The sequence below is a fragment of the Cicer arietinum genome, chromosome 5 (assembly GCF_000331145.2).
Source record: "Cicer arietinum cultivar CDC Frontier isolate Library 1 chromosome 5, Cicar.CDCFrontier_v2.0, whole genome shotgun sequence".
NCBI lineage: Eukaryota > Viridiplantae > Streptophyta > Magnoliopsida > Fabales > Fabaceae > Cicer > Cicer arietinum.
In genome coordinates, this window is record NC_021164.2 from 76619887 (window position 1) to 76691975 (window position 72089).

Genomic DNA, 72089 nt, shown 5'->3' on the forward strand with positions numbered 1-72089 from the left:
TATGTAATAAGAAAATAATTTAGATTTGAAATGGGAAAATATAGTAAAATTGGAATGTAAATCTAAAAGTGAAGAAGTGAAAAAAAAAATAGAGTAAAAATTCATTTTGGTTTCAGAGAAATTCTTAAAGACTCATTTTAGTTATTGAGAAAAATAAAAGAACTTTTTTGTTCTTATGAAAAATAAATCGAACCAAATTAGTCCTTATGTGAACCACAATTAGAAAATTGGATTGTTTTTGCTAACTTGTCCGATGACTTATCAATTTGATTCTCCTATGTGTAATTTTTATAAAAAAAAAAATGATAATTATGTTATTGACAATAATTAAAAATAGACAATTAAGTCCCTTTATAATAATTAAATGAATAATTTAATCCACACAATAAAAATTTTACTAAATTATAATGTATTTTAAAAGACAACGTCAATAATATCCAAATTAAACCACAAGAGTATCCTTCATAAACATTACATGAAATCACACATTAAAAAATGCGAGCAGGAAGAACATTAACACACATTCAGAAATGCAATGGACACAAATAAAAACGTGAGAATGAAGGAAAAAGTGAAGCTTGTAACACCCTTTTTTTTATTAATTAATTTAAAATCATTAGTTTTGTTTATCCTTTTATTAATTTAGTGTGACGATAGTAAGATAATTATTCTTTGAATGTTTAATTATTTGATAAAGTATTTTCATATTAAATAATTTATTATTGGGATTTTTATTATTGACTAATTAAAACTCGTAGAAATATTTGTCTTAGAGTGAACAATGACCAAGCCAATTTTGACTAAGTCAAATTTAATCACTCACACTACTATTTTTATAATTATATTTTATAAAATTTAATTTATATTGTGTCCATTCAAATGTGTAACTAGCAAGAATAAATACATGAATGCCAATTAATTCTTAACGGTTGGTCATTGAATGGCATTATTCCAATTTAATTCCTTATTCATGTGTGCAATTAAACTCAATGAAGAGAATTATTCATTCTCTCTGATCAGCTTTATGCCTCCTTTATTAGTCACATACACCTCTCCTTCTTAGGACACGATTAAACTTACAGTATAGGAAAATAAGTCATAATCACTCACACGCATTACCAACACTACATTTATCTCAAAAAAATTTCTAAGCCACTCAAACAACCATCCTTACATTCCCTAGTTTTTATCGGAGCTATAAACTTTTATTCACCTTGGTGAGACTTTCGAGGGCTATATAGTGGTACGTGGAAGGAAAGCGTCCAAGGTAAGGGCTTTTCCCCATGCAGAGTTAGGTTAGATATTAAATTAGCGATTCGTAAGATATTGATATGGTGTCTGGATGTATTAAAAGAAAAATGTCGATTTTATTTCCGTCGTAAAGAAATTAACTATCATGCTTTGATTGTTTCTTTTGAGTAATATCTCTATTTTGATGAAATTAATTATAGAATTATATTTTATTACCATACCTTCATCAATATGTTTGTTGTGAAAACGTTCAATGCCATACATGTTTTAGAGTACTTACTTATAAAGTTATGATTTTTATAATGATGTAGTCATTAACATGTTTATTATGATGTATTTAATTTTAATCCTTGATTCTTGAGTATTTAAATTTTAAAACTTGACTTTTATGAACAATATACGTGTTTTGATGAAATTGATGAAAAGTTTATTTTTCATTTACCAATATGAGGAAATTGATTTTTGAATGCATTAATGAATAGTTTTCTTTGTGGTTGCCTAAGTGGCTGGTTATTTGTGTATGATTTTTCTTTGTGGTTGCCTAAGTGGCTAGCGATTTGTACATTTTCGAACATCATTATCATTGTCATGACATACCATATGCATCTTTGTGGACGCCTTAGTGGCTGGGTTTATTTTTCCCCTTGGTATGGGGGGCTTCTGTGTGGACGCCTTAGTGGCTGGCTATATCCGGATCATGTATGTTTAGGACATGCATAATTTGCATACATTTTATTGCCATTATTATTTTTATTTAATTATTTATTCTAAGGTGAGTTACTACTTGTTGTTTAGATATATTTTATAATTTTTGGTACACCTTATGAATTATAAAAATCATTTTCTCTAAATCTTTTATTACAAAAAGATTTTATATTTATATTTTATGGTTGTTAACTTATTATTTGGTCTAATTTTGCCGTGGGATGAACTGACCCCTTACACCAACATTTAGGTACTAACGATCTTGAAGGGTTGCATGAATGACGTTTGCTTGGCGCACGCGCGTGGGAAAAAGGGGTACTTTAATAAAATAATAATAATAATGTTTGTAGTGATAAAACCGTTGTGATACAATTTTTAAGTTTATTTATTTCTCATCGTTGATTTTTAATAGAAATGCGGAGGCGGGGTCCTTCTGCTAGGAAAAACTTGAGTTATTCTATTTTTGAGCGAACATTTTCTACAATTAGTAAATTGTCTTTACAAATAATAATATCCGATAAATCGCATTGTGGTATTTTTTTTAAAATGGAATTAAACTATTTACTAGAGAAATTTTATTTATTATATGATGAACTACTTTAAAAAAAAAAAATTAAGCCGTTTTTGAAAGAAAATAAATATTTTTAAGTAATGTCTTGGATCAAAATCCGGGGCGTTACAAAGCTTATGAAATAAATGACAGAGACGACAAAAATCACACATTCAAAATCGCAGACCACTATGAAATCAAAAAAATTTCTATCTTAGACTTGTAGTTTCTCTAGATGAAATAACACTATGGTTTATTTTTTCATAAATTGAGCGAAAAACTAAATTGTCTTGGTTTATTTTTCTTAATGACTAAAATGTGTTTTTAATTTTTTTAGGGACTTAATTTAATATTTCAAAATTTCATTTTTCTTAAAGATTAAAAAATGATTTTATTTTTCTCAATGACTAAAAAAATTGACATTTACTCAAAAGAATATATATTCATTAATATACACCGAAAAAAAGAATATAATAAATAATAGAGAGTAAATCTGTGATACATTTATTAATAATTAGTATGTTGAAACAAAAAAATAGATTAAAAATAGAGTAAACGAATGATATGATATATATATATATATGTTGATTAATAATTAATATATTGAGAAAAAAAAATAAGAGATTAAATAAATAATACATTATTTATAGGTTAATAACCAGTATGTTTGGATAAAAAATATTTCAGATTAAAATATCCATAATTTTAATTAAGTGTTGATGGTTGGCAAAAGGGTAGTTATATAATTCATCATCTATATATTAGATAAGATAAGATAAACATAAACTACGATTTTCTGTTTCTATAAAAAATAAAGAGAAGAAAGACTAGAAAAGGAAAAAGAAAATGAGCAAAACAGTAAGCTAACAGATGATGTAAGCAAAGGGTTTAAGGAATAAGGAGTAGGAATCATATCATACATAACCTGAAACCCTAAATTCAATTCATGATGGAACTTCATACTCTTTGTTGCGCTCTTCCCTCTCAACCACTTCATTTTTCCAAACATCACGTGAGTAACACATGCTTCTAATCATTTTCAATTCTTCTATTTCTTTGAAACTATTTTCACTCACACACTTAACATTTCTTCACAGTCACAACCAATTGGAACTCGCTCTCTATTCAGATATCAGACACAGAAATTTGGGTTTGCCAATGCGTCTAAATGTACGATTTTTGCTCCACTTCTTGCTTCAATATTGCATTCGCTTGTTGAAAATAAAACCTGTTTTTCTTTTTTGTTGGTTGCATTTTGGTCTTTGTTTAAACAGAAATGATATTTTGACACAATTTCAACATTAATTTGGATGAATAGTACAGTTTAAATATGTGGTTATTGATGCTCAAATTCATGGTTAATTGTGTTTGGTGGATATATTGGGAAAAACTCAAAGTCCCACGTTGGAAGTAGATTGAGCTCTAAAAGATTTTATAAAGATTGGTTTTGTGTCGATGAATTAAGCTCAATATAAAAACTAAATGATATCTGTCTATTGATCGGGCCACCTACTAGTTGACTTTACTATTCAAATTGTTGACAAAGTTTGGTGTCAAATTTGTGTTTTAAAATAGCACAACTCATGTTTAAATCACAATCATTCAGAATTTCGTTCTTGTTTTGATTTCAGGCTTGAAACGGGTGATTAAAGAGCCTTCACTTTTGGGATTGAACAAATTCCAAAGAAGGACTCTTACACATGCTTCTGATTCTACTGTAAATGGTGCCTTGGAAGTTCATCCAAACCAAAGTTCTAGTGTTTTTGTTAATAATGGGGTGGAACCATTTCACGGTAAATCAGGTTCTGTCTCTTTTTATGGGTTGACATACCAGTCAGTAGAAGAAGGAAAATTGGAATCTGCTCCTTTCAAACAAGAAGAGAGCTCTTACTTATGGGTTTTGGCTCCCGTTGCCTTCATATCATCTCTGATTCTTCCACAGTTCTTCATTGGCACTATTGTTGACGCTTTCTTTAATGGTTTGATTTTAAAAGGTATTTATGATAGAACTCATTACTTTCTCTTACTGTCTTTGAATTGTGCTTGAAATTGGATGATAATAGTTGGTGTTGTAGGAAGTAAAACAACATAAAAACTACTGGAATATATGATCATTGCTAATGTGTTTATACCCTGATGTTTCTGCTCTTGTTGTGTACACTATGGTAGTACATTGTTAAGGTTTTTTGCTGATGTCAATACCAAATTAATTGCTGGTTTGATATAGTTGCAGAATGATATGCAAACTTCAAAGACTATTAATACTTGATCGTCTCGTTAAGTTTTACCAAAGCCTTAAGAAAACACAATCATTTCTTTCAAGTGATAAACATTGTCAGTTTTAATGCAAACCTTTGGTTCTTTACTGACCCCCTACATATTTGTTGTTTATCTTTGTGAAATGATAGCCATGTTTTGGAATTAGGGATGGTTCATGCTATTGCACTTTCCCTTGGATTTTGCTGTATTTATGGTTCTTCGTGGGGGTTGGATGTAGAGTCCAATGGAAGTAATTAGTTTCACATGTTGAATTCTCGCTAACATATAAGGGAGGCTTAAAGTTGAAACACGTGTTTGTTATTGCGGTGAACCGAAGCTACAAATTGTAGCTTCTCATGTAAAGCCTCGTTAGGACGCGATAATTGTAAAGTTGACTTGCAGCCAAACATGCAACAAAATCGTTTGTTTGTTGTATACCTTTTAGCTTAGTTTTGCAAAATTTTGTGTTTCCACGGTGTTCTACTGGATTTGTTTGATTTATTATGAATTTTGGAGAAGTAAAATGAAATTCTGTTACGAAAGAAGTCGTGATGGATTTATGTAAATGTCATGATTTTGTTTGCATAAGAACATTGTGAAATGTGGGGAGAAGTATCTCATATATACATTTCTGTTACCAATAAAATGCAGATATTGTGACTTTGTTCGCTTCTGAGGCACTATTCTATATCGGACTTGCAACATTTTTGCAGGTGGCTGATCGTGTCCAGAGGCCATACTTGCAGTACAGCTCTAAAAGATGGGGTCTCATCACTGGCCTCAAAGGATACATAACCTCTGCTTTCCTCACAACGGGTTTGAAGATTACTGCTCCTCTCCTTCTTTTATACGTGACCTGGTCGGTGGTTCACATGGCTGCGATTGTTGCTATTGCTCCCTTTTTAGTTGGCTGTGTTGCTCAATTTGCATTTGAGAGATATTTGGAAAAACGTGGGTCATCCTGTTGGCCTCTAGTCCCTATTATATTTGAGGTTTGTCTATAGGTTTGTTTTCAAATTGATTTAAGATCTTAATGCTGCTTGATGAGTCCTACTGATCGAAGTTATAAGGCTCAGACCTGGAAACGACACATACACGTCGACACCAGTAGTAGTTTGAAAAGTAGAAGTAATTGAATGTAACCACATGTGTTAGTGTCTTGTTGGTGTCCGACACTAGACACGGCTTTAATATGAAGTGTCGATGCTACATTCAAGAGGAGTAACAAAAACTTGAATTTAACCAGTAATTAGTGTTATAACATTCTTAATCTATTTGCCAGGTATACAGACTGTACCAGCTTACGAGAGCCGCTCATTTTGCCGAGAAGTTGATGTACTCAATGAAGGAGCTACCGGTGTCACCTGAAATACTAGAAAGAAGTGGAGCTTTGTTTGGAATGATGGTGATCTTTCAGTTACTGGGAATTGTGTGCCTTTGGTCATTGATGACTTTTCTTTTGAGGCTATTCCCTTCTAGGCCAGTAGCAGAAAATTACTGAGTTTAGTATGGAATAGTGAAGATTGTTGTATATATTCGGAGTGGATAACATTTTGTAAGGAGAGCATCACTAGTTGATTAACTTCAATGCAGGCTTTTCATAAAAGTTGTGTCATTGTAATTCATTTTGTTTTAGTTTCTTGAGCACAGTATCATCAGTTACCAGGAAAATGAAGGGTGTAGTATGTGAAATGGCCTATTTGGTTACGGCCAAAATCACATTAGGCCAGAAAAATTGATTTGCACACTGAGACAAGTTTATTGGCTAATTTTTTGACTTTTATTTTTACAGTAGATAAAGTTGAGTAAAAGAGAAAAGAAAAATTAAAATTCTTCCGGTAGACAGTTGATTTCAAGTATAAAATTGGGGATTGATTGCTTTTCTCACTATCTCTACGGCTGAAGAAGTTTTGGGTCTTTTGAAGGCTCTTCAATGAATAATAGAGTCTAGTCATTTTAACCTTATTTTTGAAGTTGGCTACCAAGGCTTTTGGAATTGCTCGTCCTAAACACAATATTTCGAATTTTGGTATTATTATTGGCGATTGTTGTGATATGTTATCTTTTTTTTCAACTTTAGTGTAAATTGTATTAGGTGACAAGTGAATAGTTTAGCTCAGTTTTTGAAGTCCTATCTTAGGTTGTCCTTGTATATTTTATCATGTTTTAGGTTATATTGAAGTTTTAATTATTAATGAAACTAGCAACATACCAGGGCATTTGCATGGGTTCACATTATTGCGCATAAATTAATTGTTTGACTATATACAAACAAATATTACTTTTTAGAAATAATTTTAATGGTGGAATAGATATAATAATAAAAAAATTTAGATTAAAAATGACATTGAATTACACGTGTAAAGAGATTTCATTTTATTATTTAACTAAAAACAACATTGTTATCCCCTCTTGTTTAGATTAGTGAAGAAATTTTGTTCAGAATGTAATGAGATAGCTATTTGCAAAAGCAATTGGTATCATGGAACACAAGATAGAGTAATAATTGTGTTTGATTGCAAGATTGAAGATGCTTTAGCCTCCCCATATCTATAAAAAAAAAATTAAAACTAAATAAAGGGACTAATATTTGCATCACAAATTTTTTCTGTTTATTTGGTATAAATAACTTCCTTTCCTTCACTTTCACACAACATGGGTAGAGAAATAGTTTTATGATAGTACTCAAGCTGAAACACTTTTGAGAACTCTTCAATTAAGGACCTATAAGTAATATTAATAAGACTATCATCATCCAAACCACCTAAATCAGCTTTTCCATGAGCATTATTACATGATGACTGAGCTTCTCTAAGCAACCCCTTGATGCTCCCAACTTGACGACCATGTATTCCACATGGAACAATCCATTTAAAGGGACTCAAATCTGTTGTGACATTTAGTGCTAAGCCATGATATGTTATCCATTGAGCCACTCTTATACCTATAGCTGCCACTTTCTCATCACCTGAAATAACATGTAGTGAAGAATAAGGAAAAATACAACAAACTCACAAACACAACTTGAATAAGCTCTAATAATGTTTTGAGGAGATAAATTGTGTAAACATTATAATTTAGTTCATTCAGTTTGTAGAATAATTACTTACCAACCCAAACACCAGTGAAACCTTCCATCCGAGAAGCCTGAATTGAAAAGGTTGAAGACAAGACACGAATAACAACCTCCTCAAGAGTCCTTAGGTACCAATGAAGATCCATCTTGTGTCTTCTGAGGTTAATAATCGGATACATCACTAGCTGCACAACCCAAAATGCTTTCATAAATTAACACAAATTCCAAATCAAAAAATTATGAAAAAATTAATTTCATTGCGATGTACAAAAGAGTCAAAATTATGAAGTATGTAATAAAACCTGGCCAGGGCCATGGTAGGTAACTTCTCCACCACGTTCAGTACGATGAATATGAAAGGGAGGATTGTTGATGTCAAAGTTGAGGTTGTTGATGGAACTAGCTGTACCCAATGTATAAACTGAAGGATGTTGCAATACAATAAGAGTATCATTGCAATCTCCTTCTTTTTCAATTTCAGATTTCTTTTCCCTAACAATGTCTTTTTGCAAACACCATGCTTTTTCGTAAGGGATTATTTCCTTATGAAAATCTAAGAGTTCACAGCTGCGCAAACAATGCACCCTTTTTCTTCTTCTGTGGCCATTTATTTCAACGACACAATCTGAGAGTGAGTTCGATTCGGAGTTGGGGCGGAGAAATCGAGGTGTGATGAAACTCAAGCAACATTCGCCCAACAAAACCATCCCTCATATGATTCTATGGTGCACAACAAATATTAGCCGTTGGATCAATCAAGGTTTATGATGTTTTATCCACACCTGTTGTGTTGATGTCAGATGCAAGGGTTGTTGTCAGTGAATGAACAAAACAAGGTGTTCCAATAAAATGGATCCAAAATCAAATCAAATCAAAAAACAAGAGAAGGTGGGAGGAAAATGATGATAAACTGGTGGAATGGTTGAAGGGAGAACAAATGGAGCTCTCTATGAGGAAGAAGGGAGGGGATCCAAAAGGAGAAGGGAAAATGAGAGAATATATTTCGTGTAGAGGGTGTATTATTATATCTGGTGGATTTTATAATCTAATGGTAAGAAATAGTTTTGCACACTGCACCAAATAATTAGCCTTAATTAATCATTACTCTCTCTTTTTCAAAATAAATGAGTCATTTCACACATATAAAAAAAATATTATTTTTATTAGGTATTAATGTCATAAATGTTAATTAAATAGTACTAGATATTTGAAAGTGTATAATGTTGTGTGCATATTGGTCTTTGATTGAATAAAAAATTCAATTATATTTTTTATTTATCAAATTTCAATTATTTTAGTATTCGATGTTAACACGGTTAAGACGCTAATGTGAATGTTGACTTGAGCGATGATGTATCATAAATTTGATATCATGTGTGTTGATGATGTGGTAGGACTAAGGTGACAATTATGTTAAAAAATTTCTACAATAAAATATAAAAATTTGCAAATTTTAAAACTTCATCATCTTCTTCTCCAATTTTCTTCTTCCTCAAATTTTTTTCTCTCTTAATTTCTGCGTTTTTGTGACAGAAGTGGTAATTTGTTGCTTTGATCTTTCATGGTTGATAATTTGCTACAATTTTGGATGTTGGTATTTTAGTTGATCTGCTGTGTGTAGTCAAAGATTCTGTATATTACTGTGAGTTATAGCCTTGCTGTAACTTATACTTGTTTCATGTGTTGTGGAGGATGAATTTGGTAATGATCTACCTAGTCTATGGTGGTTCACTAATTGTTGTTAGATTCACTTGTATTGTTGCATCCTTGTACTCCTTATGTTTGTTTTGATAAAATATATCATTTTCCTTAAAAAAAATGATTTTTTCCCCTCGCTTTTTACATGATTAGAATGTGATTGTTGAGATTTTGCATTTTTAATTTTTTCACTATTATTATTCTTATTCATATGTTTTTTTTACAAGAATTATTCTTATTAATTTGAGATGCTTGGTTTTCTACGTTTTGAGTCTATTTTAAACATCAACAATGAAGAAACCAAGGAAGGAAGTAAATGAAGGTCTGGTTTAAGTAAATCCAAAGTAAAAAGTAACGAAGAAGAAATTAGGCAATGAAAGAAGAAATTAAAGAATAAAGTTGGGAAAAAACTATCAAGTTTTAATTTTTTTTTAGATTCTTTGAATATATTGGATAAATTTTTGACATAACTATCATTTTAATTCATTGTCACATCACCTACACACATGACATTAAGTTTGGGACACATCATCGTCCAAATCAGCATCTATGTCGGTGATTTAAGAGTGTTAATGTTAGAGATTAAAATCACCAACGTTTTTGTTGTTGTTTTATTTATTTATTTATGAATAATGATGTAATTGAGATTTTTTGTTAAGTTAAATATCAATATAATAGCGCAATGCACTTTTAGGGATCAAAATAATAAGATATCTAATATTTTATAGAAAATGCTAACAAGTGTCTTTGATGCATTTGTGAAGACACTAAGTGAAAATTCAATCTTGAAACTGATTTATTCAACTCCTTAAAAGTTTAAATTTTGATATTTTACACATAATATTTATCTTTTATTATTATTATTATTATTATTATTATTATTATTATTATTATTATTATTATTATTATTATTATTATTATTATTATTATTATTATTATTATTATTATTTTAACTCTTTAACAAGTGCTCAAAAGACACTTATTAAAATGACAATTAAAAATTTAAAAGCGAGCTGACGGTGCTTCAACTTAAAGTAAGATTATTAATTGTTATACTTGAATATTTTATTAGGTTATTAATTGTTATAATTGAATCTCTTTTTCTTTCTTCCAAATTATATATAGAAACTAAGTGGTTGGTTTTAATTTCTAAAACTTAAAACAAAGGAGGGCACCAAGATTCTCACAAGAGTGGGGGCTCCATTTTCATTTTGAATTGACTCTTGCAATAGCAATCGTTCGAGTCTCATGAATAAGAGGAAAACAGACTATCTCAAACTCTTTAAAAAACATATTTAATTTCATTCAATATTTTTAAAATAAAAAAATTATATTATTGAAATAATTATGAGTATTAGAATAACAAGTAGAAAGTCTACCTTGTTGTCAATGGATTTCATCAAACAATGGAATTTGACTTCAATGAAACTTTCTTCCATGTCGTCAAATCTGTCACAATTTAGATTTTGTTAACTCTAGCTTTGCATAACCAATGACAAATTTACTAAGTATAGGTCATTTGTTGAGGCATTACAATATGCCAACCTTACTCGTCACAAAATTGCATTTAGTGTCAACAAGGTTTGCCAATTCATGGCTCGACCCTTGAAAACTCATTGGAAAGCTGTCAAACGAATACTTCGTTATCTTAAGGGTTTCTTTGATATGAGTCTACTATTACAACTTAGTAATCTTAATATTCCTCTCTCTCTAATTGCTTATAGCGATGTCGATTGGGCTAATGACCCCGATGATCGTTGTTCTACCTCTAGATCATGCATTTTTCTTGGTCCTAACTTAGTATCATGGTTCGCAAAGAAGCAACAATTGGTTGTCCAATCGAGCATTGAGGCCGAGTACCGTCGTATGGCTCACACATTGGTTGAACTTATATGAATTCAATCACTTCTTCATGAGCTGCAAGTCAACATCAGAACACCTACACTGCTATGTGATAATATCAGTGTTATTCTCCTTGCTCACAATCCAATTCTCCACTCAAGAACAAAACACATGGAGCTTAATATACATTTTGTTCGAGAAAAAGTCATTGCCAAACAATTACTGGTTCAACATGTTTTAGCTTCACTACAACTTGTTGATTCCTTCACGAAATCAATTTCGTCCAACCAATTTCAAGAAATTCGTCGCAAACTTAAGGTGTTTGCCTTTAGTCAACCTCCTTGAGCTTGAAGGGGGAATATTAGAGTAATATACTTTGGAACTAATTCAATTATCAGTTAAGAAAGTTTTTTATTAATAATTAACTGATAACTGACTAAACTTGGTAAATGCATATAAGCATCTCTTCCTTTCATTGTAAACATATAATTAATATTATAAAATACACTAAATGTATAACTCTGAATGAATAATAAGAAACTGAATTTCTATCAAGTTGTTCCATACAATTTTGTCTTTGTCAATGAGAAATAAATTGTACTTCATGAGATTTTGTTTAATAAAGAAAAAAAATTATTAAAAAGATAAAATTTAAATTAATGAAAGAATATTATAAAGATTGTAACGTGGTACTGGTAGAGTTAGTTAATTTTTGTTTATTCATGATGACTTGCATTGCCTTCAACTCAAACTCTCATCTTTTTTTAATGTAATTTTCTCGTGCCAATTTTTCTTAGAGTGCTACTTTTATTTCACATGTCTTCTCGCTTGTCATTTCTTTTTGCTGCATTTTGTTCCATTGAGTGCTCCATTTGTGATTTTCAGTTATATTTATAACTTGTTGTTGTCTTTGGTTAGGGGATGATGAGTACACCCACCCCATTCACAAAACTCTGTTCTTTTCGAAGAAGAACATTTATTTGATCACCTCATTCATTTTTATTCATCTTTTAGCAATCGCCATGCATTATTTATGATATCCTTGTCAGAGTTTCCGTCTTTTCCTCCCCAAATTTATTCGATCCTGTAGACATTTTAGTTGACCAGATTGCTTCTCTCATGATATCCCCAATCCATATTATAATTGGTTGTAATTCTTAACACAAAAAATCATCATCTTTTTATTCAATTCCCACAACTAAATCGTTCGAAACGTTGACACCAATTCAATTATCCTTCTTCCAAACATAATATTTTCAAGCCTTCTTCCAAACATAATATTTTCAAGATCAATTTGGGTTAAAAATTGTGAAACTTAATACTCTGACACAGACCGAATCGGTATTTCTAGTTCATAATGAGTTAACTATAATTCTCGAATATTCATTTGGGTTGCTGACTAAAACATGGTGGGGTTCGTTGGTGGTGAGATAAATTGAGATTTAGGATGTTGAAAAATTCACATTTAATTTTTGTTTATTCATGATGACTTGCATTGCCTTCAACTCAAACTCTCATCTTTTTTTAATGTAATTTTCTCGTGCCAATTTTTCTTAGAGTGCTACTTTTATTTCACATGTCTTCTCGCTTGTCATTTCTTTTTGCTGCATTTTGTTCCATTGAGTGCTCCATTTGTGATTTTCAGTTATATTTATAACTTGTTGTTGTCTTTGGTTAGGGGATGATGAGTACACCCACCCCATTCACAAAACTCTGTTCTTTTCGAAGAAGAACATTTATTTGATCACCTCATTCATTTTTATTCATCTTTTAGCAATCGCCATGCATTATTTATGATATCCTTGTCAGAGTTTCCGTCTTTTCCTCCCCAAATTTATTCGATCCTGTAGACATTTTAGTTGACCAGATTGCTTCTCTCATGATATCCCCAATCCATATTATAATTGGTTGTAATTCTTAACACAAAAAATCATCATCTTTTTATTCAATTCCCACAACTAAATCGTTCGAAACGTTGACACCAATTCAATTATCCTTCTTCCAAACATAATATTTTCAAGCCTTCTTCCAAACATAATATTTTCAAGCCTTCTTCCAAACATAATATTTTCAAGCCTTCTTCCAAACATAATATTTTCAAGCCTTCTTCCAAACATAATATTTTCAAGCCTTCTTCCAAACATAATATTTTCAAGCCTTCTTCCAAACATAATATTTTCAAGCCTTCTTCCAAACATAATATTTTCAAGCCTTCTTCCAAACATAATATTTTCAAGATCAATTTGGGTTAAAAATTGTGAAACTTAATACTCTGACACAGACCGAATCGGTATTTCTAGTTCATAATGAGTTAACTATAATTCTCGAATATTCATTTGGGTTGCTGACTAAAACATGGTGGGGTTCGTTGGTGGTGAGATAAATTGAGATTTAGGATGTTGAAAAATTCACATAAATTGAAATAAATGTTTTATAAAAATAATATTGATTGAGATCTATTTGACACAAATCCAAGTAATTTTAAAGTAATGAGATGAAAAATTGAATAAGAAACGAGATCAATTGAAACCAAAAGAGATGAAATTGAGACAAAAATTGTTAGAGTAAAATGAATGCAAAATTAAAAGCAAAGAGATAAAAATTTAGTGTAATATTTTCAAATGATCACAATTTAAATTTGTAGAATAAATTTTATGAAAAAAAAAAGAACTCAAAAGATCAATTTATAGAATAAATTTTATTAAATAAATTTTATAATTTGTTATCCTTACATGAGTAATTGTCTAATTTCAAGCACTCAACTCAACGATAATATTGAGTAAAAAAAACTCAACGACTATAATTTCATCTAACGAACTTGCTTGGCAACGAACTCAGTTTTGCCACCTGGATAACTCGAATGAAAGAGCAATAAAAAGTAAGTTCCTAAAGAACCGAGAGCGTAGCACTACTGAAGTTAGCCTAACTATTAAAACTACACGAAAATATAGTTTAGTGTTTGGATTGGGTTGAAGAAGTTTTAGTGTGATATCCACTTCTCAGTCAAATTTAAATACTTCAAAATTAAAATTAAAATTAAATTTTGTATATGATATGTAATTGATACCGATATTCCATGGATACTCGTGAATATATATCTTTTAAATATTAGAATTTTTAGTTTTTTAAAAATAATTTACTCTAAATTTCGAAGATACTTATAGATGCTCGCAAATAAGTATCTTATCAAAGACAAACGGAATAAAATATTTGAGACAAATTTTTTGAAACATAAGTGAAGATTTACATGATTCACCTCAAGATCTCTTGATGTTGAAATTCTTGAATTAAAAAATACTTATTTTTAGGACAATATTTATTTTAATTTTTTTTAATGATACTTTTGCTAACATATGAATTAAAATATATTATGAAAATTATAATTATAAACTAACAAAGAATTATCGAGTATCTTTCTTTATAAGTATTCTACATGAACATTTCCTAAAAAATATTGAATATATTAATTTTTATGATAACATAAATAATTGCATTTATCAAAATAGCTTAAGAAGTTAGTTATGGTCCTATGGATCATATTTAACAAATATTCTTGGAAAAAGTACTTCCTCCGTCCAATAATGAGCAATTTGATCTATAGAGGTTTCCACTTTCAATGTCTCACCACAATAATTAAGAAAACAGAAGAAATAATTAATATCAAAACATGAAACTAACACGAGATTATATTTATTCATCACGTTCTCAGAATGATGCATTTAAATGCTTGTTTCAAGTAATTTAAACAACATAATGCACTCCAGTAAATTACATTACATCTTAGTAAAAAAGAATGATGAAATGTAGACACAAGCAAACCTTTACATTGAAGCTAAAAGTTCTCTCAATTCTGCTGTAGAAGGGACTGACTCAGCAGGGTAAATCTTGGCGCAAAGTTGGACAAAACTGTCGTACTTATCGACAAAATCCTTCTGCCATAGTTTGGGGAAACGAAAATCAGAAATTCAATATGTACTACTACCAATTCATCTAAGTGATGATCTATTAATGTTTCCTGGTGCCTTTTAACATGGACCACCTTTAAAGAGGTTCATGATAGACTAGTATCCTTTTGAACGTTTAATCAAGTAAGACTACGTGCGTCTACACTACATCTTTAACCTCCCTTCTCACTGGTCGCTGTCAACGTCAGCAACTCAAAGCTCCATGGAGCATTAGTATAATGATGGAGGAAGACAAATATTTTGTGGAAGTACTCCATAAATCCCAACCTTATTTTTTGAGTATAGGAACAGATCTAGTATTTTTATCCTCATACCTGCTAAGGTTATTTCTATTCCTAATTACTTTTATGCCATTCTCATGGTACCACTCCTCTCTCCCTCTATACACACAACACAAACACAGTCATTTCCTTTCTGTTCATGTTAGAGTAATGGGAATTTGTTCGTTTTTTTTTTAAATCCAAAATTCGTAACCTTCTTTATCTTTCTTCCGGTGGACTCAAACTCGGCGATAAATAAAAATCCAATAAAGTTCACTTTTTTGGGACTTAGTGGTGTATTATAAAAAACTACTGTTTGAGAGCGAGCAATATGAGTGCAGTTGCCGTTTCCTTAGTTTCTGGAAAAAAATTTGTGTTGTTTGGTAGAGAATGGTGACACAAGGTTGAGGATAGAATCAAAAAAATATAATGTGGACAGACTATAATAGAAACAATGTTCCTGCTTAATCTAATGGTCAAAAGGTGCCTAGTGTATCATGGACGGTAGTCCATGTTAGAAGCCACCATGTTCCCTACTTTAACTGTAGTACATTTTTAATGATACACAACACAACTAAAGAATAGAAATGCTCTAGAAATCACTCTTAGGTACAATGCAATCATAAAACCTTTGAAATTTGGCATCGGAAATATTCATGATTTTTGATTTGTTCATATTGTATATATGGGGGGTTTTCGGTCAACTGGAATTGAATATGCGTACCTTGCATTTATCCCATAAGGAAGGTAACAGTTCCTCAGAAGTCAAATTCTTCTGCAATTTCTTATACATTGCAGCAATGGACTTGTCCATCTATTTAAGAAAACAAAGACAATTCACAAATTATGCCACTTGGGAAAGGGTTATAAAAAAAGATAGGCTTACCCCAGACAAACTGGATCTTAGCATCTTCCGAAAATCCACTTTTGACAGCCCAAGCTGGAAGGGAATCTAAAATTGATGTAGAACACAATAAAATTGTGAAGGTAGAAACGGAAATATTCTGATGTAGATGTCAAATTTGGCTATCTATTTAGTTACACGAGAAAAATAAACAAAAATGACAATTAAGGGGTGCAAATGCAAAAATCCTATAAGCCATATAATGACACGTACTAACTCTGATGGTAATTTTTGAAAAGATCAGATAAATTAAAAGACGAGATAGATGTCAGATCAATTTGAAGATGAAGATCATAGCAATAGCAACTGAATAACACTAATGGATTATTGGAAAGAGGACTGCACCAAAGTGAAAAAAAAAGTAATAATAGGATGAAAAGATGAGTAAAAAGTAGGGCTCAAGTATTTGAAACTCTTACGTAACATAGAATTTGAGTTGGACTTAATTCAACCCTACAAATCTTACTTATATGGTGAGGACTGTCCAAACTTTATAAGCACTATTAAGTTCATATCTCTAAGCAATGTGAGCCTAAACCCACCCCCTCAGACTCAACATAATGAAGGCGTTGGAGGTTGCAATTAAGGTGGAATTGATCAACAATGATAAGTTCTATAACACTGGAAACAACTTGTTTAATGAAAAAATTCTGATATTTGAAATACAGGATGTATGAAAGATTAACAAACAAACTATACACAAACAAACCTCTTCAGGTGAAACATTACTGAGAATCAAGTCCTCAATCCTTCGAGCAAATTGGAAAAGCCGTTCAAATTGCTTTCCAAAGCAGAAAATGAATAATGAGTTATTCACAACAGGGTATAAGTTCAAGAATAGTCAACAAGAAGAACAAAATAAAGAATATATACTTACATAATAGATAATCATGCTAATATGGCGTGTGCATGATTGCTCATACGCTTCACTAGCTTGATGATAAAATTTGGCCAGAGTAGGCACCACGTTGGCTAGGTCATACAAACTAAGGAAAACAAACAAAATAACAAGTGAAAATCTTCTTGTCTTATATAGAACCAATTTAATATACAAGGAAAACTGAAGCAGCCTTGAGCTTCCTCTTTTCCTGGGAAATGGAAACAAACCTATTCTGAAAAGCAGCATAGTTCTCTATAAGAAAAATATCTGCATACTTTGGTTCTGTTTGTGCAAGTTTTTCCAAAGTTACAAACATTATGCTAACCTGTCAAGCACCAAACCCATCAGCCAAACAATATGCAAATATTAGTTACATATTGTTGAAACAGACGACAAAAAAGTAAAATGATGAACAAAAAAGAAAAAGAAATATTGAATACTTCGACTGCAGATGAGAGGGTCAGCAGTAAATAATTGAACTCGCCTTTGGTATTTATCAACACAACGCAGATGAGTTAAGACAATCAATTCTTCATTATGGTCCAACAAAGGTATAGAAAACAATAGAAAAAAAAATTGTTTCTCATTTAAATCTTTGTTGATAATTGAACAATAAACATATAAAAAGATGGTTGCTGCAGAGGAAAATAACTGTTATTCAACACATCAATTCTAAGTCTGTAAACGTACAGCACGATGCAGAAACTGTTTTGTACAGTTTTATAAAAAACAAAAACTTCTAATAACTACCACAATACAACACTACAATGATTATTTATAAAGAACAAAACTTATCTACGGTACTATGGGTGTTGTTCATCACTAAAATATTTCATAATTGCCCATAACCACCTCGAAGTCCATAAATATATGCAAACATGTTTTTTTTAGTGGAGAACAGCACCTATGGTACTGTAGGGGATTTTTGCCTCATGTCCACAAAAGAGCTTTTTCGTGGAGAACAACACCAATGATACTGTAGGTAACTTTTGTCCATTTATTGAATGGCATTGCATTCTTTACACCTAATGTAGCATAAGAGAAAAAAAGAATGCAGAATAAGACAATTGGGAAACCACCTAACGTCAAAAGAAACAAGGAAGCCTCTCTAAAGTCAGAAGCATAATCTACGTAGATATAAGGAGACTATCATGAAAAAACCTACATAGATGCAAGGAGACTATCCTACCTCGAAGAATTTTCATGGATAGAAACCATAGGATGATAACTGTTGCAAAAAAATTCCAACCATATGCACCACAAGCATGAAAAAAGAGCAACGCCTTAACTATACTTCTTCTCTCCCACAACCTCAATCATGAAGAGAGAAAAAAAACAGGAAGAGAAAAAATATTCAAGAGTGGTAGGGTAATAACTAGATTTATTATAGTTTCATCATCTTAGGAAAGCAAGTACCTTAAAACTAATAATTACTTAACTATATTTGTCATGTAAGTTCTATATGGTATTTATTATAGTTTCATCATCTTAGGTAAGCAAATACCTAAAAGTTAATTAATTAACTAGATTTCTCATGTAAGTTCTATATGAGATAGACATAAAACAATACAGAGCTTAAAAGGAATCACTTACAAATTTTGTGTATGCTTGGTCAACCAAATCCCTGGACTGTCCCGCAATGTACTGCTCCATCCGTGTTGCAAGGGTTGCAAATCTATAAGAAAACGATCAAAACATTACTTAACGCCATGGACTTGTTGAGACATTAAATACTGATTGGAAGTTAAATCGTGTAGCTGGTATGACTTCTAATTGTTTCCACAAAAACACACATATAAGAAGATTATGAAGGCAGCTTATCAACTTCAACATATGATGAATCATGTACACTTCTTCTTGAGGTGTCGCAGTGTCAGGGGCGTTTCCAGTGTCAAGGTGTTGGATACTCCTTGTCAAATGTCCTATTAAAAATTACTTTTTAATGGTTTGGAGTTTGGACACTTAGCCAGTTGACCAACACTTGAAAGATGCGACTCTTTTAAAAAGAATTTCAATTTTTCAATTAAGAAACATCTATAGTTTTGGAATGTTGCTCCTTCCGCTTTTCATCAATATATAGGGGATGTATCAAATGAGAACCTGATAAGTGAGAGGAGCAAATATTGATTAGGATCATATATGGTCAAGATTAACTTCTTTCACGTTTTCAGCTAACATACTCTCTAGAGTCCTATATTATAGATATTTATTGTCTTAGCGTGTCCATATTGATATCGTGTCTATGGTCATGCTTCCTAGACCATAATATTATAGAGAAATATTAATTAGCCATAATATTCAATTTTCTCCACCCATATCGCTGCTACTTTTAATTCCCATCTCTTTAACATTAAGTGCACACATTACTGGATGCTCACATCAATATAAGGCTGTAACTTAAACATATTCTTGACATGCATATAAATAAGGAAACATGCTAATTTGACGACGACGCCAACAATCTTTCTGTCATCTATTTGTATGCCATGTCAGTATATTTCCAGACAGATCAGCAACTTTAGATGGCATATTTATAGTTTCATGATCCAAAAATGGACTTACAAAAAAAAAAAAAAAATTTCCCTAAAGCTCAAAGTTATGTACGAATGTCATGCAATTTACACTAACCCAGAATAACCTAATCTGAACTTAATCAGGTTCACAACAGAAGATAACGATGCCCTTAACAATCTTGAATAGAGTTACATAGAGTTTTTCACTACATCTAGTAGATAGAATATGCTAGGTTTTTCTACATTCTAATCCTGTATAACAGGCTAACAACTAAAAAGTGGACAACTGAGCTATCATTCTAACAAAACTCTCAATTTCTTTTGAGAAAGAGGGGGAAGTAGACTCCAAAGAACCACTTTACCTGGGAATGTAGGGTAGGACACTTTGGCGAACATTGCGCTCACTTCTTTCAATCTGATGGCTAGCTTCATCAACAAACTAAAAGATTTCCAATGAAATGAATTGGGTTAGCATCTCAATCTTCCAAATGTAATTGGAAATTCTATATAAAGCTAGTCACGTACCCGGCTGAATAGCATAGATATCCGAGACTCAAGGTCACCAAGTAAAAGGCGGACAAATCTTGCTGCATCAGCCTTTTGACCAGAGAGATAGCGTTCTGTTGTCCCATGCATTGATATGCAGCATAAAGGATCAATCTTGTATGCCCAATCCACAACAGCATAGAAGTCTTCCTGAAATCATATAAGTTACAAAGCAGCTTTATAGCAGTGCAATCTTTTAACTTATATTTAGGTTCCACAGAAACATAATATGAAGAGGAAACTGAATAACAGGTGAGAAAGAGAAGAAGAACAGAGAGACGAGAAAAATGGGGAAATTTGTGTATCTTTGGTATTGTAACAACTATGAGATTCTCCTCCAAGGGAGTTTCCCAACTGCCTGACCAACCAACCAAATCACAATTTAACCATTCCACAGTTTCATTCTTTCCAGAATACACCTGAATTCTTATCACATTTTTGTTGGGAATTAAAAGTTATACACTAAGTGCCAGTTTAGATACATTTTTCATCAAGAACTTATAAGAAAAGATAAGTTGAAATGATCTTGCAGTTGCAGTGCCTGCAAGTATTCTAATTTCTAACTAATAGCGTCTCTTATAAGTTTAAATCAACTTTTGCACCTCAACTTTTTCACGAGATCCCTAATGTAAATAGTGATTGTCATTTATATCGCATAACCGCATAAGGGCATTTTTTTTAAGTTAAGAGCTAAGCATGAAGCACTTAGTTCAATTGAGAAGCTCTATATAAGCTAGAAGCTAATCCAAACTAGGGCTTAATAAGATCCAGCATGGCTATTATATGTAACATGAGAACATCTAGATCCGTTTTCACAAATATCAGAAATTCAAACTGAGAGAGAGAGAGAGAGAGAGAGAGAGAGAGAGAGAGAGAGAGAGAGAGAGAGAGAGAGAGAGAGAGAGAGAGAGAGAGAGAGAGAGAGAGAGAGAGAGAGAGAGAGAGAGAGAGAGAGAGAGAGAGAGAGAGAGAGAGAGAGAGAGAGAGAGAGAGAGAGAGAGAGAGAGAGAGAGAGAGAGAGAGAGAGAGAGAGAGAGAGAGAGAGAGAGAGAGAGAGAGAGAGAGAGAGAGAGAGAGAGAGAGAGAGAGAGAGAGTATCAGAAATTCAAACTGAGAGAGAGAGAGAGAGAGAGAGAGAGAGAGAGAGAGAGAGAGAGAGATTTTATTCCATGCATACTTGAATTCCATCAAGCAAATCCTGAAGTGATTCGTTTAAAGCTGCAAGCTCCACAGAACTTAGACCTGGAAAATTGATTAAATAAATGGTCAAATTTTGGAACAACAAATCACAACAGGAAAACCAAACCATAATGTTTAATTATAAAATCTAAATGTGCAGAAAGGATATTTGTTGAGAGAGGTACATGTACTGGATTTACTGTCATTCTCATCAATGTCCGCAATTCCCAAATCGTCGTCATCGTTAGCACCATCATTGTATCCAGATTTATTACCATCAAGTGTAGGAACTTCGAAGCACATGAAGTGTGCAAAAAAAGAACTCTGAAACATAAACCATGAATAGTTACAAATTTGAGTTATTAAAGATAAACAAGTTTCAAGGAGTGAATATTAAGAACTTTCACCTCATCCACCATAAGTGGGATAAATACGGTGAGCAGCTTTGCATATGCATCAGAAACTGTAGAAGAGTCAGCAGAGTTTACATTCTGACCAGAACCTGTGGAACCTTCAAGCCAACCAGTTGGATTTCTAGACGTTTTAGTACTAGCACGAAGTTCATTAGCAAACTCGCGGGCCTGTGAAGGGATGCGTGAAACTTTAGATTCTGCATACACATTGTTCTACCAAAACACCACAAACTAGTATATATGACCTAGAATCCAAATATCAACAAAAAGAACCAAAACATTTTCCATTAGAAAAGTTGGTTAATTGGATCAAATGGCATCATGTCCTATTGTATATTACGCCTAGAGAAAATTCATTTAAATAATGCTTCCTAATGATTTGGAACATAGCTTTTCTGGGTCTATCTACCTCTATTAACCTCCCCTAATCTACTTTTCTTACTTGGACTTTTATACAAATTACACATACCCAACCACCTAAGCTAAAAGTCTATAATATTTTCCACAAAAGGTGCTACTTAACTGTATCTCAATGCAATCATTCCTAATACTATCATTCGTTGTGTGCCCATGTGACGGTCTTAACACTTTGTTGTTAATAAAATTTGTGCTTAGACTTTAACACAACCCCACAAAATTGACTTGTAAAGTGAAAACTCTCCAAACCTTATAAGTAATACTTAGGTCATATCTCTATGCAATGTGCGACTAAACACACCCATCACAGTGAAGGTGCTGGAGCCTGAAATGAAGACAACCCAAAGTTCCCGCTAGCAAGGAGGCTAAGGGAAAACCTCAATTAAGGTGAATTTCCAACACACCCTCTCACACCCAAGGCTTTGCATCTAGAGACTGGACAATGTAGGCGACTCAACAATAGATCTAGAATAGGCTATAGTATTAACTTAGAATTTGGTGCAACAACAGATCTTTAAAGCTAACATTCTTAATCCTATCATGTTTTGTGTGCCCATGCATCGGTCTTAGCATTTGTTGTTCATGAAATTTGGGCTTAGAAGCTCAGCCCCACAACATTGGTTTGATAGGTGAGGACTATGAATTCCATAAAAGATTTCTTGTTAGGATGCAACAAGTTGAACCGGTTATGCAAGCTCACCATCTCCATCACTTCAGTGTTATGAAATAGCGGCTCTAGTGGCGTTATAGTGCTATAACATAGAAAAATCTGAATAAATCCCAATTGTTCCACGATATTATGATATTTAGTACAAAGTATTGTAAAATAAATGCTATAACTGCAATAATATAGCACTGTAGCATAGCATAAATTTGAACAAATCGCTATTTTCCGCAATTAACAATACTACCTGAGATTTCAGTGCATATTCTGAATCGGATCAAGGAATATGAATTGAGAATACTACATTAAGTGTTTCTAGATCTCATTAAATTCAAGGAAGACTCACTAGGAATCCTACATGTCAAGAAGAGGAAACCAAAATTGGTTTAAGGGCAAGGCTAATTGTTTGAACCTGTGGTAAGTGTAGAGAGAAACACAATATTGTGAAAATGTATTTCAATGAATAATTCTTCTGTACAGTACAGTATTTACAATGTCCAAGACATTTCATAAACCTCCGTGCTACTAAAGATTTTATTTTGCAATTTTTGTTTCAAAACCTTGATTTTGTACAAGTAATTACATCAGTGAATATTTCCACATGTACAGTGGTCACTTCTCAGTTCATAAAATGCTCAAGTGCAAGTCATAGCATGATTTTAACACCAAATTGCCAAGAAATAAAAAAAAATAACATTAATACAGTGTGAGTATTTGTAATTCAGACCTCCCTGCGAAGAAGCAAGTTTAGAGAACAGCAATAAGCTTTTTTCAATGGGCCCAAGCAATTCTTATCCAGAATCTGATTGTTGAGAAGAATGCAAAGAAATTTTGACCAAAAAAAATAATAAGAATACAAAGAAATGAACTCAACAAATATTGATAGGTGTGCAAAACAAAACTTCAAGAAAAAGTTGTAGTTCATTCATAATAAACCTTTAAATGTTGCAAAAGGCGTGCATATGTCCTGCACTTGTATCGCAGGTCAGCATGATCTGGCCTTTTCAATTGTCCCCGCTGTTTAGAGCAAGCAGACAAAGTGAAAATTCAAGATTCTAGGATTTGAAGTTTATAATTCCATAAATAATTTATGCAGATAAAATACCTGAGAAAAGTAGTTTTTATCATTCATCATGAAATCAACAAAAGTAGCAAAGTAATTCCTCAAAAATTCAGAAGCTCTCCTGACAAAAGTAGATTTTAATATTTGAAGTTCTCCTCGTTTCTCTTTAAACTGCAGAGGTAGAAAAAATCACCATTAAAACAAATGACTTTTTTAGACCCTAAAAATGTTTTAGTTTAGAACATGGCAAAAATATCTCATAAGATCTTCATGGTATCATGTCAAATAATTTAGGTATCTCTTAGGATAGCTTTTCATATGTCCGCAAGGTCTATTTTGGTTTAAATTTTTTTTTCTTCTGATTTCATTTCCTGTTTCCATTTATAATTAAACATTGTCCCCTTTATTTATTGTTTTAAAAAATGTATACATCAACAAATGAAAAAAATTGAAAACTAGAAAACGAAACTGAAAGTGTGACATTGTTGTGATTATTAGAAAACACTTTTTCTGATCAACAAACCCTTAGGTTTTAAGATTTGTTTCCTTATTTAATCAATGAAAACAAGCTTATATCACCATGAAATGTTCTTTTACCAAATTATCAACACCTTGCCCGTATTCGAAAGTAAGGCAAATAACATACAGCTCTCATCTTGGCATAAGTAGGATCTATGTTGGACACTTCAAAACCACGCAAGGCACCAGTCAACCACTCACATGCTTCTATATTTTGAAGCATTTGCGCTTCATCAAACGAATCTCCAGTCAAAAATGCTGAATACTACACCAATGAAATGTCATTAAAATAAATATTAAGTATATTAAGTTCATTAAACTCAACCTGTGAAAAATCACCACGTAAATACATACCTCAGAAGGGATATTCAATTGCTCAAGAAGTTTATCAAGCTCTTCAATGAGAGTTTTGTTATTTACTGATTGCATTTCCAACTTGTTATTGCGGATTTCAATCTAGACATAAAAAAAGTAATGTGAAAAAAGATGAAGAAGTCATTTTTTTAAATTAAAGAAGAAATTCATTAAGACAAAGATAAGACTGTTATTAAGGACTAGGAGGATAAGAAAACCTCCTTACGGGTAAAAGAAAACAAACAAGTGGTTAAATAACACATCAATCCGGCAAAGCCACCCAATCTCCCAACATATCTATAAGAGAAACCTTGTTAAAAAGACTAGAAGTCTTACACCAAATATAACCCAGATACGAAAACATAGCCTAATATAAAACTAAGGTAAACATAGCCTTAAATATGGGGAGAGTTGGTTTCCCTAGATTGAATAACCTAGGGTTTATCATTCCATGTTGAAAATATATTGGGGAGGAATGCATAGAATCAACTCCATAAATCAAGGATTGATATAATCAAAATAAAATAAAATAAAATAAAACGAATATAAAAAATAAATGTTAAGATATTCTAATAATATTATAAAATTCTTTGATAGATACTTTAGCCAAGAAATTAAGAAATCAAATCAAATGAATGAACAATGATTCCCATAAACACTGCTTTAAAAACCGCAAAGAAAATTGTTAATAGACACAATGTGCTCCAACTTGAAGTGTACGAGACCTTACTGATTCAATGTCCTCCCTCATGTGTCGGAGTTTCACATTGAACATGCCTAACCATTCATCCATATCTTCCACACAATTCGAAGCAGCTTCAAGCCCTTGCAACACCTTCAAGACACAAATTAGTCTGAGTCACTTCATAAAAGCATGTGGGCGCAATTTTAAACAACTAATTATGAGAAACATGAGGATTAATAAAATGAAGTAGCATTTTTTTATTATAGTGTTGATAACACAAAAGCTCTAATGGTTGAAGTGGGAATGATGATATAGAATTGCAGCCTAAAATATCTGCACAAGGTTAAAGCTTTAGGAAGGGGATTGTTGAGAGTCTGACATCAACTAGAGATATGGCTTAAGTTGTACTTATAACACTTCAGTTTTGTGAATAAAATGAGTAATATCAACCATTGATAAACAAATCAATGGATGAAATTATATGTACATGCATAATCAATCATAGATAGTTATAATATCAACCCTTAGTTTACTCACTTTAGAGGAGTCAAATTCCAAAACCTAATATGGTATTAGAGTTTATCCTAGATCTGTTATTGGACCAAGATCTCTGTTATTCCACCATCATCTGCCCACGTTCAAGATATTTAGTCATGGGTGTGAGAGAGTGCGTTGAGATTCCTATTATTCCATCCACATTACTTCATGCTTTTTGTGTCTAGTTTTGAGCATGAGAGGGGGTGTTGAGAGACTCATATTGACTAGAGATGTGGCCTAGAATGTGGTTATAAGGTTTGCAAACAACCCGGTTTTGAGGGGTTGTGTTAGACCCAAAATCTAAGGGATAAATAGAGAAAATCGGTTTATCTAAAAGAAGGTCAAGAATCCAGGTTTTATTGGTTTTAAATAATTATAATCATAACTTACAAAACATAAACGGAATTTTCAGTCTACCATTATGAATTCACAAGGGCAGAAAATTAAGCAACAATATCTGAAATAAGGGGCCTGTTTTCAGTAACACAGATAAATAATAAGGTCAAACCAGTAAAAGAAAGGTAATCAACTCAAAGAACAGTTGTACCTCATCTATTAAAGGTTCACTTTCTAAAATAGCATGCACATTTGCTGCTTCTAGAGCCTGGAGCTCTCTTTTCAACCTTTCAGAAAATGCCTCTGCTTGACTAATGCCCATTATATAACTGCCCATTCAAAAATTACGCCAATTTAATTCTGCACATTAATATTATTAATGAAGATGAATTAACATTTTTTGTAGAAGTATAAATGAATTATCTATCCATCCAACCAATGCAAGTACATAGTTGTTTCATTTGTATTCTTTTTGACAAAAATGTTGAAGCGCCATGTTCAGTACTTTCTATTTTTTGGAGGTAGTAGCACCACGGGTGTCCTCACACCCTTTCGGGTATAAACTAATCCCAGCATGAGCGTTGGCTTAGTTCTATCCACAAGATGCTTCTAGTAGGTTTTAAAAATACACCACCATGAAATTAGCAACTAATTTATGAATTCCCTGTATCAGTACCAATCGTAAAGTATGGCCAAAAAATTTATAAGGAAAGACAGAGAGAGAGAGAGAGAGAGTCTTTTTGTGCCATTGAATTTTAAGACAGAATGATAGCACCTACGTTCCCAAAAGAGCTTCCATGTCCTCTTCCTCTGCTTGGGAGACAAGCTCCTTTTCAACATTGACTTTCAATTCTGTTTCATTGGCAGAAGATTCAAAAGTAGCACCGTCTGCTTGGTTATCATGAGTGGAAACTGCAGGTGTATTTTCCTATATCACATTGGTGAAAATAAATAGAGAGAACATAGGGTCTAGAATAATTAACAGAAATTAGTCACCGAGTATATATTGATTAGAGTTTAACATTCTCAACATAAAATCAAGAAGTTCAATATCACTAATGAGATAAATCACCCTCCGTCCAAAGTAATAAATGTTGAGTAATTAAAATTAAACAAGTAAAGAAGACAATGACTGTAGCTTGAGTGTATAGCAACTTCAAGTTTAAGTATTAGAAGACCATTATGCACCTTAGCCCAAAGAGCCATCTCCACAACATCAACACCAACCACCTTAGGAAGGCGACCCAAGACATCTTTGCAAATATTCAAGATAGAAAGCAGGAGGCGATTCCTGCAATAATGTAATAGATACAATGAACAAAAGTCTATCTCCTTAAATACAATCATAGATGATTGAAATATTCGTGCTTAGATTATACATTTCGCTCAGTGGTATAACCTGTCATCAATATTGCGCATTGTCCACTGTGGAGGAGCCACACTGTGATTTCTAAGGTTATCAAATCCCTGTAATAAGACATACATTTGTTAGTACTCCGCATCCCACCAGAAAGGGGAAAAAAAGATAAAGGAAAGACATTTAAAACAAACTTCAAAATAGAAAATGGCTGTATCTTGATTTGATTCTGTCTAAGAAACTGAGAATATATTGAGAAAATTGACAGGTAGACCAGGCTATTTAACATTTTTTATTTACTTAAGTTTATAATTAGGGTTTCTTATTTGTGATTCTTTATTGTTACTTGTAATGTTCTTTAGGAATTTATTCTATTTTGGAGTATCCTATTCCATGTATAGATTAAGAATAGCTTATTATGAAATCTGTTGCTTTTTGGGGTCTATAAATAGACCTTAAGTGTACACATATGGGATGCTTTTTATCACTACATGAGTATATGTATTGACTTTTCTTCATTCAGATAGTAGGGGGGCATGGGTTATCAGCAGAGTACCCTGCTCGGATTTGATAGGACACCAAGGCCCAATCAACGTAAGCCCAGTTCTATAAGGTTGTTGATGAAGTGTGAAGGGGAGTTAGTTAGGATATTCCCTGATTTCAAGGAGTTTCTGTTATAAGTAGAGGAAAGGGTAGCTAAGAATCATTCAGAAAAGTTGTTAGAGTTGGTTAGGAGAGTTTTCTCTCTGGTTAGGAGCTTAGCTCTAGATTAGGAGTTCTTGAACTCTGGTTTATCTTTTTTTTACTGTTTTCCCACCATTGTAGAGCGCTTCAAGGTCACCATTTCAGTTTAAATAATAAACAGTTTACATTCTTGAATTTCTGGATTCTATCAGGATTGTCCTACATCAATTATTTTCATAACATAAAGATTTGTATGGAAGAAGAAAAATTATAGAACATTACCAACGTAAAAGTACATCCACTGGGATCATTTGTTGCAACTTCCACTTTGGAGAGATGCTTCAGCTTGTATATTTTAGCAGGCTGCGAGAATAATAAATATTACAGAACAAAAACGGTCGTTTTCCCCTTAACTTAAAAGATAAGAGATAAAATATGTCAAAATATCGGCTGAGGGGCTGAGGAGGGGCTGTGAAGTATTTGCTGAACCAGTTTCAGTTTATTTATTCTACTTAGCAACAAAGGTAAGGTGGACAATTTCTTCATTCAGATAAAGCAAAACGCACACTGTTAAACCTTGCAGCAAGAGCAATTGCCAAAATCGCTAAGGATAAGTTGCATATATTGAACAATTTAAATAAAAAATGAGGCGACAAAGGTGGTATGAGCATTATTTCAACGGTGGTATAAGTTGTTATTGATGTGGATTTAGTTTATTCCACATGAGATGAAAGATCCAATCAAGTTATTTTTTGAGCCAAAATAGCAAATGAAAGAGAAAGAGTATGATGAAGAGGCAACCTTTAAAAAAAGCAAAAAACAATACTAGCAACATGCAAGGGAAAAAAAAACAGCTTCTTTGGTTCCTTTGTGTAATGGGATGGGAATGGCTACAAAGTACAAAAATCAAGCATGTCCCAAAGAGGCAAAGGAGAGGAGTGAGAAGGAAATCACCTCAAGAACTCCTCCATTCGAATACTTTAAAACTCGAAGAAAAGCTTTTGTCCGTTGACTTTTTGCTTTTGCTACATAAAATAACATGTTGTCACTAAAAATGCTACAAATAAAAAATTAAGCAACTAATTGCAGCAGTTACACAAGGTGACCACATGCAATCACCTACATAGAGAAGAGTAGGAAGAAAAAGACTTCTCATCTCTCCTTCCTTTCTATTCCATTTGTTGAACCAAGATAATCCGACCAGTTCATAAACCAGATAAAGATATAATGCAACCTAATTTCTCAAATGCCAATTACTCGTTACTCATACTTATACAAACTACAAGAGGGAACAATCTACAATCATTTGTTAAAATAAGAGAAACATAGTTTCTGAATTCTGATAAAACCCCTACATTGGCCGCTGTTAACATTAGACAGAAATTGCCTATTAACTGGTTTTTCATAACCCACAGAAGTATTGGAATGCATAAATGCAACATGCTAACTCCTTGTGAAACCAAGTAAACTCCTACAGATATAGGGCTTGTTTAGACTGACTTATTTGAGTTTATTTATTAGCATAAGCACTAGTGAGTTGTGACTTTGGAGACTGGTTAGGAGTGTTTGAGAGAGCTTAAAAAAACAGGTTACTGCCGTTCATAAGCTGTTTGCTATATCTTTTTAAAAGTTGTTTTCAACTTATTGTCATAAACTTTACATGATAAACTATGAAAACAACTTAAATTTTATTCTATTTTACCTTTTGTTATAAAAGTGGTTTATGGATAAGCATTAATATGATAAACGATTAATACGACCTGTAGTCTAAGCTAATAAGATACTATCAGAACTGAGTAAACCTTATAGATATAGGACATGTTTGAAATTTGACTTATTTGAGTTTATCTTCATAAATTGTTTTCAACTAATTTTTACAAGCTCTTGAGTATAATTTATGAAAACAGATTTTAGCATATATAAAAACAATTTGACTCTATTTTATCTTTTATTATAAAAATAATTTATCCATAAGTACTTATATGATAAACGTGTAACATGACTTATAGTCTTGTGCCTCTTGGCTAATAAGAGACCCTCATAACCGAGTAATAATTATATTTCTCAAAAAATTATGATGTTAATATCAACGAAACAACCAGCACTACAAGCAGTTGTTCATCTAACGAGCCTCGCAAGACGCACACCGGAATGCACAAATGCTACATTCCAATTTTTTGACAAACAGATCATTTCAATTTGGAGTTGCATTCGAGGGAAAATTATTGCAATTAGTGGTTCAAATTTCGCTCATAGAAGTGGAAACAAACTTTTCCGAAACCGATTCAAATATTATTGATAAATGCAGAGAATATGAGAGTAATGTCGCGTACTAGAGATAGCGAGAACCCTAGGTTTCGCCATTTGACGACCAAGCTTGGAAGCTTTTCCCCAGGTGCCGAGAGTCTTGACGACTCGGATGGAAATGACGATCTTCTGTTTGGTTCCTTCAATTGCAGCCTCGCAAGCTCGCCGGAGTTCGGAATCGTCGGCACTTGATTTCGCCATTTTCGTTTATCTGATCTCAAAGTCGAGAAAAGTTTCAGAGAAGAAAGATGTGTAACGCGCACATAACGAAGGGGAAGTTTGGCTAATAGTATTTTTAGCAGAGAAAATTGTTAAAAACGGTTTCGGTTGGATCTTTCTCTTTGGTTCCTTTTGTGAGTGACTCGTGTCACTTCACGTTTTAACGCTACCAACGAATTGTTAGTTGCAAAATGAAAATTTTGGCGGTCCATTGCCTAACGACTTCACAATTTTTTTTTGCAGTTTTTTATACTTGCCAAATTTCCATGCATAGCTCGTTCTTCTCATACACAAGTCCCATTTCTTTATAGAAAGTTCTAAGCTGAGTAAATATCCGGTATTTAACGTTTAAAAATCATCTAAAATATTAACAACAGTCAATACCACTTTTTAAATACGTAAATTATCAGTTTTTTTTAAAAAAAAGGTAAATTACTAATTTAACTTGTTTATACGTTTAAGATGAGAGTTTGCTGATATTATTTAGATGAAATAAATTTTAAAAAATATATTCATTTATTTTATTTTTATAATGAAGTTATTGTTTCATACATAAAATATAAAATGATTTTGCTGATGAGTTTCATCAATTCTTATCAAAATTTCAAATAAATTTTAATCCATAAAAGTAGTTTATTATAAATAAAAAAATGAATATTTTTAATATATTATATAGAATAACCTTTTAAATAAGTCACCGAAGATGTGACCAATTTAGGTAATATATAAGATGTCTTTGTTTCAAACTCTTTTTATCTCCATTGTACCCCTTCAAACTTTTTTATCTCTACTGTACCCCAAACAAAAATAAGCTTTTATATCAATAATAAAAAACACCCAACTTTATAAAAAAAATGTGAACACAGACGCTAAAAGTTTTGTGAATGTAAATTGGGACATAATAAAACAAATTAAACGTTTTTATCTAGGTTCATGTAATATTGGAGAAATTTTGGTTTTGGCTCTTCAATTTTTCATTTTATCCTTGCTATTTAAGTTTTTCCTAATTTTATTCGGTCATGGAATTTGAGTTTGCAAAAATAGTGATGTGTCGTTTTAATGTGACAAAATAAATGTTTAGTTGGCCATATTTTTGTGATATCATTGAAATAATTTAAAATATAAATAAAAGAATTAAAGAACACTTTTATATTCATCCATTTTGTACAATAAACTTTTTATCTTTTAAATTCATAAACTTAAAAGTTATTTTTTTTCTTTTCGAATATATGGTAAATAATACAATAATTAATTCACACAACTGTTGTGAGGTCCTAAGTCCTAGACATGACATTTAATCTAATAATATCGACATTTATCAATTGAATCAAAACTTAAAACCAAAATTCAAAAGTTATTAACATCATCGATCTTCTTCAACCACACTACAATTATATAAGAAAAACATCAATTAATAAGAAAAAAAATATAATATTTGGTTGTTTATAAAAGTTCTAAAAAAATTATATTTCATTTTGCTGACACTTTTGATAAATAATATTTAATTATTATAATTATATAAATGATAAAAAAATAATTTTTTTTCTAAAAAAATTATTTAAATATTAATTTAAATTTCAAATATATCTATAATCGAATTAATTCATGTACCGTATAAATTCACTAATTTTAATAATAGTGGTCGAAATAGTAGTTATCAAAAGTGATTATCGGAGAATATTGCATTACCTAAAAGAGGTGGATGGCAATTGAAGATGGTGGTTGAAAACTCAAAAGGTGATTGACGATGATCGAAGTATTTATCAAAGCGGTGAACGATAGTAATGGTCAAGATTTATTGGAGGAAGGTGGTGGTAAGGGATTATTGACCGATAGTAATGGTCAAGATTTGTTGGAAGAAGGTGGTGGTAAGGGATTATTGACCGTGTGTGATTGGTGGTCAAAGATGGTGGTCGAGAGTTAATGATTGTTGTAACTAGTGGAGAATGATCGGTGGTGTTGGTGTTCGGAATAGTGCTCACTTATTTATTAAATATATTTAATAGTCTAAATTTTAAATTCAAAATTTAAAAATAATTAAAATAAAAAATATTTGATTTTAATCCAAATACATTAACTGCACAGCAATCAAGTGCATTAAATCCAAATCCAAGGAATCCAAACTAACCTGAAATAATATCTACGGTAGGAAGGTAAAAACAGAAAAAAGAACACAAATGTGTAAAGAAGAAGAGATGAAAAAAGGTACATATAGTCTATACAGAAATTTATTGCGTTCTGGGTTGATGAATCATGAATTCAAGCATTCAAATTACAAATACTATTTTGATATGCACAATTATTTAACACAATAAAATAACAGAACAATCAAGTAACTGTCATTGCAAAAAATCAGGAATCTCAGTTGTCAGCTTCTCCTCTTCACCTAACATTTGCTTCAAAATTCAAATCCGTGTGAATGAGAAAGCTCGAGAGAGAATGGTCCAATTGTATATAACTACATGTATATATATGTATAAACAAAAAGATATATTTGAAAACTTAACATATCTTAAACAAACGATCAAATACATCTTCCTTTACTATAGGAGTATAAGGAATTGAAGTTTGATCAAGAATCAAGGGAAAAAGGAGTTTGTAATAAATCATAAGGTGCCCAAAGAGCATCCAAGGGACAAGGTCTATTAGCATCCAATCTAACCCAAGGTTTACCTTTCCCACTCCAATGCAACAAACTAACAGGACCAGGATGAAGATCTCTACAAAGACCACGAAAATTATCACCACCAAGTCCATGTTGATTCCATCTATGATCCACGGAAGCAATTTCCCCAGCAAAAACAAGCAAAAATGGCGGCAAAGAACCTAATTCATAGATTCTCATCCTCTTCTGAAGTTCCATCCAATCCTCAATCTTCGCTGTATATTCCCCTTCTCTCCACCTTCCCAAATCAATCACCATCACACCCGTGTTAAAATAACACGGTTTTCTATTCGCAAATGTTAGAGACAGAGAAGGATTAGACCAAAATGATGGAGTGAAATAAGAAGTGAAATTCGCGTTGCAGTATTCAGGTGCTGCTAACACAGAGTTTTCTCCTAACGAGGTTGCTGCTAATTTTGCAATGTCGTCTACGAGTATAAGGTCTGAGTCAAGGTAAACGACACGGGTGACACAAAACGGCAATAGATTTGGTAAGTAACTACGAGCGTAGTTGAGAGGACAATCGAGAGCGGAACGAATTGAGGTTGAGATGAGACCTGAGACAGTGGAGTCGTTGAAAGTGTAGAGATGGAATTTAAGGTAAGGGAATGAGGTTGTGATTGCGGCGCGTAGGAGTGACGCGTTGGAGGAACAAACGAAGTGGAAGAAAATATTTTGTGGGCAGGAAGAGTGTTGAAGGATTGAAAGGATTGCTGCCATGGATCCACGGATGTATGTTGTGTCGAGTGTCATTGCGACGTGAACTATTGTTTTGTTTGTGTCGGAACATATGTAGGAGGAAGTGTCGGTAATGGAGGGGCATTCTGGGGAATTGTAGAATTCTGGAGCTTCTTTGAATTGATGGGTAATGGTTGTCAAGGTGGATGATAGACATGGTACGAAGAAGAAGAAGAAGAATACTAGTATGAGAGTTAAGAATTGGAATGTTGGTTTTGGTTGGGGAATACTAGTAGATTGCATAATTTGATTTGTGGTAGTTGTGTGTCGGTTGGGGTTATTGAACTTCGATAGAGAAGAGAGAGATCTATGATTGTATTGTATGAGGGTGGGTTTTAGAGTGTATTTTATTTGTGTGTAGGAGTTTGAGGTGTTGAAACACGGTTTGGGCGGTGGTAGTAGGAGTAAAAGGAATAAAAAAAGGAGAGAATATGGGAAAGAGAGAAAGAGAAGTAAGAATAGAGTAGCTAGCTGGATGGATGCAACGGAATTTGGAGAGAAGAGAAGAAAAGTCAAGAATTTATGAGGGGGAATTTGGTACAGTTCACATTGGTCTGTCCTGGAATTATTATTACGACTCATCGTGTATGGTTTCCTACCATTTTCAGGTTTTAGGATTTGGGTCCCTCACCTTCCTTCGTCTCTCAACTCTCGGTAACTTTCATTTCTCAATTCACTCTATTTTTTTAAACAAAATTTGATCAAATCAATAAATTAATAATTTGATATTATAATTATTTGTGATTGATAATATAATTATTAAATACAATACAATTATTTGAAAAAAAATTAGTCATTAAATTTATATAAGAAAATAAGCATATAGATCTTAAGTGTTAAATAAATTAATTTATAAACAATAGTAAAACAGATCAAATAAGTTATCCCCGGAACAAAAGAAAAAATCAAAGAAGAGAAGAGAAAACCGTCACCCCAATGCTTTAAAGGTCGAATTTATGGTAAGGATAAAACAGATATGAATATGATAAGGGAGTTGAATGAAGATAAAATATAATATGGCCATGATAATGTTTTGTTATATTATGTGTTTAATGTACACTATAAATAAATTAGATAAACTGAAGAAATTATTTTCTTAATCTACCGTGCTGGTTTTCAACCTAGTCCACAAAAAGATAAATATTTAACTAAAAAGGTGTGATAGCATAAGATAACATAATTATTTATCATATTACTAAAGAGGCGTGATAACATAAAATAATATGATTATTTATCATATTACATCTACTTCATAAATATGCAATTAAGATCAAATATAGTAAAAAATAACAATCTTCTGTATACATCGGCTCTCATGTCTAAAAATTTTTCTATTATCCCTTTTCCATTATTAAAAACCGCCGCACATAATTCCTCTCATGTCTAATATTTATTTTTTTTTAAATCATTATTGTGATATACCTGAACTTAATTTTATTAAACGACTTAGTCTTGTAATTTTTTTTTTTACTCTAAAAAACTTTATTTTTTCTTTCAATATACCTCTACATTCTAAAATGTTAACACAAGTTTATTTTATTTTTTCAGATTTTATTTCACGTTTGTAAAAAAAAATCCATAAATTTATTTTCATCTTTAAATATATTAAAATTTTCATCAAATTAAAATTTTCGATATTTTAATAAATTTAAATATTTATTTCCGACAAGAACAATATAGGAAAAAACTCACATAAAGAAGATTTAGGACTTCAAGTGTAAAGTTTGGAGATTTTATGTTTTTTTGGTAAAAATTTCTTATTTTTATATAGCTTCAAATTTTTACACATCAATCTAAGAATATCGATGTAAAATTGATTTCTTTCTTTTATTTTTAATCTTTTAAACCACAAAATCATTTATTTGAATTTCTGTCAAAATTGAATCTGAAGTAGGATTTTGGAGAAAAAGTATAGATTCTTCTCATTGTTGTCAAGGTTTTCGTCATCAATTAACTATCTAATATAGAACACTAATTAAATAGTTGAGAGCATGAATCTTTGATTTAAAATAATAAAATGATATAATTCATTATAATTTATTCATAAACAAAGTTCAACACATATATTACATCATATAATTAGTGTTTAATAATTAATTACTATAACTTATATTGATAATAATTCCAACTAAATGATTATATGTCAATTTACAATTGGTTAATAATTTAATTAATCTAATAATTTGATGTCGTTGAATATGAAAATTTGAGTTTTTTAAAGTTTTATGTTTGGGTTGAGAAAAAAAATATATACACTATAGTATAAACTAATTTTACACTAACAATAAATTGTGATAGTTGATTTCATCGTCTACTGAATAATTATAATAATTTTTATCATTAAATAATCACCCAATCAATGACTTGAGTTTGATATTAGTGTAAAAATATTTACACTAATAACGTAGACTAAATCAACAAATATATATAATATATATATATATATTTCATCATATAATTAGTGTTTAATAATAATTTACTATAACTTCTATTGGTAATTCCAACTAAATGATTATATATCAATTTACAATTGATTAATAATTTAATTAATTCAACAATTTATGTTGTTGTATATGAAAATTTGAGCTTTTTGAAATTTTGTGTTTAGGTTGAGAAAAAAATGTACGTCTTATAGTATAAACTAATTTTACATTGACAGTAAATTATGATTATCTATTAAATAATTATAATAATTTTTATCATTAAATAATCATTGAATCAATGGCTTGTGTTTGATATTAGTGTTATTAAACTTTTTTGGATTCTTTTTAATTGAGGTATAACAAATTTTGTACAAATTAATAGTAATGTTAATATTTTAAATCATTAAAGACAAAATCAACACACAAAAAAAAGTATAATTAAATGTCTAAATGATTATTTAAAATTAAGTTAAGAGTGTATAAGAGTAGTTTTGTTTTTCCTCTATTATCCTTTTGTACTTATATTGCAATATGTAGTTAGCACAATTGTGTTATTGATAGTGTGTAGTATTCATCGAGTTTAGAGATAATTAATCATATTAAAAAACTTAGCCAGTCACTTTTAGCGATTTTTTTTTTTACTAACTACATTATTTTCATACACATATTAAGATTCTAATTAATAAATACGAACACAGTTATCATGACTTGTACCAAAAAAAAAAAAGAGCAATGTTCCACTAACCAACGTATAATACTGAAATCATCACATAAGATTATTGTATTAAACCATAAGATTATAGTTTTTAAAAATAAGGGGGAAAAAACATGTTCCGACCAAAATTAACTAACTATTACATTATTATTATTATTATTATTATTATTTGTAAAATATTTTTGAAAAAAGAATCCCTTTAGTTGAAATAAATTATAAGATTAAATGAATTTTTAGTCCTATAAATTTCTGAAATTTGATTTTTAAATTATATAAAAAAATATTCACTTTTAATCTTTATTTAAAAAAAAAAATTGTAAAAAATGGATACTTTTAGTCCTTAAAAATAATCATTATGAAATTAAAATAAAAACCTAAAGCGAATAAGTATTTTTTAAATATTAAATTCAAAATGTCATAATTTTACATGAAGTAAAAATATATTTAAGTCTAAATTATATTATTATAATAAAAAAATAATAGTATAAATTTCACATTTTTGTTACGTATTACTATATTTTTTTACAATTACATATTACTATTTTAAAACTATATTTGTATTTTCCTTTTTGTTTTCTTGTTTTTTGGATCACATAAATTTAAGTTTATCTAATGATTTTTCTGAAATCAAAGTATAGCTGAAACTGTGGTGTGAAAACACATACATCTACAGCTGGGGTTTGAAAAATCCTCCTAATGAAATTTGTTTCTTTATTAAATTTTGTATTTTATTCAATTTGAAGAAAATAAAAAGCTTTGCAAAATTAGCAATTTGAGATAGGAAGCACTCAAATCTAATCTATCATTAAATAGAAGATTACTGTTACAGAATTGAAAAATCCTTAGGAATTAAGAGAGCCCTCTTCCCCTAGTATTTTGGATGGAAAATCCAGAATGGTAGCGACTGCTTTATGCTAAAGTGACAGGGACAGAAAACTACTACTAAGAGTATACATGTAGTTTTTATTTTTTAATTGAAATATTTTTAAAAAAATCTAAATAGAGAAATATTTAATAAAAATATATTAAAAATTATGCATTAAATTTTTTTAAAAGTTGATCCTTTTTTTTTATTTTTTAATAAATGTATTTAAAGCATCTCCAGAAAAGTTTTATCTATTATGTTTATTAAATACCACTACCTATTAGTCACTTCATTGAAGATGAAAAATTATATATAACTATTAAGGAAAGATAGTTTTGTACAAATACTTTTTTTTCAACTTTTACTTAACAAATTATATCAAAATAAATGAATATTTTTAAAATGTAATATTAAAAAAGTTATTAATATGATTCATTTAATAAAAAAATTAGAGAAATTAAATATTTATATTAAAAAAATATAAATAAATAAATATTTAAGTGTGGAATCTGACACACCAAAAATAAGAGTACGATCACGTGGATGCTGCTAGGCACTTGTTGTTAGCAACACTCTTTATTTTTATTCTTATTCGCTGCATTTCTTCATCGCATCAAAGCGTTGTTTTTACGGCTGGATTTGAAAACGAATTGATGTAATTAAGCAACACGCATTGAATGTGTTGGTAATGGTTCGTGGTCATAGCCATCTTACTTGTTTTTGTTCTCTTCAGCTGGTAAAAGTTGAACTATCACACCCTCATCTGAAAACTATGTCCCAGCAACCGAATCTTCTATTAGCGTTTCCACGAAACAATATGATCATTTATTACTAATTACCTAACCCCTTCTCCTCCACGATCAGTATCAATAACTTCTGTTCATTTTAGAGAATATACTAAAAACTATATACTATCACTAAATATATGAAAATTATTAGTGTTTAAATATAATATTTGAAATTTAAATTACCAAATGCATTTATGATTTATTTATTTGTCAAAATATTTGTTATTAATACTACTAATTTTCTTAAAATATAAAAATCAAAGTTTGACACATTCATATACAATAGATAGTTACGAACATTTATACACAAACTAGACTCTTTAAATTCAATATGAGTATATTTTTCTTGAAAAAGAAATAGATGGAGTATACTCACCAAAGAATGACAGGTGCACACATTTAGGGTATTGAGCTTTGGAGGATTTTGGAGAGAATTTTAACATAAAATTTTATATTTTAAAAATTTGAAAAAATGATATAATAAATTATTATATAATATTCTAATTACTCTTTAGTTGATTTTAACTTTTTTTTATAATTTATTTAATCCAAAAATAAAAAATAATTTTTCCCTATAATTCCTCGCTAAAATTCAACTCTCAAACTTACCCTTAATAATTATTATATCTTCTCAAATAGATACCATTTGATCTTTATTATAAGAAAAAATAATTAACTTCACACTTACTAAGAGATTTAGTTAAATGCGTTATCCTTCTTGATCTCGTAAAAAATATAAATACATTACCAAAAATACACTTTATATTAACTTGTTCCATAAACTGAGTCATTTGGAAAATAAAACTTAGACTAATTGAATAATAATTTAGGATAAATATCATTTAATATATTGAAAATAAATCATATTAATTATATTTAAGATAAAGAAAAATTAATATATTTTGTCATTTATTTTTTGTCCAATATTTAATAAGTAGTGTGTTTTAATCCATTTATTTTAATATTTTATCTTTTATAAGTAGTTTTATTAGTCATTCTCCTCACAATCATAATAAAAGTCATAACAAAATTCGATCATTGAAATCTCTTATAGTTATTATCAATATGTATATAGTATAACATTCTTCTAAAAAAATATCAATTTAACCCAATAATAGAGTTGCATTTGAAAAAAAAAATTGCATACTTTAAAACATATGTAAATTATTTGAAACTAAAGATATTATCGAGATTTACCGTATTTTTCACTTCATTCTTATTTAGATTCTACATTTAACTTTATAAATAGTTCAATATTTAATTTCAATAGTTCATAACAACATTTGTTTGAAAGAATTATAATAAAAAAGATTAAAATACGCCACTTATAAAAAATAAAATAACTAAAATGAATTATAAAAAAAATAAAACATCAAAACAAATATTAGATAAAAGATAAATGATTAGAATAAAAGTTGAATAAAAATTAAAGAAGCAAAATATTATATTTAAGCCTATCATAAATATAAGAATCTCTTGAATTTTTTTTTTTTGTCACCTACAAGATTTTTTCGAAATTTTAACTACATTAATTATTTATTTACCAACACATCTCTAATTATATTTTTTTTACGGTTTATAATAAATGCTATGACAAAAGTATTAACTAATTATCTTTCATGATTGATAAACATTTTTTTCGTGTCTCATAAAGAATAAATTTGTAAAATAATATCAGTTATCATTATGCTATCACTTAATTATAAGTTAAAGTAACCAATTACACATTTATTAAGAATAATGATTAACTTTATTTAAATTTCTCAACGCAATAAAAATAATAATTACATTTCCTAACTTATTCTTACTTTTCATTTAATTTTGTAATAAAACTTGTTAAAGATATTTTGATAATAATAACTTTAAATAAGGTGAAATTAATTGTATTATACTTATATTTTGGTCTATCAATTGTTATTTTGGTCTATCAATTGTGACTCTCTTTCTATTTATATTTTAATTTCAAAAGTACTGCTACCATCTTTATTAATTTTTATAATTTACATCCTCTAATATTATTTATAAGTAAAAATTGATAAAAAAAGAATGGATAAATTTAATTTAAAATTTAAATTAAATGACATTTTTGATACACATGGTAGTAGGAATAAAAAAGTTTTATTTAGCCACATATTTTTATCTCTTTCTCAACAAATGGGAAGAAATAATAAAATTAGGAGAATGAAGTTTGGTTCATAGAGGTCTCCTCCCTCGGGCCAGGAAACAAAACAGCCATTAATTCCAAGAACCATATAAAGGTTACATCTACCCAACAGTTCGACTTCAACGGTTTCATGGTTGTGCTATGCCTGTGCCATGTCCATGCTACCGAATTCACAAAACATGTAGGGACGAGGGAGAGGCAGGCAAACATCTAAGAGAACAAAACACATACACTTGTCATATGTAAAATGGTGTATTAATTTGTTACACATGTGTAAGAGAGATGCAAGGAGTCTATTCCTTAATGCTTAGGTTGGTATTTTGAAGGAGAGAGCCTTCGAGAATCCAGTAGAAAAAATATATAAATGTTTTTTTTTTAGTTTTTTTTTTTTTTTAGAGAGAATGATAAACGAATTCTTACAATTAATATATTTTTAATATTGAAAATGGATTAAATAGTATATGTGGTCCTTTAACTTAATTTCAGTTAATGTTTTAGTCTTTTATTTTTTTTCTTGATTTGTTCATTATTTTAATTTTAAGTGACAATTTGATATTTTATGTTTTTAAATGTTATTTTTTTACAAAAATTCATCAAATTTTTAAACAAAATCCTTAAAATTAATCATCTTCCATATAATGCAAATTTTATCAAATACATAACTCAAATATTCAAATAAATTCATATTTTCATCTCCAACAACATCAAATAAAAAAATGAAAATATGAGTTTATTTAAATTATGAAATTTGATGAAATTTACATTATATTGAAGATGATAATTAATTTTAAGGGTTTTGTTTGAAATTTTTGATGAATTTTTGTAAAAAAAGAAACAATAACATTGTCAACATTTTAAAACATAAAAGATCAAATTGTCACTTAAAATTAATATAAATGACTAAATCAAGAAAAAAGACTAAAACGTACATGAAATTAAGTTAGGGGACTGCCAATATTTTTTTACTTTGAAAATATTATAACAATATGTATTGAATTTTAATAATTTATCAAAGTCTTTTAAAATATTTCCTTTTATTATTTTCACTTTATCATTTCCTTTTTTCAAGTTCCTCCCCTCCTAAATTCTCAAGCACTCTCTAAAAGAAAAAGAAAAATCTATTGCTACAATATTTAAATATATACATAATATAAAAATACACATTTCTAAAACATGCTATATTAATAGAATATTTTTACGCTAAAATTATATCAACGTAGACGTTGATTTCTCTCTGTTTTTGTTTTTTTGTTAAATGAGAGAATCTCCGAAGTTACGTAAGACAAGCGAATTAGTTCCAATACACTCTGGATGTCTCGGACATGATATAGTGTCTCAAACTCAACACTAACCTGATCAATAACGAAGCTAATAGAAAGGCATGCATGTGCTATAAATGTGTGTACAAACAAAATAAGTGGGCCAGCCCACAGAGACAATTCATATGCAACAAATTATTCAAGGAGAGAAAGGAAAATATATAGGAGGTTTGAGTAACAATTTTTGAGACAGAAAAAAATTATAATTGAGGTTGACATGCATGATAAAAAATGAGGAATCAAATCCTCTCAATTTTCATTTATCTCAATCTCTCTCAAGCAAATCTTATCCGTTAAAAAAAAATACATCATCACAAAATCATGCTCTGAAATAGAAAAGCTCCAAAAAAAAAAAAAAGACACTGTCATTAATTCGCGTCCAAAATTAAGATGTTGCTCTAAAGTTGGGAACGTTGGTGCTAAAAAAGAATACTTGTCCAGGCAAATACTTATGACGGGTTGCCCGAGATGCTTGGAGCTGTTCAAATTTCTCAATTAGAGCTAAAATATGTCCTTGTCCCTAAACTAGATCCAGATCCAATACGACGGATCTTGTATTTTCTACTGTTCTTTTTTACAAAATCATCAATTGCAACTTGCTCTTCTATCATTTCTTTAAATCACTGAATAAAAATGTTATCCTTAACTACAATTTAAATTTGAATATGGTATTTTCTACTTCTTTTTTTTCATATTTAAGGTGTGTGAGTTTAGTCACTAAACTACTTCACTAAAAAAAACAACTCTTATATTTAAAGATTCTTAATTTTCTTATATTCATTTAATATCTCATTTTATCTTTATATGTATATTTTTTTATCACATTATCTATTTATTATATAATTCCTTTTTTTTTTCCTCTTTGAAAGTGTATACATTCATAAAGAGTGTCCACCAAACATTTTCAAAAAAAAAAAAATCACTACAACTTATTTGAACTATTTTGGAATCTATATATGCACATTTTATTTTTCGCCGATGAATCTGTCCCTATAAAAATATATTGAAAGTTTTTTTTTTATAAAAATTCAAATAAAAATATTTAATAATACATTTATTTAAATATGATATATATTATTTATTAACTAAAATGACAAATAGAAAATATATATATCAACATCTTAATCCATCTAAATCATTTAGGTGATTTATGTGGCATTGAAATCTAAGGCAGAAGTCGGTAAGTCACAATGACAATCCTAAGCATAAAATATAGATCATCAACATTGTATGTAATATCAGAAATCAACATTAGAATTGGAAACCATTTAAAAAATCAACTTGCATAAACATTCAAAAAAGTAAGAATTGGAAGAAAAAAAAAAACTGAAATAAAGGTGAACAGGCACAAGTGAGAATTGGTAGCATATTTATAGGACAATTGCACCCTGATTTGTGATTGAAATTATGGTTTTTACAATTAAGGCTCCCATGTAGCCCAATTTAGGTTTTTTGCTGTTGTTATTTTTGCTGGTGTGTTTTTTTTTTTATCATAATATATACTCTTTTTATTTTTATTTTTTTCATTTTAAAAGTTTACTTTGCCAATTATGTTGATTTTAAAATTAAAGTTTGTCTCTGTATATCGACTTCAATTTATCCAAAAACAGTTTTAAAAATACATGTGGCTAATATTGTTAATTATTAATGGTGATTTGGTTTAGGTCAAGTAATTGAGAATTTTGAATAAAAACAGTTGAAAATTACAAATATGGGTATTTAGATGTATTTTGAACAAGTTCATTTGAAAATGAGATTCATAAAAAATATATATTTAAAATTGTAGATTGAGGATTATTGTCCAATACATATTTACATTCACTATTTAGACTTGTTTTTTTTTTTTTGTACATGGAGAAGAAATTATGATTGAAATAGCACGATTTAATGTATTCATAATTTATTGTGGTTTCTTTATTTTAAAAAGTGCATTAATTGTCAAATGTTTAGAATTAATTTCCTAATGCCATTTCTAATAAGAGAATAATGCAATTGATTAATTTTTAATCGTATTGATAGATTAGTTATAGTTATTGATATTTGTTTTTTATTTATTTGATATTTTAAATATTTGAAACATGCATCGTCAAATGAACAACAAAATACATGCCTCGTGAAATACTAAATATTAAAATTATAAAACATGGGTAAGAATTCACTACAAACAATATAAAGACACCCATTTAAAAAAATTAGCATTAATTAAATATTTATACGCTAAAATTATAATAATAGAGATGTTCATGTTATTTCATTAAAAAGATATGTTTATTTCTTTTGAAAATAGAGAAAATCTAACTCCTTCGTTTTGAAAGAAAAACACGTGAAAAATTTTCAGGATTGTTTTTGGAACAATAGGTCAACGTTGGACCTTGGGTTTGAATTTTGTTGCATATTCGATTTAAATATCATTTAATCTCTTTATCAACGTGACGGTGACCAAAGCATTATTAGGAAATAAACAAATGAAATAGAAACCGTAACACGAACGCTTTGAGTTTGAACAGCTTTGTGGAATGTCTTCTTGTACTTCTATCATCATCATCATCATATCATTCTAGAATATAATCCTAAAGAAAATTCAAAGGCAATGAAAATGAATTGCACAAGAAATATAAATATAACTAAAGTCTTGGTATATACAACCAAATTCAACTTTGGTGGTCCAATTTATATTAATCCAAATTCCACTCTTATATATTCATCTAAGCAACCTCCAAATTGTTTCTTAATTATATTACAACACAATGCAAGAAATTTACACGAAGTCACAAACATCTTCAATGATCGAGTTCATAAGGGAGAACCTGAAATATTGGCTGCTAGAGCACCCATCGATTGTATCTTTCAGGTGGAGTCCTACCCAATCATGGGGCTCCACGTGGTGGTTTCTCATCTCAGCTATCTTTTTTTACATCGCAACCGCAGTAACAATCCACGTCATCCTCAAACTATGTCGTTGGAAGCGTCCCGTTCCGTTGGGCCTACTTCCCGCAATTCACAGTCTCTCCATGTCGTTAATCTCCGTAACAATATTCATCGGCATGTTTTTCTCCGCCGAAGCTGAGGTTCGGGACACTCGTTGGCTTTGGCAACGAACCCGAACCACACCGTTTGAATGGTTACTTTGTTTTCCTTTAGGTATTCGTCCCTCTGGCCGTGTCTTTTTTTGGTCATATGCTTTTTACCTCTCTCGTTACATTCACATGTTTCGGACATTCTTTGTCGTTTTGCGTGAAAGAAAATTGTCGGTTTTTAGATTATTTAACAACTCGATTTTTTTAATAATGTCTTTTTTGTGGCTTGAGTTTTCACAATCACTTCAAGTGCTGGCTATATTGTTCTCTACGTTGGTTTGTTCGGTGGTTTATGGACATCGATTTTGGATACAAATTGGGTTACCTAGTAAGACATTTCATTTTTCAGGGAATTTCCATATGGTGTTGTTTGGTTGCAATTTGGCGTGTCATGTTGGAGTACTTATGTTGCATTACTCTAGAGGAGGGTGTAATGGAATTGGAGCATGGGTTTTTAATTCTATGTTGAATGTTTTAATTCTTTTGCATTTTTTGAAGTCCTATGTCGATACACAATGGCAGAAGAAGGATGTCATGGGTACCTCTTCTTCCAAACGCGAGGACGGAACGGTTCAACCGATTAAATCTTGAGTCAATGAATAGTTCGATTACGATTTTATTTTGGTTTAAACGATTTAGAGTAGTTGAATTATAACTCTTCGTCGGCTCAATTTTTAAAAAATTGAGTTCAAACACATGATAAAAATGCCAAGTCAAAGACATATAACTTTGACAATCAATATAGTCAAGTTTATTATTTGAGTATTGAAGAGGCATTATGAATGCTACCCTCCTTTTATTCCCCCATAATTTCCTCCTTTAATTTATTTAGGTCCACATTTTTTTTTTGTAAATTAATGCAAGAAAATGTAATGATACTGTAAAGTTACATAACTTGTAAATTGATGGTTTCTAAAATTTTCATTTATTTAGGTTTACAGTCTTCTTTTTGAAATTAATTTTATTCAATGTAGTGTAATACTATGTAAGGATAAAGACCTTGTAAATTGTTGACTTCCAAATTTTTGGATGGAAATGTTTAATTATGTATTAGGTAGTATGCAAAACAAAAATGTATATTACATCATAACTATAATAACATAAATCGTTACTGAAATATTTTGATTAATTTGACTTTTCTCAAATCTTATGCTTCTAGAAGTAGTTAGTCCTAACCAAGAGAAGAAATGGGCTGCTATAATATAATTCATGTAAAAGTCAACATCTCCGTCTTTCAAATAAATATTTTCAAGAAAAAATTATTTTTGTTTTCGATAAATTCTTAAAGATCATTTTAGTTTTTGAGAAAAATATTTTTTTTTAGTTTTAAAAAAATAAACCAGATCAAATTAATTTTTATGTGGACACAATTAGAAAATTGAGTTAGAATACGGATTCATCAACTTTTATTCTTCCATATTTAATTTCTATTAAAAAAAAAATAATTAGGTGATTGACAATAATTAAAAGTAGATAATTAAGTCTTTGACAATAATTAAATGAAAACTATAATATAATTTAGAAAACAACGTGTAGTACCACATTTTGTCCAAATAATTAAAAATAAAAAAAATAATATATTTAATAAATATTTTACAATTATTATTATAAAATCTAAAAAAAATTCATTTAATTAATCTAATTTAATTTTGAGTCTATAAATTTACGTAGATATTCCCATTACTTTAACAAAAAATAAAATAAATAAATAAATAAACAAAGAAAAAAACAAAGAAAATATATTTTTTTCTTTACACGTTCGCTTTTTTTCCTTCTAACCAGCAAGAAAAACATCTCTTTTGTCTAAACTCATTGCTGCAAACAACTTCAAAGAATTTCCTACATGCAACAATGTCTCACTCTCCTATTTATTTATTTACTTTTTTAATTTTTAACTTAATAATATTATTATTTTTACTACTAATGCATTCAATAAAAAAAGTGAACCATTTTTTTCACTAATTATCTAAGATTGCTAGAGGTTTGTTGTAAAATAATAAAAAACTCAAATCTTAATTTTATCTCACGGACATACACATCCATCGTTTTAGTTTATAAATTGAGACAAAAACATTATGAGATAGGAGGAAGAGAAGACGAAGTAGAAATTTTGGCTGAAAAAGTAAAAACAGAGAATAAAAAGAAAATAGAGATTTTTCTTGATAAAAAGTTATGAACAAAAGAATAGTTTCTAGAAAAAGAATGAAGTTGAATAGAGAAGAAACAATAACTCAACTATATTCTCAAAACTATATATTTTAAAATTAAAAGAGAAAAAAATAGAGTATCGTTTTTTCACGACTCAACTATCACCACTAACCATCACCATTTGTTTTAAGTTGAGAGATTTACTGTTAAAATGATGTATTGGAATTCTTGAATGATAGAGATAGGTGTATGTAGTCGGAGTTATGTATTCTCTTTTATCTAGGCAGAATAAACTTTCACGTAGATATCGGCCGGTTAAATTCCGTTTCTTTTTTTTTTCTTTACGCAGAACAAGCTGTAATGACTTCAGTTTTTTTTTTTTTACCAGAGAGCTTGCGTTGACTGTTTATGAAATTATTAAATTTTATAAAAAAATCTTGCCAAAAATAAAAGTCAAATATAATCTTGCTTCTAAGTTATAGGTAGACATAGTTGTTATATCATGATAGTTCTAAAATGTATTTTTATTTTTAATAAATTAATAATTATACAAAATTATTTTAAAATGATTAATTTGATGTGACATTTTATTAATTTTTGAATGGTTATAACACAAGTGGTACAACTTGAGGATTTAAAGCTCATTTTTATAACCAAAATAATAAAACTATTTTTAAACGGATTAATTAGATAAGACATCTTTTTAATCCTTGAATTTTCGAGACGCGAGTTGTACAAAGGAGTAGTCTTAATATCTGTATTTTAAAATAATTATTCAAATTAAATAAACTCATTTTCTTTCGTCAAAATAACTTTTATTTAATGAGTAACGAAACACATTTTCTTTAAAAGCACTAAACACATTTGTATTTCTTATCCAATAACTACGTAGCTTTGATTTCTCCATCGCACCGGGAGATACGTAGAAGCAAGATCGCACTCTTGTCAAACATAATAATAAATCTTTATATTTTAAATACACTTTTATCTCTATATTATTTTAAAAAAAAGATTATATTTACATTAAAAAAATTAATGAGTTAACATTAATTTTTGTACAATTAATTATAGTTAATCGTATTCTAACGGATATGGTAGGGTGCTAATATATTTTCTATGCATAATCGACTTATGAACCCAAAAATTGGTTTGAAATACCATTTTTTTAAATTTTTTTTAAAGGATTTCCTAATATTTTCTCTATTTTAAAATAAACTTTAGTGGCGATTCTATTGAATTCGAGAAACACTCAAAATTTTAGGCCGCAATACAATGTCAATAATATCCAATTTAAACCACAACGATATCCTTCATGAACAATACATTAAATCACACATTCAAAAATGCGAGCATGAAGAACAATAACATACTTTCAGAAACGCAAGGGCAAAGAAGAAAAATGTGAGAATAAAGAAGAAAATGCCGCTTCTGAAACAAACGATAGAGACGACAAAACATTATGAAATTAAAATAGTTTATGTATTAAACTTGTAGTTTCTCTAGATGAAATAATAGTAAGATTTATTTTTTCTTAAATTGAACGAAGAACTAAATTGTTCCAGTTTATTTTTTTTAGAGACTAAAATGTATTTTTAATTTGAGGAGTTTTATTATTTTTTAAGAACTTTTAAAACTTCTTAAGGACTAATTTGACTCAATTTATTATTCTTATGGACTAAAAAATATTTTTATTTTTCTCAAAAATTAAATAATATTTCTCAAAATTTCTAAGAGACTGAAATAGAACTTTATTCTAAATACTTATAAGTTTGCACAAGATATTGATTTTTCTATGTTCTTCATTAAATTACTTTGAGTTATTGTATTGAATTCCATCAGAGCTAATAAAGGTTAGGGCCTACAATGCGAAACCTTGATCCATCACTGCTAATCAGCCTTCAAGAAGGAGAAGCTTCTCACGACTCATCCAAATTGGGCACACATTCACATTTTTCTTTGCCTTTAGCTTTTTTTGTTTGTTATCACTTAACGGGCTAAAATTGGTTTGGACTATAGCTCTTAAAACAGGTTAGTCCAACATAGTTTGTATCGACTCCAAATTGAGTTGCCTCAAGTCAAAACTAGATATAATATTACGGTTAAGAGGATATTTGTGATCGTTCGATTGAAATCATACGGTCTAAATTTTAAACAGATTTTATTATCATCAATCTTAAAATACAAACTCAAAATTTGAACGGTGTAATTCTGTGTTTGGACCCGCGTTGAAAACATATGGAGGCACGTTTATATAGTTTCCACTTTCCACAGTGAAACAATTGGACGTGATTCTACCATATTTCCAAACATGCTATAGTGGGCTAGTGTGCTTTTTAAGTGTACCACATATCTTACTCCACCTTATTTTTTTCATTTCTCTTCTATGTTTCTTTTTCGGGGACACAGGACAGAGATTGTGAACTGTGATAGGCAACTTAAGAATTTCTTTATTATTATTATTTTTTATTTATTTCAAAAAATAAACTTAATTTTAGCTATCAAAATACAATTACACGTACAGTGACAAAGTGACACAAAAGCATGGAGATTTTCAAATCAATTTCACATTCTAAAAAGGTTCACACAGTTAAGGCCTTTCAAAGATTGGTAGTTTTGAAACGTTTGCACGTCCCACCCCAAGATGACCCACAATCTTAAACTGCTCCCAAAATATAGACCCAACTACTATATATTTATGTAAATAATTTCGCCCCAAAAATCAAACCCGTCACCAATTCAGTTACAAGTTCAACACTGTTTAATACCCTCTCATCCAAATCTTCAAAAATATCATAGAAGGGTAAAGACACATTCACAAAACTCATGGCACTTTCTACTAACTCAAAAATATCTCAACTCCTCTTCCTTTTACCGCTTCTACTAGGTGAACAAAAAACACTTAATTTACATTTGATGTCTTAATGCGTGTTTGGTTTTACATTGACATTTACAAAATTATACTAAGTCATTGTGATTTTGAATAAGCTATAAATCACACAACAAAACAAAAGATGCACTTAAATTTTATTTTTTGTGTAAATAATTTCAGTTTTTATGTTAACTATTAGTATTGTTTTGCAGGTAATGTAGCTTTGGGGACAGTGTTTACAATAGAAAACCATTGCAACAACACAATCTGGCCGGGAACACTTTCCGGCAATGGCGCTGCTCTCCTCGGCGACGGAGGATTTTCCCTGCCGCCGGGATCATCTGTTCAGCTCACCGCTGCGTCGGGATGGTCAGGACGATTCTGGGGTCGAACCGGCTGCAACTTCGACGGTGCCGGTAACGGGAATTGCATCACCGGAGACTGCGCCGGAGGAATGAATTGCAACGGGGGAGGTACCCCGCCGGTGACGTTGGCGGAGTTTACGATCGGAAGCGGAAACGAAGACAAAGATTTCTATGATGTGAGTTTGGTGGACGGTTACAATGTTGGGATGGGGATAAGGGCAACCGGAGGAACCGGTGATTGTCAGTATGCGGGGTGTGTTGCGGATTTGAATGGTAACTGTCCGGCGGAATTGCAGGTAACGGAGGAAGGGGGTTCGGTGGTGGCGTGTAAGAGTGCGTGTGCGGCGTTTAATACGGCGGAGTTTTGCTGCACCGGCGAACATTCGAGTCCGCAGAGTTGTAGTCCGACGAAGTATTCGGAGATGTTTAAGAGTGCGTGTCCTTCTGCGTACAGTTATGCTTACGATGACGCTTCAAGCACTTGCACATGTTCTGGTTCCGATTATCATATCACTTTTTGTCCAACTGCTTCATCCTAGTCACCGGATTCATGGTTTCGTTTCATTTGCTTTTTTTTCTTTTTTTTTCATTATCATTTATTATATGGTTGGTGATTTTTTAATAGTGGTTTGCTTGTTACTTGTGCATGTAAATAATTTATGATAGAAGTAACTGAGTGAATAATTTGTTAGTGCTTGCTTGCACTATGTTAATGTGTTATCAGTTTTGTGATTGCTCCCGATAATTTTGATTCATTTTTAACTTCAACCAATCACAAACTATTATTTACATTATTGTAATGTTATATAAATCAAATTGTAATAAATATCAGCCGATTATGATTAACTAAATTAAATTATATTGTATTCCATTTTCTTTTGGTTACATAAGGGAGGTTTGAGTGATGAATACGAAGATTTTAAAGGACATGGTTACAGATAAAACTAGTTCATACATACCCATGAAACTCCTAAAATAATTTCACTAATTTAAAAATTGTTAACTAAATAATTTCAATTTTCATTCCAAAGATTGCATTTTTAAAATATTTTAATCTTTTTAGGATAACATGCTGAATTTCAAAAAATAATTTATATTTGTTGTTCAATTTTCACATCATGGTTGAATGCATTTTTCACCATGGATATATTTTTTATAGAAAGAGAAAGTTAGTAAATGCCCTAAGAATCTAGATGTGGAAATAAACTTTTGAAAATTGTGTATTTGATACTTTGGAATTGTAAAAGTTGAAATTTTCCACTCAAATTTTGTTTGTTATTACTTTTTTGGTTTCCTTAACATTTGTTATCATGACTCCTAAAAAAAATGTTACCCAAAAAATGGCAAAATAAGAGATCAAGTGATATATAAGGACATTATAATGAAGCAGAGCTTTTTTCTTTTTTAACTTTTCAAGACCTTCGGCCAAAGCTTGACAACCATATCATATCAACTTTTCTTCTTTTTTCCTTTTTTTTTTCTTTCCATTTTCTTCTTTCCCCTCTATTTTCCGTTTCCCTAAATTTCCAATTTTCTCTACAAAAGGCTCTCCTCTTTGAAAGCCAAATCTGCATTCTCATCCATTTTTTCCTAAACAATTTGGATGAGAAAGCAACCTCTAATTCTAAAGGCGAAAAACTACAGCCAAAATCCTCAAAAGAGGGGGCGGATGGTTAAAGCTGCCTATATCTTACAGATATTCCTTTCAAGGGACTACTTCTCAAAGAAAAACCACTTCGCATGCGATTAAACCATGACAATTTCGTCTCCCCGAAGCCAGTGCACTGACCCTCCCCCTCACCCTCACTGCTGAAGAGGGTTTGGTCAGAGCAGTCAAGTGAAGCTCCACATGCTATATTATAAGATTGGCATGCAGAGTGGCATACCCGAAGCCTGTTGTCTCCATCCTTGTCACACTTCTGGATTGAGATCTGAAAATTAGGGGCCAAAGTAGTCAGTCTTCAGACAAATAGGCAACATTACCAACTATGCTCTAATATCTAGACAACGTTAGATAACATACAGTTCAATAAGAACTAGTCTCATATTTTCTCAGTTTCGACCATGGTAGGAGGGTATATCTCTCATGTTAGATTGGCATGATGAAACTTGAAAACCAGGAATATTTTCACCACTAATAAAAAACCTCGTCGACAAACATCTATCTAACCAATAAAGTTGGGCTTATGCTATACTATTTTTTATCTTAATTCTTAAGAAAGCGTAACATGTAGTGTGAGATAATGTAGAGACCAATTAGGAATGGAAATAGGAAGAAAAATCAGCAGAAATTTGATTGAAAACAAATTTCCGGTTGAGCATGACTAGAAAGAATATTTTTGCAGAATATATAATAAGCAAAAGAATAATTTTAATATGAAAAGACATCTTACCCAGCAGGCAAGCCGTTTAGCAGCCTCGTCACAATAGGTGCTACCAAATATATTAAATAACTTCCTAGCCCCCCCAGGGAATAACCGGTTATAGTTGGGCATGACAACCACTTCTTCCAACTGCTGTAGTATGCTAGGCTCGCTGGGTGCACAATGCTGTCCAGATACATCATTTCCCAGTACATTTTTGCATACTGAGAGACTAGATAATAGCATGGAGCTGTTCTGGCACGTGTATCCGGCATAGTCAGAACAACGGAATTCACAAACTCCATTATCACAAACCCCACCATGAAGGCTGCATTGTTCATCACACACAGCTGCATGTTGTACAAAGGGCAATCAATAACCAAATTATGTTTCTGCAACAATCAAATAAATGTCTTACCTACTTACAAAATTATTTAACAAGATTGTATCAATCTTTCATTTTTTTTATGAGTTTCACAGGTGGGGGTATCCTCCCAACACCTTTGGGGTGGGATTAGGCTCCTCTGAAGTAAGTAATTTCAAGCATTGATAAACAAATCAATAATTGATATTATATGCACATGCATGACCATTCATTGTTAGTAACAATATTAACCCTTTATTTACTCACTTTACCAACTTTTCATTTTAGAGGATCCAAATCCCTTGGGGTGAGTGAACCTAATCCTTTCAGGCATCGATCAATGCAGTTAAGCCCTCCCCACAACTACTAAAGGTGCCACTAGGACACCAACCTTTGTCCTCCAATGAGAGCTCAGTTCAATCACCACTACACACACAACCCATTGTTGGTGACTTAATTTGTTATGGTGAATGTGATCCGAAAAATTGGGAGGAAATACATAAACTAGAAAGCTTCAATCACATGAAAGTGATTGAACTTAATTAGCCAAAAGGAACCCCAGCTCTCAGATGTATTATCAAGTACTCAAACATTTATACTGAGATACATTTTTAGAGCTCACCCCAACACATCCTATTACTTTAAATGCAATGCTTGGTTAATCAACCATGAGGTTGCTGGAATTAGCATTTACAATATGAGAAATAAACTAGTAGTGCTTTAACCAGGCACAAACCTGCTACTTGAAAAATAAGAAGGAAATTATAATTATTACCCACCCCCAGCACACAAAATAGAACAAAACAAGCACACAGGAAGAAAAAAAAGGTCAGAACCCAAAAATGTAGACCTTTGTACAAAGAAGTAATATTGCAGCTAACATCTAGAATCTAGTCTTAAAAATTGGTGTACCAGTCGAACAGTCAATGCCGGTGTAGCCAGTTTTACATTCACAAATCCCATTGGAAAGGCACATGCCATTGCTATTGCAATTGCTGGGGCAGGAACCTAAAAGAAGTTCAGTGAAGACACTTTTAGAAAAGGAAAAAGTGAAAACTACACTGCTGAAGGTAACTTACAGATGAAACACAGTGAATGAAAGCAAAAATTATAGCATAAAAGTGGGAGGTGAGAGCTCACGTCTACTGCAATCATGACCATGAAATCCCAGAAAGCAGTGGCATCTTTCATCAACACAATCTCCATTGAAATTACATGAATTGGGACATTGGCCAGACACTGATACTGGGTCAGAGTTACAGAGCTCGGAATATGCAGGGCAAATTAAGTCGCCTATAAAAAAACATGATGAAAAGTTAATTGTCTCGATCAAATTATTGAGAGTTTAAATTCAACATACAAAAAACTAAAAAAAAAAAAGACAAAATAGCCGTATTATTCACCATTAAATCCAGGGAACTGAATGGATCCACCAGCACGAGGACAGACTTTCCAGTCACCGTCCACAGCAACCTGCAGGGAAAATATGAAGCTTCACTAATTTTTGTGATGAAGGAAACAGAAGTGAAGGTTGAGTATACAATGGAAATACAGGCTAAAGGAAAAGGTGGTAGTGATTGCAGCCGCCCAAATCAAAATGAAGAAATTGTCCTACTCAAATATGGTTGCTCAATTAGATATATGATTATTTCTTCAAAATCTAAATTATTAAATAATAACATCAATAAAAGAAGTGGGAACAATAATCATGACAGGCTCACTTTATCAAAATTACAAGGAAAAAAAATATTTATTGCTCTCAAGTTTCCATACAAAAAAAGAAAGTCGAGAAACCTTATATGTTTTTTATAAAAACCAACTTTACTTCCTGGAACTAATGCAGTGTACAACATCACATTAATTAGAGTGAGTAAACATCACATTAATTCCAGGGAGTGGGGTTGATGGGATGTGTGCATACTGCTCACAGATTAAAGATAGTGCAAGCTCAGGAAATTCTCGTTATCAAAGCTCAGAGAATCAGGCAGTGCCAGATTTTAGATCAAAACCTAATGAAATATAGCATTATAAATTAGGGGAATGTTTCACTTGTTATTATTGACACTACAAACCATACCTCTAAAGAATTGTTTATACATCTGTGCTGATAACAACCATTTCCCTGGGTCATAGAACCTCGTACAAATCCTGTGCGCACTAATGATGAGGCCATACATCTGCATCCAAAAGGAATAACAGTTGGCAACTTCATAACTTCCATGTTGTCCATAAAATAAATGTGAAGCATACTTGAACATAGAGGCTCGTTTACTTAGTGAAAACATTTTCTATTTTCATTTTCTAAAATATGTGTTATTCTAGTTGCTAACATGGAGATAAGAGACTCTTGAAGTGAACAATTGTCTGCATTTTCTGAAATAATGAAAATGTCAAAAGAACTACTTTCTTACTCCGGGAAATGCATCATCCCTAGTTAACACTTTATCTTGTCTCCATCACAATGGTTGACTTTAAGAGTTTCTCATCTTCTTATTAGTAAGTGAAAAAGAACATGTGTATTAGAAAATGAAAACAAAAAATATTTTCACAAGGAAAACGAGCCCTAAGTTTGTGTTATAAATCTAACCTAGAGTTACTTCCTCTGACTTCACCAAGCATTCTATCAGGTGCTCGTGCACTGTTAGTGTCTGTACATGACCCATCAGAGTATGCAACAAAATAAGTGCAATAATCAGCCAATGAGGATTGTCCACCTGCATCAACCAGTGAAAATGAAATTCAATCAAAACAACATTTTTGTGTTAAGAAACTTACAATGGTCACAATGAGTATTGACATGAAAAATCTATGATGTGCAATGGGACAACAAAAACAGCAGCTACACATCAACCAGAATGCAGTTCCCAGGAAGTTTTAACAATGTCTTGACAAAACAGCATTTACAACAACCAATCTAGCATGAGATAATGTAACAGAAAAAAGGAATGAATTACCATTGAGTTGTATATTAGAAATTAAGACGTGACTTTACATGCCTTTATTAGCTTGTGGAAAATATCGCGCCCACTGAGGGAGGTCTCCACTATATGTTAGGATCGGGCAGTATCCCTCTGCCTCTCTGTTATATGTACAGCCAGAAAACTGTGTTGTGTTGCAATGGTAAGCTCCCTTCCAGTTATTGCAAGGGGAGGTAACAAATTCAGTACCTTGGTTGCGACCCCAATCAAGACGGTCTGCCATGCTATAATTGGCTTTGTACCATCCACTATCTTCTAAGAGAGCCAAAGTCATTTTTGAAACTACAGATCTTGTATCCACGGAACCGGTCATAATCTCATTCATCAGAAGCCTTTTCTCCCAGTGAGACCCTGCAAGTCATTTACAAAACTCGGATCAGCCATATCCAGTGTCAATTAGGAACAAAAGCTGCCATGGTTTGAATTTTGAGTATTTTTAATTACTAGGACAAGAATTTAATCAAACAGATAATGTCAAATACTTTGTTTAGAATCTTACCAAGAAAGAGGACAGAATAAATTTAATGTTTAATTTTTTAGTTTGCATATATATAGCTTATAAGTTATATCATTAAACTCACATAACTTGAGCAGATTTTCTTAAACAAGATACAAGAAGCAGAATTAAGGAATCAGTTGTGGTATTACAATCATGGGATGCATACTTGCGCCCTCCTTTTGCACTTACAATAGCTATTCGTACAAACAAAAAGCTGGATGTATCTTTTTTAGGGGGAAGTATTTATATTATAATTTATTAACAAGAAAAAAAAATTAATGACAAGTAATTGACATAATGAATGACAAACCTGATGTGCCGCGTCCTCCCCCATCTTCCAGTTCTAAACCAGTAAAATTTCCAGAGAATGCCTGCCCAACAAGTCACTCGTTAGTCATTTGTAGAATTTTTTGAAGAACACCTTCGGTATGAAAACAGTAAACATGCCATGGAAAGTATATGACATGCATATGTTCACAAGAAAATACCGCATAATGATATCGCGAATGCATGACAACGCGAGGAAGCACCACTCGATTGACCGTCCGTCCAAGCTTTTCATCCATTACTTGCTCGGTAACCTTTAGTTGCCACAAGTAATGATAATATTATAAAATGTGTCAATAAAATGCCTAACATGGAAAGGAATGATGAAAATGAAAAAATCTTAATATATGTATTGGAATAAACGAAATGTATACTTCTAAAAATAATAAGAATGGACATAAATGTGCCACTCAAATAAGTGCGTGAGGAAATTTCTGTACAGTTAGTTCATTATTGTCCCCCCTAAAAGATTGTATGTTCATTATAATAAATAATTCGTCAATACATTTTAAAAACAAATCAAAGAAATTGTATAGAAATACCATTCACCAGAACAATTAAATGTTTGTCTCCACCAACACAATATGAAATTTTACTCAACTTCCCTGTATATAACACTTCATTTCTAAGAAAGTGACCTATAATGATTATTTAAAAAAAAATCCATTTAGGAATTCTTGTGAAAACATAAAATGAAATATATCTTACAGCACAAAAGGCGGCTTATACCTGATCACGCCGTCTTTTCCTTTCATCTCTAAAATGAGCAAAGGCGTGCGGATCAAAACCAAGAACATGCATAACCTGAAAAAATATCAAATATGATGTAAAGTCCTACAAATTGCCACCCTTGCTTCCAATCTCATTTATAGAAGCAAAAAATCTAACAAACCTCGTGTATTAGAGTAGCTGAAAGCAAAGTCTCCGCCTCAGCAGTCAAATGGCGAGGAGCAACATTCACATGTCCTGCAAAATATAAAAATGCCTTCATTTGTGAACATCCAAAATGCAGGATAAAAAAAAATCAAAACGAACATATGTTTCTATAATATACCAGCTATAGCACGGCCCCATTGATCCCGTTCACATGCCACTGCCCATGCCAGTGTATTTCCAGTTGTAGGTCTTGTAGTTACCAAAAGAACTAAGTCGGCATCAGGAACACCCTCTGGAAAAGATGAACAAAAAGGTTATATCTTGAATTCATTGGAATAAATCTTACATTTAAATCTTAAAACAACATTGAATGCAAATTCGACAAATAAAATGTACCATCAATATATCCACGGGGAAGCTGCACGCCTCCATCTTGTCCACATGCAGAATATCCACTTAACCGCAAGTTCCCCTTGACATGCTCAACAGCCAATGCTCTCCTAAACCAGTCAGCTGTCTGACCTAATGCCTGTAGTAAGTCATCAAGGTTAATTGTCTCTATCCAATCTCTACGTGAATGATTAATAATTTAATATTGTCATCGTTCTAAGTTCTAACAACACAGCACTGCCCAAAGAGGCATAATAAGCTGTAGCATCTGACGCAGCACCAAATAACTCTCCCACCAGAAAAAATTACCAGCCTAGAAAATTAAAAGTAGAAAATACTTAACCTTACGAAGGCGATGCTTTTTGTCCTCTCCTGAGATATCTTCAGAAGTGCAGTTATACCAACAATCACCAACGATTGGAGGGTTACCATGAGGATTGCAAGTAGGGGAACCAAGAAGAGAAGTTGTGGGAGGCTCTCCAAGCTGTTAATAAAAATACTTTTAGTAAAATAATTGAGATATGGAATACCAATGTTGTGACTAAAAATATCATTCAAAATATTGTTTTACTCATATATTAAACACTCACTTTGACAATATCACCAACTTTTCGACAGTCTCTGTCAGGGGAGTGGCCAACAGCATCATAATTTAGAAATATCCTAATAGGTTCCTTTGCATCCTTTTGATGCCCTGATGATGTTGACACTTCAAGTATTGTCCTACCTTTATGCTTAAGGGGCTTCAAGAGACCAGGCTCGTAAACCTGTGGGGTAACTGAATAAACCTTACGACCAGGACGCTTCCTCTGTTCAAGAATCTGGTCATGTATGCAAGAGTGTGAAGCAATGTTCCCTGTATTCCTTTCAAAACCTCCCCATTGATTTTGGTCTTCATGGGGCTTTGTGGTGTGGGATTCCACCAATGCCAATATCAATATGATCTGCACCATGAAGCAAAACTTTAGTATGTATCCAACTTGAGCAACCATAGTTTCTGTATTTACATATGTAATGTATTCAATTCAATAGACCACGAGAAACTAACCTTCTCTATCCCCCTCCCCATAATAAAACAAAGCAACATGTAAATACTTAACTTGATAAGGTATGAAATTAAATACATGAGAACCTGTACCAATCTTTCCAAGAAGTTATCAAATCTTTTTTTCTTTTACCTGGTCATTAAAATTTACCTTAAAATTAGCTCACCATAGTACCACCACTAACTAGAGCCAAATCTATGATAAGCAGAATTTAAAAATTAATCATTTAAATTTGATGGTAAAAAGCAGCCCAGAAACCACCAATGAATGCTCTATAACAAACTAGCCACCAAATAGGCCAGTTGAACTGTTTACATTTAAATTTTCATGCATCAAAATAAAAAAATATATATAAAGTAAAAGAAAACAAAGCTAGAATCAACCATTGCTCTCACAACAACAAAACCCCAACCTTCATAATTCTGTTTCAGAACAAATATATCAAAAACAGTTAATAAATATCAACTTCAAATATTCACCGACTTCATAATCTCGTTACTATCTTCAGTGAACCAATTAGAGCCAAATCAAAGTTGAGCAATATTATTGATAAACACCTAAACCCTAAACAACAGAGTAAAATTAAACTAAAAAAAAAAAACATTCAAAGGAAACTCGTGAACCAGCAAAGTTTACCTCCAAAACAACTACAGCGAATCGAAGCTTTAAATTTAAACATGAAGAGCGCCGAATCATTAGCGCCATGAAAAGATGAACAGTGAAACACCGACGGCGTCGATTCCATCAAATCGCCGGCGAATTTCCGATCGGCATTAGAACGCACGAAAATCTTCGTCTCTCGTGCATAATAGTTCAAAAACGAAACGGAAAATGAAGAAACTGTATTTCGTAACAGTTGTTGTGAATTGAAAGATGATAAATAAACAATGCTTTGAGATTCAAAACTAAAGTTGAAAATTGAAGTATCTGATTTCAGAGAAGAAAATGGTATTAATAATGTAATGTTATTGTTAATTTATTAAAGAGAAAGGAAAAGGAGGTTATGAACTCGAATTACGGGTTTGCAAATTCAATAGTTTATTCGTCTTTGTGATATCTGGAATGGGCAAGAGTGACAGTGAACGGAAGAAGAGAAAGAGGTGGTGGAAATTAAAATAATGAAATAGTAGATTGGGTGTGGAGTGGGTGGAGAACATATTAGTATTTTAATCATTGTTGTTATAAATACAATTAAAACCAATAAATAATTGAATAAAATCTAATGACCTAGCTATAATTTACTATGTAAATTAAGATTACAGGATGACCAATGAAAATTTTACACATGTCAATTTAATAATTAACTTCTAAAAATAATCAACATTTACTTTATTTTTATTCACGTAAATGCTAAATTTACACTTATTATGTATATATTTTTTCTCTAGACTAAATAATAGTTATTATATCAATCATTTTAGGTTTTTATGTTTAGGAAAATCATTTTAGGTTAGTAGTGGTGACTTACCAACTCTAGGATCACTTGTTTTTTAAAACAAAAATCATTATCACTTCTGGTTTACCTTTAACAAGTACTACCACACTTCTGATATTTGTTTTTATTCTACGGATTATTATGGATATGTCTTTCTTTTTACAATTATGGATATGTCTTTTTTTTCTTTACAATTATGGATATGTCTTTTCTTTTTTACAATTATGGATATGTCTTTTCTTTTTTTACAATTATGGATATGTCATTTGGTACTTCGCAGTTTGGATAATAATCACATATATTGAATACCTAAAAATAAAATAGAAAACATACATTGCATCCTTCCTCGGTATTTTTCCTATTTCGCCTATTTGTCCCATCAAGTATTTGAGTGCCCGTTATTACAGTACTTTTTCTTTCTACGAATATATTCCTTAATTTTTACAACAATATATAGTCCAACACAAATTTGATTTCATTGCTAAAAGAATATTAGGTTTAATTATATTTTTACAAAAATATTTCTCTATTTCAAAATTACATTTTTTAGTACTTCTATTTTAATACTTGTTGCAATTTTGATTCTAAATTATAATTTTTATCTTAAAAACTTTAAATCTAAAAAATAGTGATTTTTTTCCTAAAAATTAGATTTTATCTTCAAATTTACATTGAAGTTATGAGTCCCATTTTTTAAGCTTAAAATCATTATTTTATAGGTTAAAATTATAATTTGAGATCAAAACTGAAATAAATGTAAAGAAAAAAAAACAAAAAATTTATGTTAAAATAAGAGAGTTATTTTGGTGAAAGTGGTCAAATATGAAAATTAAAAGAGCAATTATACTAAAATATTATTATCAAAAAGGACTAAAGAATATAATTTAAGATAAGTTATTCAAAATCTTAAATGATTGATGAGTCACTAGATTAACATAAGTCAAACTTATTAATTTGTAAAAATGTATCCACATGTATTAGATAAAAATAAATATTGACAGCACAAAATAGAAGGACAAGGAAATACTAAAACTTTAATTAAAAGAGATACTTCTCATATAAAGTAAAAAAAAATATCAACAATGTAACAAATTTTAGGGTGAAATTTATGTATAGTCTATCAATTATGAAAATTTAGACTTGAATTAAATTATAACAAATTTGAATAGAAGATTCAAGTATTTGCGTCAATCGTGATTGACTATCAAGTTGTAACATCCCAAACATTGTATATTTTATTTTATTACTATTTTCACAAATAATTCTATTATTTATATTTTTATTGTCGTAATTCATATATTTATACTAATCTCTTAGATCTTATTTAACTATAAATGATTGTTAGTTATTTAAGTGAAGTTTAGTTAGGAAGTTCATACTAATGTGTTTGTTATTGTTGGGGCATGAATTATAAATAAACTCAATAGAAATCTCAATTTCAATTTCTAATAGTCCATTTTGTAGTCAACAAAACTTGTCATTAGTAAGGATTTGGAGGAGTGTGATTGATAATTCATATCACACTCCCCCTTAATTAAAATCCAATTGTTAGAAGAAAAAAAATGAATGAAAGAAAGAAAGAAAGAAAGAACGGGGAGGGCAAAATATAAAAGAAGAGGGAAAATGAAGAAAAAAGAAGAAGAGATAAAACACCACAATTCTCTATTGCATGTTCTAACTCCAAGCTTACTCACACAATTCCTTTACAATATAGTCTTCTTACGATAATATTGAATACAAATGAGGAGAGGAAGATAGAAATAAAGAGGATTAAGTTCCACTCTTGAAGAAACAAAATGAAGATTGAAGATGGAAGTCAAGTGAAGATTATTATCAATGAATGGGATTAAAACTCAACCTTAGGAAAAAACATAACTCTCTCGCATCTACAAGTTAAGGTAACATAGAAACCTCTCTTAAAACTTCTATTAGGGGTGCTTATAGATCATGATTTGCATGTTTGGGTATTGAGATAATCATATTTGATTTTGTATCATCGATTATTAATAATGCATATTAGGTGTTTGTATTGATTATTATAAAAAGTTGTCATTTTATATGATTGTTGAATGTTGTAGTTGAGTTAATGATGAGATGATAATTATTTGTATTGGTAATTAATTGATTTATACTTAATTTTGAATGTATTTTACTTAGTTGAACATATGAACTTGAAAATATAAAATTTGAAATAAAAATAGTATAATGTTGTCTCTGAACCCGTATAGGTATTACCTTCGATATTTTGTTCATAACTTTCTAACTAGATAGAGTTTTGAGCTGATTTTTATCTCATTAGAAACTAGAGTTAATTATCTTAGAAATAGGCATTGGTTTCACTAATTTTCATTGTGACAATTGATAGAGAACTTGAGTTACAAGATGGAAAAACAAATGTTATTCTGTTTTTGCACCTACATACCTTATTTTATTAAAATGTGTTAATTGAATTCTTATTATGCACAATAAAAATTATATTTATAAATTAGACATCTTAAACTTTCTAAAATATTATCGTCTATTCAAATCGGACATCGTTTGATATTTTAATTAAATTATTAAAGTTATAGTGTTTTTTTTTTTTTGTAGAAAATGATTATGACGAAGATAGGTTAAAATGGGTATAACTAAAGCAATATAAATAGATTTTGAGTGAAATCAGTTGGGTCAGAAAAAAGACTATATTAATTTTATCAAGTTAAGATTTACGGTTTTTATAAATATAGAAATTGTTAAGTAATATTGTAAACACAACTATTTTGTCGTAGTTGTTAACTTTAAAATAACATAACTTGAGTTATATATATATAGTCCATTCCATCTAGACGAACTCTTTGTGTATATACGAAGGGAGCGAGAGTAAATGAGATACCACTTACGAACTTAATTATGTTCAATCTTATAAACAAAAAAGATTATTCAAGTAGAGGACATTGGGTCTTGTTATGTAGAATTTAAGTCATTAGATTATTTATGTCTAGTGGCTTAAACTGTTTGAAAGATTTGATGCTAGAGGTAAAGAGGTTTCTGAGTATAGCTTACTAAGAAATATTATTTTATTAAATTGAAGTATAGTTTGTCGAGTGGATTTTTCATGTTTAGCACGTCAGCATGATTGAGAAACATCTATAATTATTTTTATTAAATCTATGTTCAAGAGTTTTATGTTCACTATGTTGGAGGTGATGTTTTTCAGGTATCATATAAATATTAAAAGTATGAGGAGTGTTCAGATTACTCATTAGTCTTTTAATATCATGAGTCGGAGGCATATCACATCTTGAATCAAATTAAAGTTATAGTTTAATTAAGTCTCGTTTAAACGTTGTTTTAAAGTTTGTAAATATTTTAGTATTATAAGTAATTTTAATAATTTACAAATGAATTTCTATTTGTTTGCAAACACCTAGTTACTTTTGAATTAAAAATTTCAATTTCATCTGTATTGTGTATTTTTTTTCTCAAGATTTAGAATTATATTTTAGGCGTTACACAAATTATATTTATGAAAAGAAAAAATAAAATAATATATTTAATATGTTAAAGTAATTTGTATTTTTCAAAATGTTTAATACTACCTTTCTGGTTTATAATTTAAACAATTCAAATTTTTACTTTTTTTATCAGTTTTAATTTTATCATTCATATAAAATAAAAAATTATTCTTGTTAAAGAATTTCAAAATTTAGTCACCAAAAAAATAATTTCATAATTTTAAAATTAAAGTTGTATAATTTTTTAATTTAAACTATTTTTTATTTTTATATAAATACATTTATATTTTAAGGTATTGAGTTTAAATCTCCATAAGAATAGTTGTAAAATGGTCACTAGTGTCACTTTGAATAATAAAATCGACATACGTCTTTTATATTTTAATCATTTCAAATATTTATAAATCTTAAAATTTTAATTATTTTATAGATTTTAATTAAAAAAATTAAATTAAGAAATTCTTTGATACAAACCAATACGTATTTTAGAAAAAAACAAGGAGAATATAGAGTGTGAGACAAGTTTGTGAGATATTAATGTACATGAAGTGAAGTGTTAGTTTAAAAACAAAATTGTTAACTATTGTATAAAACATACATTTATTTTGAATTATTTTTTAATGGTATTTTTTTTTACATACAAAGATAATATATTGTGAAAAAATCGAGTACTATAGTTATATATTAATGAAAAATATAAATTGTTCTTTCTTTACAATATAAATTTTAAATAAAATTTTGTTTATATCTAGATGGCCATGGCGTATCCTAAAATTTTAAAAATTTAAATATCGTTATGTAGCATATCGTATTCGCATTAGTAATTTAGTACTATGCATCCGAATTTTATAAATAACCTGTTATATCCGTAGCGTATCCGGAGTTTATATGCAAGTTGAACACAAGTTTATGTTAAAAAAACAAATCAGAAAACCATATCTGTAATTTGACAAACTCTATAGTTTGACCTGTTGGAAAAACCTTAATAACGTTGTGCTCAACAATCCATGTCAATTACATGATGAATAGCCAAAGGCGGAAGCGTACCTGTGGGAATTGCCATTAATGAAATCCTGAGATGATGATGATAGAGCCAATGGGTTGGGTGATCTTCCTCAGCAAAACACCCTGAAGACCTTGCTCTCTTGATGGGGATAGAGAGAACCAGAGAATTTTCTCCTTTAGGGTTTTGAAACTGAATAGTCTTGTTGTGTTTGCCTTGGGGACCATTACCCCTATATATAACTATTATTAGTTATATCCCAAATTGCAGTATTTCCAATTCAGCCCCTCATTAAATTAGAAACTGCCTGGTATCTACACTATTAATTTTCATAACTATTATGCTCTTTAGCCATAAACTATTATACATTATTTGACCCCTAGTTTATTGGCTAATTATATAATGGCCCTAACACACTTTATTAATTAATTACATATGTGACCCATAAATCTTACAATCTCCCACTGGTCACACATGTATCCTTAGGAGTGTGTTAGACTTTATGACGTCAAAAAATGTCATTATAATTACCTTGAGTATAATCCAAATTGTCCCGTCCATTAATCATATCAGCACGTGGAACCAAAGAGGCTTTCGTCATAATAAGCATAACTAAACCCATCCATAATATATATATCAAAATTCCCAAATTCCCAAATTACAAACCCTAATTTTTCAAACACGTTAAAAATATGGATTCCATAATATATATATCAAAATTCCCAAATTCCCAAATTACAAACCCTAATTTTTCAAACACGTTAAAAATATGGATTCCATAATATATATATCAAAATTCCCAAATTCCCAAATTACAAACCCTAATTTTTCAAACACGTTAAAAATATGGATTCCATAATATATATATCAAAATTCCCAAATTCCCAAATTACAAACCCTAATTTTTCAAACACGTTAAAAATATGGATTCCATAATATATATATCAAAATTCCCAAATTCCCAAATTACAAACCCTAATTTTTCAAACACGTTAAAAATATGGATTCCATAATATATATATCAAAATTCCCAAATTCCCAAATTACAAACCCTAATTTTTCAAACACGTTAAAAATATGGATTCCATAATATATATATCAAAATTCCCAAATTCCCAAATTACAAACCCTAATTTTTCAAACACGTTAAAAATATGGATTCCATAATATATATATCAAAATTCCCAAATTCCCAAATTACAAACCCTAATTTTTCAAACACGTTAAAAATATGGATTCCATAATATATATATCAAAATTCCCAAATTCCCAAATTACAAACCCTAATTTTTCAAACACGTTAAAAATATGGATTCCATAATATATATATCAAAATTCCCAAATTCCCAAATTACAAACCCTAATTTTTCAAACACGTTAAAAATATGGATTCCATAATATATATATCAAAATTCCCAAATTCCCAAATTACAAACCCTAATTTTTCAAACACGTTAAAAATATGGATTCCATAATATATATATCAAAATTCCCAAATTCCCAAATTACAAACCCTAATTTTTCAAACACGTTAAAAATATGGATTCCATAATATATATATCAAAATTCCCAAATTCCCAAATTACAAACCCTAATTTTTCAAACACGTTAAAAATATGGATTCCATAATATATATATCAAAATTCCCAAATTCCCAAATTACAAACCCTAATTTTTCAAACACGTTAAAAATATGGATTCCATAATATATATATCAAAATTCCCAAATTCCCAAATTACAAACCCTAATTTTTCAAACACGTTAAAAATATGGATTCCATAATATATATATCAAAATTCCCAAATTCCCAAATTACAAACCCTAATTTTTCAAACACGTTAAAAATATGGATTCCATAATATATATATCAAAATTCCCAAATTCCCAAATTACAAACCCTAATTTTTCAAACACGTTAAAAATATGGATTCCATAATATATATATCAAAATTCCCAAATTCCCAAATTACAAACCCTAATTTTTCAAACACGTTAAAAATATGGATTCCATAATATATATATCAAAATTCCCAAATTCCCAAATTACAAACCCTAATTTTTCAAACACGTTAAAAATATGGATTCCATAATATATATATCAAAATTCCCAAATTCCCAAATTACAAACCCTAATTTTTCAAACACGTTAAAAATATGGATTCCATAATATATATATCAAAATTCCCAAATTCCCAAATTACAAACCCTAATTTTTCAAACACGTTAAAAATATGGATTCCATAATATATATATCAAAATTCCCAAATTCCCAAATTACAAACCCTAATTTTTCAAACACGTTAAAAATATGGATTCCATAATATATATATCAAAATTCCCAAATTCCCAAATTACAAACCCTAATTTTTCAAACACGTTAAAAATATGGATTCCATAATATATATATCAAAATTCCCAAATTCCCAAATTACAAACCCTAATTTTTCAAACACGTTAAAAATATGGATTCCATAATATATATATCAAAATTCCCAAATTCCCAAATTACAAACCCTAATTTTTCAAACACGTTAAAAATATGGATTCCATAATATATATATCAAAATTCCCAAATTCCCAAATTACAAACCCTAATTTTTCAAACACGTTAAAAATATGGATTCCATAATATATATATCAAAATTCCCAAATTCCCAAATTACAAACCCTAATTTTTCAAACACGTTAAAAATATGGATTCCATAATATATATATCAAAATTCCCAAATTCCCAAATTACAAACCCTAATTTTTCAAACACGTTAAAAATATGGATTCCATAATATATATATCAAAATTCCCAAATTCCCAAATTACAAACCCTAATTTTTCAAACACGTTAAAAATATGGATTCCATAATATATATATCAAAATTCCCAAATTCCCAAATTACAAACCCTAATTTTTCAAACACGTTAAAAATATGGATTCCATAATATATATATCAAAATTCCCAAATTCCCAAATTACAAACCCTAATTTTTCAAACACGTTAAAAATATGGATTCCATAATATATATATCAAAATTCCCAAATTCCCAAATTACAAACCCTAATTTTTCAAACACGTTAAAAATATGGATTCCATAATATATATATCAAAATTCCCAAATTCCCAAATTACAAACCCTAATTTTTCAAACACGTTAAAAATATGGATTCCATAATATATATATCAAAATTCCCAAATTCCCAAATTACAAACCCTAATTTTTCAAACACGTTAAAAATATGGATTCCATAATATATATATCAAAATTCCCAAATTCCCAAATTACAAACCCTAATTTTTCAAACACGTTAAAAATATGGATTCCATAATATATATATCAAAATTCCCAAATTCCCAAATTACAAACCCTAATTTTTCAAACACGTTAAAAATATGGATTCCATAATATATATATCAAAATTCCCAAATTCCCAAATTACAAACCCTAATTTTTCAAACACGTTAAAAATATGGATTCCATAATATATATATCAAAATTCCCAAATTCCCAAATTACAAACCCTAATTTTTCAAACACGTTAAAAATATGGATTCCATAATATATATATCAAAATTCCCAAATTCCCAAATTACAAACCCTAATTTTTCAAACACGTTAAAAATATGGATTCCATAATATATATATCAAAATTCCCAAATTCCCAAATTACAAACCCTAATTTTTCAAACACGTTAAAAATATGGATTCCATAATATATATATCAAAATTCCCAAATTCCCAAATTACAAACCCTAATTTTTCAAACACGTTAAAAATATGGATTCCATAATATATATATCAAAATTCCCAAATTCCCAAATTACAAACCCTAATTTTTCAAACACGTTAAAAATATGGATTCCATAATATATATATCAAAATTCCCAAATTCCCAAATTACAAACCCTAATTTTTCAAACACGTTAAAAATATGGATTCCATAATATATATATCAAAATTCCCAAATTCCCAAATTACAAACCCTAATTTTTCAAACACGTTAAAAATATGGATTCCATAATATATATATCAAAATTCCCAAATTCCCAAATTACAAACCCTAATTTTTCAAACACGTTAAAAATATGGATTCCATAATATATATATCAAAATTCCCAAATTCCCAAATTACAAACCCTAATTTTTCAAACACGTTAAAAATATGGATTCCATAATATATATATCAAAATTCCCAAATTCCCAAATTACAAACCCTAATTTTTCAAACACGTTAAAAATATGGATTCCATAATATATATATCAAAATTCCCAAATTCCCAAATTACAAACCCTAATTTTTCAAACACGTTAAAAATATGGATTCCATAATATATATATCAAAATTCCCAAATTCCCAAATTACAAACCCTAATTTTTCAAACACGTTAAAAATATGGATTCCATAATATATATATCAAAATTCCCAAATTCCCAAATTACAAACCCTAATTTTTCAAACACGTTAAAAATATGGATTCCATAATATATATATCAAAATTCCCAAATTCCCAAATTACAAACCCTAATTTTTCAAACACGTTAAAAATATGGATTCCATAATATATATATCAAAATTCCCAAATTCCCAAATTACAAACCCTAATTTTTCAAACACGTTAAAAATATGGATTCCATAATATATATATCAAAATTCCCAAATTCCCAAATTACAAACCCTAATTTTTCAAACACGTTAAAAATATGGATTCCATAATATATATATCAAAATTCCCAAATTCCCAAATTACAAACCCTAATTTTTCAAACACGTTAAAAATATGGATTCCATAATATATATATCAAAATTCCCAAATTCCCAAATTACAAACCCTAATTTTTCAAACACGTTAAAAATATGGATTCCATAATATATATATCAAAATTCCCAAATTCCCAAATTACAAACCCTAATTTTTCAAACACGTTAAAAATATGGATTCCATAATATATATATCAAAATTCCCAAATTCCCAAATTACAAACCCTAATTTTTCAAACACGTTAAAAATATGGATTCCATAATATATATATCAAAATTCCCAAATTCCCAAATTACAAACCCTAATTTTTCAAACACGTTAAAAATATGGATTCCATAATATATATATCAAAATTCCCAAATTCCCAAATTACAAACCCTAATTTTTCAAACACGTTAAAAATATGGATTCCATAATATATATATCAAAATTCCCAAATTCCCAAATTACAAACCCTAATTTTTCAAACACGTTAAAAATATGGATTCCATAATATATATATCAAAATTCCCAAATTCCCAAATTACAAACCCTAATTTTTCAAACACGTTAAAAATATGGATTCCATAATATATATATCAAAATTCCCAAATTCCCAAATTACAAACCCTAATTTTTCAAACACGTTAAAAATATGGATTCCATAATATATATATCAAAATTCCCAAATTACAAACCCTAATTTTTCAAACACGTTAAAAATATGGATTCCATAATATATATATCAAAATTCCCAAATTCCCAAATTACAAACCCTAATTTTTCAAACACGTTAAAAATATGGATTCCATAATATATATATCAAAATTCCCAAATTCCCAAATTACAAACCCTAATTTTTCAAACACGTTAAAAATATGGATTCCGTAATATATATATCAAAATTCCCAAATTCCCAAATTGAATCCTAAACATAGACAATAACCGAATTTCATCATGAATTAAACATGGTAGGCTCTGATACCAATTGTTGGAAAAACCTTAATAACGTTGTGCTCAACAATCCATGTCAATTACATGATGAATAGCCAAAGGCGGAAGCGTACCTGTGGGAATTGCCATTAATGAAATCCTGAGATGATGATGATAGAGCCAATGGGTTGGGTGATCTTCCTCAGCAAAACACCCTGAAGACCTTGCTCTCTTGATGGGGATAGAGAGAACTAGAGAATTTTCTCCTTTAGGGTTTTGAAACTGAATAGTCTTGTTGTGTTTGCCTTGGGGACCATTACCCCTATAT

At 30.3% G+C, this 72089-nt stretch overlaps 7 protein-coding genes across 9 annotated transcripts; 3 read left to right on the plus strand and 4 right to left on the minus strand.

The window, feature by feature from the left end:
* Window positions 1-3307: 3307 nt before the first annotated feature.
* On the plus strand, window positions 3308-6371 carry LOC101513176 (uncharacterized). Its single transcript, XM_004500991.3, has 5 exons — window positions 3308-3518; window positions 3604-3676; window positions 4138-4500; window positions 5417-5757; window positions 6048-6371. The coding sequence occupies exons 1-5, from the start codon at window positions 3453-3455 to the stop codon at window positions 6264-6266; spliced, it is 1062 nt and encodes a 353-aa protein (XP_004501048.1). The 5' UTR covers window positions 3308-3452; the 3' UTR covers window positions 6267-6371.
* An 839-nt stretch (window positions 6372-7210) lies between these two features.
* Window positions 7211-8854, minus strand: LOC101512847 (octanoyltransferase LIP2p, chloroplastic-like). The gene is made up of 3 exons (XM_004500990.4): window positions 8144-8854; window positions 7876-8026; window positions 7211-7733 (listed from the first exon to the last, which is right to left on the minus strand). Exons 1-3 carry the CDS (start codon window positions 8546-8548, stop codon window positions 7378-7380), a joined length of 912 nt encoding a protein of 303 aa, XP_004501047.1. The 5' UTR covers window positions 8549-8854; the 3' UTR covers window positions 7211-7377.
* A 6195-nt stretch (window positions 8855-15049) lies between these two features.
* Window positions 15050-31481, minus strand: LOC101512318 (exocyst complex component SEC3A-like). Of its 2 annotated transcripts, none has more exons than XM_004500989.4 (25): window positions 30991-31481; window positions 29612-29682; window positions 28940-29020; window positions 28016-28083; window positions 27805-27907; window positions 27396-27544; window positions 26828-26945; window positions 25789-25893; window positions 25059-25160; window positions 24832-24969; window positions 24228-24356; window positions 24059-24139; window positions 23850-23924; window positions 22036-22209; window positions 21820-21952; window positions 21627-21691; window positions 20429-20599; window positions 20266-20342; window positions 18984-19065; window positions 17618-17715; window positions 17388-17496; window positions 17220-17291; window positions 16493-16558; window positions 16331-16420; window positions 15050-15313 (listed from the first exon to the last, which is right to left on the minus strand). In XM_004500989.4, exons 1-25 carry the CDS (start codon window positions 31163-31165, stop codon window positions 15203-15205), a joined length of 2643 nt encoding a protein of 880 aa, XP_004501046.1. In that variant the 5' UTR covers window positions 31166-31481; the 3' UTR covers window positions 15050-15202. The 2 variants fall into 2 exon arrangements, with proteins under 2 accessions (XP_004501046.1, XP_004501045.1); XM_004500988.4 differs by having other exon boundaries at window positions 21814-21952; window positions 30991-31480.
* Window positions 31482-33379: 1898 nt separating this feature from the next.
* On the minus strand, window positions 33380-35148 carry LOC101511993 (probable galacturonosyltransferase-like 1). Its single transcript, XM_004500987.4, has one exon. It carries the CDS (start codon window positions 34827-34829, stop codon window positions 33756-33758), a length of 1074 nt encoding a protein of 357 aa, XP_004501044.1. The 5' UTR covers window positions 34830-35148; the 3' UTR covers window positions 33380-33755.
* Window positions 35149-45501: 10353 nt separating this feature from the next.
* LOC101511672 (fatty acid elongase 3-like) lies at window positions 45502-46865 on the plus strand. The gene is made up of 2 exons (XM_027334471.2): window positions 45502-46001; window positions 46287-46865. Exons 1-2 carry the CDS (start codon window positions 45608-45610, stop codon window positions 46526-46528), a joined length of 636 nt encoding a protein of 211 aa, XP_027190272.1. The 5' UTR covers window positions 45502-45607; the 3' UTR covers window positions 46529-46865.
* A 3915-nt stretch (window positions 46866-50780) lies between these two features.
* Window positions 50781-52091, plus strand: LOC101511345 (pathogenesis-related thaumatin-like protein 3.5). The gene is made up of 2 exons (XM_004500985.4): window positions 50781-50969; window positions 51167-52091. The coding sequence occupies exons 1-2, from the start codon at window positions 50909-50911 to the stop codon at window positions 51856-51858; spliced, it is 753 nt and encodes a 250-aa protein (XP_004501042.1). The 5' UTR covers window positions 50781-50908; the 3' UTR covers window positions 51859-52091.
* Window positions 52092-52660: 569 nt separating this feature from the next.
* LOC101510815 (uncharacterized) lies at window positions 52661-61304 on the minus strand. 2 transcript variants are annotated; one of them, XM_004500983.4, is made up of 17 exons: window positions 60799-61304; window positions 59707-60060; window positions 59460-59600; window positions 59123-59255; window positions 58905-59018; window positions 58743-58816; window positions 58580-58654; window positions 58012-58104; window positions 57834-57894; window positions 57043-57375; window positions 56634-56760; window positions 56124-56223; window positions 55450-55519; window positions 55187-55339; window positions 54959-55054; window positions 53713-54032; window positions 52661-53250 (listed from the first exon to the last, which is right to left on the minus strand). In XM_004500983.4, exons 1-17 carry the CDS (start codon window positions 60865-60867, stop codon window positions 52993-52995), a joined length of 2571 nt encoding a protein of 856 aa, XP_004501040.1. In that variant the 5' UTR covers window positions 60868-61304; the 3' UTR covers window positions 52661-52992. The 2 variants fall into 2 exon arrangements, with proteins under 2 accessions (XP_004501040.1, XP_012571479.1); XM_012716025.3 differs by lacking the exon at window positions 60799-61304 and adding an exon at window positions 60165-60200.
* Between the last annotated feature and the right edge of the window lie 10785 nt (window positions 61305-72089).

Coding starts and splice junctions, on each gene's coding strand:
- LOC101513176 (XM_004500991.3), top strand. CDS start 3,453: ATGATGGAACTTCATACTCTTTGTTGCGCTCTTCCCTCTCAACCACTT. Junction 3,519..3,603: donor TTCATTTTTCCAAACATCAC/GTGAGTAACACA, acceptor ATTTCTTCACAG/TCACAACCAATTGGAACTCG. Junction 4,501..5,416: donor TAATGGTTTGATTTTAAAAG/GTATTTATGATA, acceptor AATAAAATGCAG/ATATTGTGACTTTGTTCGCT.
- LOC101512847 (XM_004500990.4), bottom strand. CDS start 8,548: ATGGTTTTGTTGGGCGAATGTTGCTTGAGTTTCATCACACCTCGATTT. Junction 8,027..8,143: donor CCTACCATGGCCCTGGCCAG/GTTTTATTACAT, acceptor TGGGTTGTGCAG/CTAGTGATGTATCCGATTAT. Junction 7,734..7,875: donor TTTCACTGGTGTTTGGGTTG/GTAAGTAATTAT, acceptor ATGTTATTTCAG/GTGATGAGAAAGTGGCAGCT.
- LOC101512318 (XM_004500988.4), bottom strand. CDS start 31,165: ATGGCGAAATCAAGTGCCGACGATTCCGAACTCCGGCGAGCTTGCGAG. Junction 19,066..20,265: donor GTCCTACCCTACATTCCCAG/GTAAAGTGGTTC, acceptor GTTTTCTTATAG/ATTTGCAACCCTTGCAACAC. Junction 16,559..17,219: donor GTAATGTTTCACCTGAAGAG/GTTTGTTTGTGT, acceptor CATCAATTTTAG/ATTCCCTTCCAGCTTGGGCT.
- LOC101511993 (XM_004500987.4), bottom strand. CDS start 34,829: ATGCAATCTACTAGTATTCCCCAACCAAAACCAACATTCCAATTCTTA.
- LOC101511672 (XM_027334471.2), top strand. CDS start 45,608: ATGCAAGAAATTTACACGAAGTCACAAACATCTTCAATGATCGAGTTC. Junction 46,002..46,286: donor GTTACTTTGTTTTCCTTTAG/GTATTCGTCCCT, acceptor TTCATTTTTCAG/GGAATTTCCATATGGTGTTG.
- LOC101511345 (XM_004500985.4), top strand. CDS start 50,909: ATGGCACTTTCTACTAACTCAAAAATATCTCAACTCCTCTTCCTTTTA. Junction 50,970..51,166: donor CCTTTTACCGCTTCTACTAG/GTGAACAAAAAA, acceptor ATTGTTTTGCAG/GTAATGTAGCTTTGGGGACA.
- LOC101510815 (XM_004500983.4), bottom strand. CDS start 60,867: ATGGCGCTAATGATTCGGCGCTCTTCATGTTTAAATTTAAAGCTTCGA. Junction 59,601..59,706: donor AAGTTGGTGATATTGTCAAA/GTGAGTGTTTAA, acceptor TTTTATTAACAG/CTTGGAGAGCCTCCCACAAC. Junction 55,055..55,186: donor TGGTCATGATTGCAGTAGAC/GTGAGCTCTCAC, acceptor AACTTCTTTTAG/GTTCCTGCCCCAGCAATTGC.